This window comes from Camellia sinensis, chromosome 11 (assembly GCF_055761805.1).
Source record: "Camellia sinensis isolate YWXY chromosome 11, ASM5576180v1, whole genome shotgun sequence".
NCBI classification, from domain to species: Eukaryota; Viridiplantae; Streptophyta; class Magnoliopsida; order Ericales; family Theaceae; genus Camellia; species Camellia sinensis.
Genome location: NC_138971.1, coordinates 117,286,433 through 117,358,521, shown reverse-complemented (window position 1 = coordinate 117,358,521; position 72,089 = coordinate 117,286,433). Strand labels below are relative to the sequence as shown.

The 72,089-nt window shown below is 39.7% G+C and overlaps 1 protein-coding gene across 1 annotated transcript; it reads right to left on the bottom strand.

Annotated features, from left to right (window-relative positions):
• Positions 1-43,679: 43,679 nt before the first annotated feature.
• On the bottom strand, positions 43,680-45,416 carry LOC145802574 (uncharacterized). The gene is made up of 4 exons (XM_082895309.1): positions 45,364-45,416; positions 45,051-45,165; positions 44,334-44,870; positions 43,680-44,054 (listed from the first exon to the last, which is right to left on the bottom strand). The coding sequence occupies exons 1-4, from the start codon at positions 45,414-45,416 to the stop codon at positions 43,680-43,682; spliced, it is 1,080 nt and encodes a 359-aa protein (XP_082751435.1).
• Between the last annotated feature and the right edge of the window lie 26,673 nt (positions 45,417-72,089).

Below are 72,089 nucleotides of genomic sequence, written 5' to 3'. Positions count from 1 at the left end.
TAACCCGATCTCAAGTCTATCTTAGAGAAACAACGGGAACCCTTCAACTGGTCAAACAGATCATCTATACGAGGCATAGGATACTTATTCTTAACCGTAGCCCGATTCAATTTCCGATAATCTATACAAAGTCTCAAAGCACCATCTTTCTTTTTAACAAAGAGGGCCGGTGCTCCCCACGGCGAAACACTAGGGCGTATAAAACCCTTGTCTAGTAACTCCTGGAGTTGGATCTTCAACTCAACTAACTCGGCTGGGGCAAAACGATAAGGTGCCATAGAAATCGGCGCCGTGCCGGGCACCAGGTCAATAGAGAACTCAGTCTCTCGATGCGGTGGCAAACCAACAAGATCCTCGGGAAAAACGTCCGAGTACTCACAAACCACCCTTGGCAACTCAATCTGAGTCTCAACATCCTCATTAATCGAAAGGTTAGCAAGTAGACCACTAAGCTCACTCCGTCCTCGCGGAACATACCCCGGTGGCAGCACATCACCAACCCGGTCCCCCAGAAAATGAAAATACTCTCCGCTCACAGTACAACAAGTGACCCTCTGGCGGTAGCAATCAATAACTGCCCGGTATGACGATAACCAGTCCATACCCAAAATAACATCGAAACCCCTCATAGGCATAACTACAAAGGAAAATGGGATTCTATGATAATCAACCTCTATATCACAACCCCTAACGCCTTGTTTCAAAATCAATTCACCCCCAAGAGGTGATACTACACATATAGGAGATGCTAACTGTGCTAACTCCAACTCCAAAACAGATGCAAATGCAGCAGACACAAAGGAATGAGATGCACCCGTATCAATCAAAACATTAGCAACCGAGTTGCAAAACAAGAAGGTACCTCTCACAACTGATGGAGTCGGTACAAGATCCTGCGCGGTAACAGCGTACACGCGCCCAGACGACCTCTGATCAACCTGCTCAACCCTAGGAGCATAAGATTGCTGCACCGACTGAGACGATGAAGCCCCCTGATTGGCCTTTGAGGCCGGACCCGACTGAGCTGGCTGCTGACCCTGAATCGGCCTCAAACCAGATGCACCAGGTGTGCCACCCAACTGTGGACAATACCTCTTCATGTGCCCTGGCTGACCACACTGATAACACGAGAGTGGCTGACCTCTACCCTGACTCTGGCTCTGAGATCGAGCCGAGGAAGATGCTGCTCTCTCAACTCCTCCCCTTTGAGGACAAACTGGAGACTTGTGGCCCTGCTGGCCACACTTGAAACAGGTAATGTCTCCCTGACTGCCTTTCCCCGAACTAACACTCGGTATAGGAAAAGTCGATCTCGAAAAGCTACCCTGAGACTGCTGGGGATTAAAACCCTTCTGTCTCCTACCATCACTCTGACTATCCTGACTCCTCTTGGAGCCCTTCTGCCCTTCCTCCTCCTCCTGCATCATGATCTCCATATGGGCTGCAGCATCAACCATACGCCCATAATCCCGAATCATAGTTCCCCCAACTCTCAACTTGAGGCCACGCCTCAACTTCTTCTCAAACTCAATACAACGGCGTTCCTCAGACGCCACCAACTCAGGTGCAAACCTGGACAAACTAGTAAATGCAGCCTCAAATTCGGCCACTGAAGAACTCGCCTGCTTAAGCTGACAAAACTGGTCTCGCAGCTTCTCCCTGACTGCTGGAGATAAAAACTTCTCCTGGAATGCATTCACAAAAGCCTCCCACGTACCTCCTATACGCCCCTTAGTAAACTTCCACCACTGACCCGCATCCCCCTTCAACTGGAAAGATGCCAAGGTCACTTTCAACCCCTCGTCTTCGATGCCAAGCATCTCAAACGTCTTCGTTGTCTGTTCGAGCCATTCATCTGCCTTAAGTGGCTCTTTAGGATCACCCACAAATTCATCCGGATTGGACCGGAAGAACTCCCTCTTCAGAAAGGAAGGTCCTGCATCCGCAATACCAGCCTGAGCTTGATTCTCAGCTCTAAGAATGCCTACTGACTCCCTGAATGCCCCTGCTATCTCTCGGGCTAGAGCGCCCATAGCCTGCTGGCCTACTGGCTCGGCCACATTGGCCTGGCCAACTCCCTCTTGAACTGCCGGAATCTCCTCTGGCACAGGCACCTCCTGCCTACACGGCCTACCACGCCTACCGCGTCCTCGTCCTCGTCCTGACATCCTAACAAAGGAAACAAAGACATTAGCACATTAATAAATGTGCCGAAGCTAAACACTCGCGTCCTAATTCAATGGACAACAATAATTCATTCCACGTAAGCACATAATCACATAAGCAGCTACGAATTTCATTCCCGGATAATGATAGTCCCAATGCGTTACTATAGTTCCGGTTGGAAGCAGCAGTGATCAAGTGCCTTTCCAACAAGACTACAAGAAACTCAAGGGTCCAATCAACATCCTAGAAACTACATTCCATACCCACATAATCACATAAACATGTTATCACATAAGCATATAACATTACACTAAGTCTCTATCAAACGAGACGAACCCAATGTGATACTAATCACTTCCCACGTACCCAAAGTATTCAAACCCGGTACGCTCTGATACCAAATTGTAACGCCCTCAAAATTAACCCATTATATATATCATTGACATTCATTATTTAAAGAAGACAATCTATTAATTCATTCATCAGAGTATTACAAAATAAAGCATTACATGTATCATCGAATAAAATGCCCTACAGGCTTACATCTTTCCAAGCCAACACTTGGATACAAAAATATGAGTTCTAACTCAGTACAAGAAAATCCCTAGGCTTGAATGTTTACATGTACTAATAATTTAAGACAGTTAACTAAAAGTAGTCTTCTTCAATCCAGAAGCCAAACCCTCCCAAGCTAATTCCTTGGAGGTAGTTTATCACCTGAACCTGAAAATGATGTTCCCATAAAGGGTGAGCCACAGCCCAGTAGAAATATACTAAACCAGATATAAGCAATGAATAAAGCAATAGCATTCAACAGATGGTTAACCAAGATAATCAATTACTTTATTTTACAGTCTCATGACACTATTGTCTAAGATACGTTTTACTTTCCAATTTTATCAACATGGCTCAGAACCTGGCCAAACTTACAACAGTGAATCACATATATCATATTCACATCCTTCCAATATCAACAAACAAATGAGACTCAAGCTCAAATCAAACACTTCATACTTCCAGATTGATACACATTTTAGTGCTGTATCAATAAAACACTTCTATATAAATAAGCACACATAAAAGTGATGCTAATGGAGTCCATCCCCTATCTCCTCCCAAACAAAATCCGGTTTAGAGGTCCATCCCCTATCTTCCCCTAAACCGTGGAGTACATCCCCTATCTCCTCCCACACACAAACAATGTATGCAAATGCAATGCTCAATCAATACATGTATTTTCTGTATCAATGCCACAGTCAAAATTAATGACTTAACCAATGTGATTAGTTCCAGTTATTCCTAATCCACATGCAATGTCTACAACAATCATGACTATCCTCCACCGATAGCCCAAAACAGTTATTTCTAAACTGAAAATAACTATGTCCACAATTCAATAGACAAATGATTCAAATTATCCAATTATGCCATTTAATCAATGAATTCCCCAATTCCATGAATTTAACCATCTTTTCCCAATTCCATGAATTACTTATACAAATCAATTCAATAATTCAACTAGGGTTTTTCCCAAAATTTACCAAAGTATTCCCAACATATTAAAATACTAAAACTTAGAACATAACCTATAAAATGGAGTAGGAAATCCCTACCTCAAAGAAAACAACCCAAAAGGTGAAGAAAGAGATGAGTGCCCAAATACCAAAGTGCTCCAAATCGCCAAATGCTCAGATTAAATGGTAGCCCTTGCCTCACTCTATCTTTTTAATGAAGAATCTAGGGTAAAAACACACCCTAAGTGGATCAAATCTAAGAAAGAAGGTGAGTAGGGAGAGAGAGAAGTCGGACCTAGGGTTTGGAATCAAAAGAAAATGAAAAAGACTGATCAAATCCCACTGCTGTGTATATAAACTGGACAGGCTCGCTCGAGCGAAGACTTGGTCGCTCGAGCGACCAGACATAGAGAAACTACGCTCGAGCCAAGGAAGCCTTGCTCGAGCCAACAACTCAAATGCTCGGTCGAGCGAAAGAAAGCTCGGTCGAGCGAAGAACTCAAACCCTCAGGTCTGAACCCAGACACACGCTCGAGCGAAGGAACTATAGCTCGAGCGAAGGATGAACTAACTCGCTCGAGCGAAGAAAAGCTCGCTCGAGCCAAGAATGCACAGCTACAGGTCCAAATCAAACACTACCTCTCGCTCGAGCGAACAACTCCTCGCTCGAGCAAAGAACCAAAAACCTGGACAGTAACTCTTGGTTTCTAAACCCAACCAACCTGAAACAAACCTGCCCAACACATCCTATAATTCCAAATGAGAAAATAAGGAATAACAACAACAACCATTATACAACGACAGAATCTACAGAACAGTCCGGATACAATAATTAAATGGGAAAAGACCGGGGTCGCTATAGATGGAGTAGGATATCCCTACCACGAAGTTAGAGCTCAAACGGAGAAGAAGAAGAAATTCAAAGTGCTCCAAAATCCAAACTTTTCGGATCAAAATATAGCCCTCGACGATCAACACACCTTTTGCAAAGACAACAAGGTAGTGGGACACTCTAGCTAGATCAAACCCTAGACAAAAGGGAGATTCTAGAGAGAGGAGCTCTCAAAATCAATTTTGGGTAAGTAAGAGAGAGAGAAGAAGTGTAAAAAATGATTCAAAAATGCCCAGCTGCCCTCTGTTATACGCATGACCCGCTCGAGCGGAGAATAGAACGCTCGAGCGTCAAGCGCAAAAATCTGGACATGCTCGAGCACAAGAAGGCCCGCTCGAGCGCTAACATACAAGAATAAAATACATCCTCTCGAGCGCGAAAACCAGTCCGCTCGAGCATGGATTTCCCCCTCCTCGAACTTTCACAGACAAAGCACTACCCGCTCAAGCGCCAAGATACCCGCTCGAGCGCGACCCGCTTGAGCGTGAAAAACACACCTGCAGAAGTTTTGCAGGGACACGAAATACTGGGAGTGTGTAAACCCCGCTCGAGCGCAAGAAGGCCCGCTCGAGCGGACAACCAAAAACCAAAACTCTGCTCGAGCGCAGAATGACCCGCTCGAGCGTAACACCAAAAACCTGGGCAGCTACATTTGAGATCAAAACTCAACCTACCTGTTCAAAACACGCCCACCACATCCCAAAACTCAAACATACGGAATTGAAGGATGACAACAAGGTACACAACCAGTAACTCCACGGAACCAAAGTCCGGAATACAACAAATACAGAAAGGAAAAACTGGAATCGCTATACAAACAGTCCCATAGTCAAATTAGACGAGTACAAGCCGCATCATTAAAAGTGACTAAGTAAACAGGTCACTTTTTATACTTATGAGCCAAAATCATATTTGTTCATAATTGGAATCAAATTGATCATAAATTTAGTTATGAGCTACCATCACATATTTTATAACCACATCTCATAACCAACACCTTTTGGCTCGTAACCACACCACTTTGATCATAACCAATATCACATATCTCATAACCACTATCCACATAGCTCGTAATCACATCTCATAACCAACACTCATAGCCAACCTCACATATCTCATAACCAATACCTTGTTACTCATAACCACACCACTTTGATCATAATCAATATCACATATCTCATAACCAAGTACCTTTTGACTCATAATCACACCACTTTGCTCATAAACAAAATCACATATTTTATAATCACTAATTATCATATATCTCATAACTCATAACTAACACCATTTGGCTCATAACAATATCACATATATCATATCCACTAATCACATATTTCACAACCAACACCTTTTGGCTTATAACTACACCATTTTGATTATAACCAATATCACATATCTCATAACTAAACACCCTTTGACTCATAACTACATTATTTTGCTCATCACTAAAATCACATGTCTCATGATCACTAATAATATATCTCATAACCATTACCTACATATCTCATAGCCAACACGCTTTAGCTCATAACCAATATCACATATATTATAATCATTAATCACATATCTCATAAACAACACATTTTGGCTCATCACCACACTACTTTAATCATAACTAACATCACATATCTCATAACCACTACTCATATCTCTCATAATCACATCTCATAACTTACACTCTTTGACTCATAACCACATCACTTTGCTCATAACAACTAATCACATATCTCTCAACCATATCTCATAACCAATACGCTTTGACTCATAATCATACCACTTTGATCATAACCAACATCACATATCTCATAACCACATCTCATAACAAATATCATTCATAACCACTAACCATATATCTCATAACCAACCCCATTTTGGTTCATAACCACCTAACTTTGATCATAACCAACTTAGAACCACTAACCACATATCTCATAACCAATTTCGATCACATATCTCTATTTTATATTTATTTTAGTCATAATGTTTCTACAGAATATAATAGAAAGGGTAATATACCAACAATATACATTTTAAAACATCTATATACACACATAGACATATATATAAATAATTTGACTAAATTTTAATAAAAAAATACGTTGAAAGACATGATTTTTTTTTTAGTAAATCACTGTCCTCTTAAATTTTTTGCCCAACTTTTCCTCTTTTATTTTCTTGTTCTATTTTCTTTCCCTCAATATGTCCTACTTATGTCTCAAATCTCTTTATTTCTCACTCAGACTCCTCTATTTCGCTCAAATTATCAAATGGTCAACATTGATAGTTCTTCCTTGTTGGATTTTTATTCTTTCAACCTCGATCGTCTCTCTACTCCTGTATCTTTGTACCAGATCCTTGAGTTCGTCGCTACTCTCTCTGTCTGCTTCAATCATATTGATGGTGATTTTTCTCCATCTACCAAATACATCTATCTCAAAACTCTTGTTCCTTCACATTAATATGTCATACATACACAAACATTTGCCTCTAGTTTTGATTCAAAATATTTTGTTTTTTCAATTTGTACACACATGTGTTCTAGAAAGGTTGGAAAATGATTTTGGATATATATAACTAGTGGTGTGTGGCTGCTCGATGGGTATGCAATTAAATTACAAATTTTGGTTTGAATATAATTTTAATTACTTACAGGACTCATGTTTGTTACAAATGACAATTATGCGAGAGTATTTTGGGTAAATAAGAAAAATGTGACATCACACTAGGGGTGGGCTGAAATTTTGCCTGAGTAAGGATTAGGATAAAGAGTTATAGTCAAGTTGGTCCATTTATAAAACAATAATTATAATTTTATAACATTTTAATTATAAAATAAAGTAAAAAAAATATAAGACAAAAAAAAAAAACATATATATATACCTCTTTGTAGGAGATAAATTAAAACATTTGTTAAAAATTATTTTCATTTTATTATCTAATTTTATTAACGTTCTAAATTCAATGATATATAAAAAGATTTAAATAAATTAATATACATTCAAGAAAATAAAAAATTTAATAGTGTATATTTATTGGATTAAGTGGTTGGGTTTGGAATTTGAATTTTTTAGAGTCGGATTTATGATGGTTAGATTAGTCACGATGTCGGGCCGAATTTGGGATGACACATATCCCAACTATTTCTCTTTTTCTTTTCTTATTATATTTTCTTTCTCTCAGTTTGTCTTTGTCACGCCCCATCTTTTATTACTCGGAGTCATTACCAAATTCTTTAACTTAATTCAATTTCAGAGATAACATGCGGAAATAAACTCATACATTCAATCCGTAGAAGTGATTAACAATACTCTCATTCGTATGCAAAGTAAATATTACATGAACTAACTTAATAAATTGCCCTTGGGCTTACATCATTAAAAGTACAAGAAGAAGGGTGTAACCCTTTACAACAATGGCATTCCGCCAACATAACTGAGGCCCCGTGGCCAACAAATAAGAAGATCCAAATCTTGTAGCACACCCTGCTAAACACCTGAAAAAGATTCAACAACGTGGGATGAACATATAGTCCAGTAGGGAACTCAACATGCTCCTTAACAATAACAACATTACAGATAGCTATGATCATGAACACCCATTCTCATACTAGAATAATAATGTGACAGTTTATACAAAATATATATATGAATATATATATGAACTTTTCCTGAAAACAATCATTTAATTCACCGCTATAAGCGATTTATCCTTCCTTTTTCCTTTCATTAACCCCCGTTCCCAATCTTTTATAACATTAACAACTACTTAGAAAAAATAGATTCACTAAGCCCATTACTCTTCCATTTGCCACACATACAACAGATGTGCCTTTCCAAAACATATTTGGCATTTCAATGCAATTCCAATTATATCATAATTATCCATGCACACCTCTATAGAAAAGATAACAACTCAACTACATACATAAAATCAATCAATGAGTCAACTCGCTCCTCCAACACTGTAACAAATACAATCCACAATGTTTCCAGATACACTGAAACAATAACAAAACAACACTGCACTACTCACCACAATAACAAAGATACACTTCTCACCATAATCTACCAGTTTACCAGGCGCTAGCTGGAAGGGTATGGTACCTTAGATTATCAGCGCGTCAGTTCTCCAGGCGCTAGCTGGAAGGGTATGATACCTCTGATTATAAGCGCTGAACACATAAGTGTGTGGAGTCCATCCCCTATCTTCTCACACACACTGGAGTACAACCCCTCTCTTCTCCCCAACCGGTATACAAATATAATGTAATTCAGCATTTCATTACATATGATGTTCAATCAACAATGGTGTAATACATACACAACAATTCAACACAACCTTATCATCCTCCACCGATGACCAAAATCTCCAGATGCATGCATATTATACATCTATTAACAGACCCAACTAACATGAGATTACAAAACTCAGCAACAACATGAACATGGTAGTTAAAGCTATATCCCACACAAGTGTGTTCAATACTCAAGATACAACATTCCAATTTTATTATACTTGTTTCAAAATACCTTTCCCATTTCACAAAATGAATTCCACTTCCTTTGTTTTCACAAAAATCATTCCCATGGACAAAAGCCATACTTCATTTAAATTGGCTACATTCTTTTCAAAGCCATTTCAAACTAATTATGCACATTAAGTCATAAACAATAAATTAGGGTCTTTCCTTCCTCTTTCTCAATATTGACCAAAAAGGCCTAATTAACATCAACAAACAACAATAACCACAATTAAGACTCATAATACCTAAGTATTTGCCCAAAGATCAAAACCCCTCAATTAATTTATTAAATCAAATAAGAAAATTTAGGGTTTCCTCTCCTTTCAACAACCACATGCTAATTAACACCTCAATTAGCCCAAATCATAACTAATGATAATAAACCCAAATTCAATAACCAACCCAAGGTTCAGTCCCATGATTTTCACAAATCCAACATGATACAATTTTTATGCAATACAAAAACTACCACATGTCTATCTATAGACGAAGTATTGAAAAGAAACAAGGAGAATCCCTACCTCGAACGAAGAACAAAAATAGAGAAGATGACCCAAAATCCAAGTGCTCCAAATCCACTATTTTTCAGATTAGAATGAAGCCCAAGCCGCCCTCTATCTTTCTTACAAAGAACTTAAGATGGATTCACACTAGAAGTAGATGAAAACCTAGAAAGAAGATGAGTTTAGAGAGAGAGAAGTCGGACCTAGGGTTTGGAAACTAGAAGAGGATGAAAAACTGATCAAAATCCCGTTGCTGCCTAATTAATCTGGACAGGCTCGCTCGAGCGAAGACTTGGTCGCTCGAGCGACCAGACACAGGAAAGCCTCGCTCGATCGAAGAACATCTCGCTCGAGCGAAGAAACACTGCTCTCAGGTCTAAACGAAACGCAAACGCTCGCTCGAGCGAAGGAACCCTGGCTCGAGCCACCAGACACAAAACTCAACCCTCGCTCGAGCGACCAAACTCTCGCTCGAGCGACCAATCCAAATTCTGGACAGTAACCCCTGGTTTCAAAACCTAACCAAAACAAAACAAACCTGCCCAACACATCCGATAACTCAAAAGAGAAAATAAAGGATGACAACCACAATTATACATCGAGAGAACCCAAGGAACCTAAGCCCGGATACAACAACCAAAAGGAAAAAGACCGGGGTCGCTATAACCTCCCCCCCTTAAAGAATTTCGTCCCCGAAATTAAGGTACGCCAAAACACAAAGCCGACTGATCTCACAACCCCAACACCCGAATCCCAAAGGAAGAAATTAATCTCACAACACACCTTTAATCCACTCTTACCAGAGAAAAGACTAACCAAGGGAAACATTCCAAATGACAACACTTAGGTACAAAAACCTCAACAACTGAAACCTTTCCCGAAACAATGACCAACAACTGACTAGCACAACAAGCTAAGTCACTATTCAACAACATAATTCTCAACCATACGACCAAAGCAAATCTTTTGAGCAAATTATAGGAAAACACTTTCTTGTTCAAGAGACATTTCTCAATGTAGACATTTTCAATGTAGACATTCCAAAATAAATCTTTCATTTTCCATGCGAAACTCAATAGTTTTGTAAATATATATATATATATATATATATTTTCACAACCACGGTGTTATCCAAAACACATAATCATCCACAGTTTGTTTGCCAAAAGATTCATTTGGAATTCCTCAAAACCCTTGAATTAAATCAATTTCTCAACAACGCCCTTAGATGGCCCAAACACTAAAAAACAATTTTGTTTTCCAATTCTTTCCAAAATAACACTATCAACAACCATCACGCACACAGTGATGCCACAACCAACACAGAACATAACATTTCTATAATAATAGTTAATAGAAATAACAACAATACTATCAACACATAAGGCATAAGAAATTCATGGTTTTGCAATTCTATTCCGCCTCTTTTTACTTACCCAATTAAATAACATACACCCAGCTCAGAACTTGGCCAACAATTAAATGAAATAGTAACTCATTTAAAACATTTTTCACTTCACAATAGATAAGCATATGAGCTATATCAATCTTTCAATAGATACACATTTTGGTGTTGTATCATCGGAGTCCATCCCCTATCTCCTCCCAAACAATATACATACATATAATGTATATATAAAAAAAAAAATCCAATCATTCACAATGATAATTCAATACACATAATTGCTGTATTATAATAACCGTCATATTCAATGACTCAACCGGATGATTAATTTCAGTTTTCCCCTAATCAACACACAAAGTCTACAACAAACGAGGCTAATCTCATGGTGACCAATGTCAACCCAAAACCCGATACCAACGAGCTGACTAATCAACTCAATAAACTCCACACTCAGTAATCCACACAATGATGTGCCACTCAAACCATACCCAATAATTGATAACCAATCACAATACAAACACTACCCCTACACAACCGATGGGGTCACCACGGACTCACTGAATAGCAAGGCCCAAAACACGAACCAACATACAAGTACCATTTCTTCTAACCTGAGACACAAATCCCACATAACCTTGTCAATACCACGCAATTCTCTAAACCATCTCATCAATCACATCCACTCACAGATTCCCATTCTCAACCAATAAACTCCAAAAGTGAACAAGGCCCACAGGCCGTCACAAGGCTAACTCAATATACAGTACCAAGCAAGCAACAATACTAGGATCACTGATCCCATCAACAACTTCTCAATATAAATACTAGAGGGTTCAAAATTCTATACATACTCCCCAATACACGAGGATTAAACAAACAATACTATGCATACAACTGCGATACATAATCATGATGCCTAAGCATCCAACAGTACACTGGTTCACAACAAAATCAATAACCAAGATACATCACCGGCCAACATACAAAAAGTCCCTCTCCAGGGTAACACTGTAGGGCTAACTAATAAGTCGCCCCTCGTGAGGCTCCCGAAGCCTGGCCTGCCCGTTTCTGGTACCGAAACCGCCCCCGACTAGACGGGTATGACTGAGTCTGACTAGATTTTGAAACACTTGCAGAGTTCACACGCAAAGGGCAAAAATGTCTACCATGGCCCTGCTGGCCACAAACGAAACAACCACCAGACCCCCTACTCAGAGACTGGTATGAAACTTGCACCTCCCCGGAAACCCCAACAGAAGGATCCAAAACCCCCGGCGAAGAAAAGGAACCAGCTCCCGACTGAGCATGTTTCCGCCTCCACCCCTTACTGAGCCTAGAGCGCTTAGGAACCACATGACTGACCGAGATGGTCTCCTCCTTAACCCCATCATCACTAGCAATCAAGGCCTCCACATGGGCCGCTGCCTCAACTAAAGTATAGTAATCCTTCCACAAGGATCCAGCTACCTTTTCCCGAATATCGAAACACAACTGCCGTTCAAACTCAAAACAACGACGCTCCTCTGTTGCCACCAACTCTGGAGCAAACCTCGACAGGCTAGCAAACCGCATCTCAAACTACGCCACAGGAGTATCATCCTGACGCAACTCCAAAAACTGATCCCTCAACCTTTCCCGAGCAGAAGGAGGGAAATACTTGGCCCAAAAGGCCTCGGTAAAAGCAACCCACGTGCTACCCACAATATTCCTTGCATACTTCCACCAATAACTCGCATCGCCCTTCAATTGAAAAGTTGCCAAAGAAACCCTTAACTCCTCATCTTCGACTCTGAGCATATCAAGAGTCTTGGTAATCTGTTCTAACCAACTCTCTGCCTCCAATGGTTTAGCCTCCCCCACAAACTCTGGTGGGCTGGAATGGAAAAACTCCTTAGTAAGTTTGAGAGCATGCCCGTTGCCGCCCTCAGTATGAGCTAGGGCGTCTTGCACTGCTCTTGCAATCTCACATGCGACATCCTCACCGACAGCCGATGCTGCAACGGCAGGTACTAAAGGAACTGCTGTGACCCTACCGACACTCCTACTATTCAACCGTCCTCTACTCCCTCGTGTAGACATCCTATAAAGCACAAAGTAAATTACACTTAGCGCAAAACACTATAGCCTTCTCCGAGGCACACTCCACTACTGTTAAGTCACAAGACACACTTAGTCTTAAAATTTACATCTCTACTGCATATTATCAGCTAAACATGTAAACACATAATCGAATCAAGTCCACAAAGATAGCCACTCATCCCGAAACTCTCAAGGAATTCCTATCAGAAACCACGTTGATCAGGCGTGTTTCCAAAAGGACCTCAAAGCAAGTTCACCGGCTATGAATACTATCCAGGAGACTGAATCCCATGCTCACATAAATGCAACACATAAGTCCTAACTTTCATGATATCTATATGCAACGTCCTCACAATACGTAGTAAACCCACTGTGGTAAAAACCATTTCCCACGAGCCCAAGTATTCAAACCCGGCTCGCTCTGATACCAAGTTGTCACGCCACATCTTTTATTACTCGGAGTCATTACCAAATTCTTTAACTTAATTCAATTTCAGAGATAACATGCGGAAATAAACTCATACATTCAATCCGTAGAAGTGATTAACAATACTCTCATTCGTATGCAAAGTAAATATTACATGAACTAACTTAATAAATTGCCCTTGGGCTTACATCATTAAAAGTACAAGACGAAGGGTGTAACCCTTTACAACAATGGCATTCCGCCAACATAACTGAGGCCCCGTGGCCAACAAATAAGAAGATCCAAATCTTGTAGCACACCCTGCTAAACACCTGAAAAAGATTCAACAACGTGGGATGAACATATAGTCCAGTAGGGAACTCAACATGCTCCTTAACAATAACAACATTACAGATAGTTATGATCATGAACACCCATTCTCATACTAGAATAATAATGTGACAGTTTATACAAAATATATATATGAATATATATATGAACTTTTCCTGAAAACAATCATTTAATTCACCGCTATAAGCGATTTATCCTTCCTTTTTCCTTTCATTAACCCCCGTTCCCAATCTTTTATAACATTAACAACTACTTAGAAAAAATAGATTCACTAAGCCCATTACTCTTCCATTTGCCACACATACAACAGATGTGCCTTTCCAAAACATATTTGGCATTTCAATGCAATTCCAATTATATCATAATTATCCATGCACACCTCTATAGAAAAGATAACAACTCAACTACATACATAAAATCAATCAATGAGTCAACTCGCTCCTCCAACACTGTAACAAATACAATCCACAATGTTTCCAGATACACTGAAACAATAACAAAACAACACTGCACTACTCACCACAATAACAAAGATACACTTCTCACCATAATCTACCAGTTTACCAGGCGCTAGCTGGAAGGGTATGGTACCTTAGATTATCAGCGCGTCAGTTCTCCAGGCGCTAGCTGGAAGGGTATGATACCTCTGATTATAAGCGCTGAACACATAAGTGTGTGGAGTCCATCCCCTATCTTCTCACACACACTGGAGTACAACCCCTCTCTTCTCCCCAACCGGTATACAAATATAATGTAATTCAGCATTTCATTACATATGATGTTCAATCAACAATGGTGTAATACATACACAACAATTCAACACAACCTTATCATCCTCCACCGATGACCAAAATCTCCAGATGCATGCATATTATACATCTATTAACAGACCCAACTAACATGAGATTACAAAACTCAGCAACAACATGAACATGGTAGTTAAAGCTATATCCCACACAAGTGTGTTCAATACTCAAGATACAACATTCCAATTTTATTATACTTGTTTCAAAATACCTTTCCCATTTCACAAAATGAATTCCACTTCCTTTGTTTTCATAAAAATCATTCCCATGGACAAAAGCCATACTTCATTTAAATTGGCTACATTCTTTTCAAAGCCATTTCAAACTAATTATGCACATTAAGTCATAAACAATAAATTAGGGTCTTTCCTTCCTCTTTCTCAATATTGACCAAAAAGGCCTAATTAACATCAACAAACAACAATAACCACAATTAAGACTCATAATACCTAAGTATTTGCCCAAAGATCAAAACCCCTCAATTAATTTATTAAATCAAATAAGAAAATTTAGGGTTTCCTCTCCTTTCAACAACCACATGCTAATTAACACCTCAATTAGCCCAAATCATAACTAATGATAATAAACCCAAATTCAATAACCAACCCAAGGTTCAGTCCCATGATTTTCACAAATCCAACATGATACAATTTTTATGCAATACAAAAACTACCACATGTCTATCTATAGACGAAGTATTGAAAAGAAACAAGGAGAATCCCTACCTCGAACGAAGAACAAAAATAGAGAAGATGACCCAAAATCCAAGTGCTCCAAATCCACTATTTTTCAGATTAGAATGAAGCCCAAGCCGCCCTCTATCTTTCTTACAAAGAACTTAAGATGGATTCACACTAGAAGTAGATGAAAACCTAGAAAGAAGATGAGTTTAGAGAGAGAGAAGTCGGACCTAGGGTTTGGAAACTAGAAGAGGATGAAAAACTGATCAAAATCCCGTTGCTGCCTAATTAAACTAGACAGGCTCGCTCGAGCGAAGACTTGGTCGCTCGAGCGACCAGACACAGGAAAGCCTCGCTCGATCGAAGAACATCTCGCTCGAGCGAAGAAACACTGCTCTCAGGTCTAAACGAAACGCAAACGCTCGCTCGAGCGAAGGAACCCTGGCTCGAGCCACCAGACACAAAACTCAACCCTCGCTCGAGCGACCAAACTCTCGCTCGAGCGACCAATCCAAATTCTGGACAGTAACCCCTGGTTTCAAAACCCAACCAAAACAAAACAAACCTGCCCAACACATCCGATAACTCAAAAGAGAAAATAAAGGATGACAACCACAATTATACATCGAGAGAACCCAAGGAACCTAAGCCCGGATACAACAACCAAAAGGAAAAAGACCGGGGTCGCTATAGTCTTAGTCGTGCCTCAACTATCTTTATTTCTCACTTAGATTCCTTTATTCGTTCAAATTATCAAACGATCAACGCTAATAATTCTTTCTCGTTGAATTTTTACTCTCTCAACCTCGGTCGCCTCTCTCTACTCCTGTGTCTCTACACCAGATCCTTGAGTTTGTCACTGCTCTCTTTGTCTATTTTAACCCTATTGTGGTTGATGTTATGAAACTTTGTGACTTAATTACAACATTTGTGGTTTCTAATAATTTTGAACAATTTTGTTATGCCAATTAGTGATGTGGTTACATATTTTATGTTTTACGTCATGAAATTTTATAACTTGATTACGATATTTGCAATTTCTACAAAGTTTAGATATTTTTGTTACACCAATTAGTGGTGTGGTTGTACATTTTGTGATTGATGACTACAATACTCAAAAATAGACGAATAATTTATATTAAAAGCAAATAAAAAATTTATGGTTTAAGATTTATTTATAAATCCCTTTTAGAGGTGTTTTATTCCAATAAGTCCACAAACTATTCTTGTAGCCTAATTAGTCCCATGTATTTGTAGTTTTATTCCATGAGGTCCTTTTTTCCTGATTTAGAATTTTTGTTAGACTATTATACTCTTGTTTTACTTTATTCATATGTATTACACACAAAATAAGATATACATGTTTTTCAGATTTTGCTCTTTTTGATATATACGTTTCCATTTTTTGCTCTTTTTGTTTTAACAATTTTGCATTATCACCGTGTGTTGGGGATTCAGTGGGATATGATTATGAGATCGTATTCATCTCTTCATTAAATGTCGAATCAAATTTGATCCAGTCGAAATCGATGGTGGCGCGATAGTTGCAATCGGCGGAGGAAGAGACGGTGATGAATGGGATACGATTATGAGATCATATTCATCTTTTCATCGAATGTCGAATGAAGTTTGATCCAGTCGAAATCAGCGGTGGCGCGACAGTCACAGTCGGTGATAAGCTTTAGCGATGTTGTTTTGTTTCCGTTTCTATTTCTATTTATATTTCTAGTTTTACTCTGTCTGGACTTCTTTGAAAGTTTGAGAGATGGATGTTGGAATTATGAGAAGTAAGGTCTCTGGCATAGTAATGGGGCTTTCTTTGTAGAGAGAGAAGGTGGGTTTGGTTTGATTTGGATTGGTAGAATTCTAGGAATTGTTGAAGATGAAGATAAAGATGAAGATGGTGAAGAAGAAGATGTGGGTGATGATTTTTTATTTTTTAAGATGTTGAGATTTTTTGAATTTTTGATTTTGTTGCTGCTATGGATTTTGATTTTTTACTGTTGGATTTCAATTTAGTAATAATTTTTTGAGATTGGTAATGTGTCTCATATACAAATGATGGAATGTTCATATTATTAATCAGCATTAATATTCACATTAGAAAATTGTCATTGTGTTGTTGATTAGTGTTCATATTTACACTATAATCTTGAATAGTGAATATGTTTTCATTGTGTTCATTACCACTGTGACAAGGTAATGTTAAGGTTCACATCAGCATTGGCGCGACAGTCACAGTCAATGACGAGCTTTAGCGGTGTTGTTTTGTTTCCATTTTTATTTCTATTTATGTTTCTAGTTTTACTCTGTCTGGACTTCTTTGAAAGTTTGAGAGATGGGTGTTGGAATTATCAAGAGTAAGATCTCTGGTATAGCAAAGTATAGTAATGGGGCTTTCTTTGTAAAGAGGGGAGGTGGGTTTGGTTTGATTTGAATTGGTAGAATTCTAGGAATTGTTGAAGATGAAGATAAAGATGAAGATGATGAAGAAGAAGATGTGGGTGATGATTTTTTATTTTTTGATATGTTGAGATTTTTTGGATTTTTGATTTTGTTGCTGCTATTGATTTTGATTTTTTAATGTTGGATTTCAATTTAGTAATAATTTTTTGAGATTGGTAATGTGTCTCATATACAAATGATGTGAATGTTCATATCATTAATCAGTGTTAATATTCACATTAGAAAATTGTCATTGTGTTTTCGACCGGTGTTCATATTTACACTACAATCTTAAATGGTGAATATGTTTTCACTGTATTCATTACCACTGTGACAAAGTAATGTTAAGGTTCACATCAGCATTGGCGCGACAGTCACAGTCAGTGACGAGCTTTAGCGGTGTTGTTTTGTTTCCATTTCTATTTCTATTTATGTTTCTAGTTTTACTCTGGGTGGACTTCTTTGAAAATTTGAGAGATGGGTATTGGAATTATGAGGAGTACGGTCTCTGGTATAGTAATGGGGCTTTCTTTGTAGGGAGGACAGGTGGGTTTGGTTTGATTTGAATTGGTAGAATTCTAGGAATTGTTGAAGATGAAGATAAAGAAGAAGATGATGAAGAAGAAGATGTGGGTGATGATTTTTTATTTTTTGATATGTTGAGATTTTTTGGATTTCTAATTTTGTTGCGGCTATTGGCTTTGATTTTTTATTGTTGGATTTCAATTTAGTAATAATTTTTTGAGATTGGTAATGTTTCTCATATACAAATGATGTGAATGTTCATATCATTAATTAGTGTTAATATTCACATTAATTTGAAATAGAAAATTGTCATTGTGTTTTCGAACAGTGTTCATATTTACACACCTATATAATCTTGAATGGTGAATATGTTTTCACTGTCTTCATTATCACTGTGACAAGGTGATGTTAAGGTTCACATCAGTATTGGCGCGACAATCACAGTCGATGACGAGCTTTAGCGATGTTGTTTTGTTTCCATTTCTATTTCTATTTATGTTTTTAGTTTTACTCTGTGTGGACTTCTTTGAACGTTTGAGAGATGGGTGTTGGAATTATCAAGAGTAAGATCTCTGGTATAGCAAAGTATAGTAATGGGGCTTTCTTTGTAAAGAGGGGAGGTGGGTTTGGTTTGATTTGAATTGGTAGAATTCTAGGAATTGTTGAAGATGAAGATAAAGATGAAGATGATGAAGGAGAAGATGTGGGTGATGATTTTTTATTTTTTGATATGTCGAGATTTTTTGGATTTTTGATTTTCTTGCTGCTATTGATTTTGATTTTTTAATGTTGGATTTCAATTTAGTAATAATTTTTTGAGATTCGTAATGTGTCTCATATACAAATGATGTGAATGTTGATATCATTAATCAGTGTTAATATTCACATTAGAAAATTGTCATTGTGTTTTCGACCTGTGTTCATATTTACACTACAATCTTAAATGGTGAATATGTTTTCACTGTATTCATTACCACTGTGACAAAGTAATGTTAAGGTTCACATCAGCATTGGCGCGACAGTCACAGTCAGTGACGAGCTTTAGCGGTGTTGTTTTGTTTCCATTTCTATTTCAATTTATGTTTCTAGTTTTACTCTGGGTGGAATTCTTTGAAAATTTGAGAGATGGGTGTTGGAATTATGAGGAGTACGGTCTCTGGTATAGTAATGGGGCTTTCTTTGTAGGGAGGACAGGTGGGTTTGGTTTGATTTGAATTGGTAGAATTCTAGGAATTGTTGAAGATGAAGATAAAGAAGAAGATGATGAAGAAGAAGATGTGGGTGATGATTTTTTTATTTTTTGATATGTTGAGATTTTTTGGATTTCTGATTTTGTTGCTGCTATTGGTTTTGATTTTTTATTGTTGGATTTCAATTTAGTAATAATTTTTTGAGATTGGTAATGTTTCTCATATACAAATGATGTGAATGTTCATATCATTAATTAATGTTAATATTCACATTAATTTGAAATAGAAAATTGTCATTGTGTTTTCGAACAGTGTTCATATTTACACACCTATATAATCTTGAATGGTGAATATGTTTTCACTGTGTTCATTATCACTGTGACAAGGTGATGTTAAGGTTCACATCAGTATTGGCGCGACAATCACAGTCGATGACGTGCTTTAGCGATGTTGTTTTGTTTCCATTTCTATTTCTATTTATGTTTTTAGTTTTACTCTGTGTGAACTTCTTTGAATGTTTGAGAGATGGGTGTTGTAATTATCAAGAGTAAGATCTCTGGTATAGCAAAGTATAGTAATGGGGCTTTCTTTGTAAAGAGGGGAGGTGGGTTTGGTTTGATTTGAATTGGTAGAATTCTAGGAATTGTTGAAGATGAAGATAAAGATGAAGATGATGAAGGAGAAGATGTGGGCTATGATTTTTTATTTTTTGATATGTCGAGATTTTTTGGATTTTTGATTTTGTTGCTGCTATTGATTTTGATTTTTTAATGTTGGATTTCAATTTAGTAATAATTTTTTGAGATTGGTAATGTGTCTCATATACAAATGATGTGAATGTTCATATCATTAATCAGTGTTAATATTCACATTAGAAAATTGTCATTGTGTTTTCGACCGGTGTTCATATTTACACTACAATCTTAAATGGTGAATATGTTTTCACTGTATTCATTACCACTGTGACAAAGTAATGTTAAGGTTCACATCAGAATTGGCGCAACAGTCACAGTCAGTGACGAGCTTTAGCGGTGTTGTTTTGTTTCCATTTCTATTTCGATTTATGTTTCTAGTTTTACTCTGGGTGGACTTCTTTGAAAATTTGAGAGATGGGTGTTGGAATTATGAGGGGTACGGTCTCTGGTCTAGTAATGGGGCTTTCTTTGTAGGGAGGACAGGTGGGTTTGGTTTGATTTGAATTGGTAGAATTCTAGGAATTGTTGAAGATGAAGATAAAGATGAAGATGATGAAGAAGAAGATGTGGGTGATGATTTTTTATTTTTTGATATGTTGAGATTTTTTGGATTTCTGATTTTGTTGCTTCTATTGGTTTTGATTTTTTATTGTTGGATTTCAATTTAGTAATAATTTTTTGAGATTGGTAATGTTTCTCATATACAAATGATGTGAATGTTCATATCATTAATTAGTGTTAATGTTCACATTAATTTGAAATAGAAAATTGTCATTGTGTTTTCGAACAGTGTTCATATATACACACTTATATAATCTTGAATGGTGAATATGTTTTCACTGTGTTCATTATCACAGTGACAAGGTGATGTTAAGGTTCACATCAGTATTGGCGCAACAATCATAGTCGATGACGAGCTTTAGCGATGTTGTTTTGTTTCCATTTCTATTTCTATTTACGTTTTTAGTTTTACTCTGTGTGGACTTTTTGAAAGTTTGAGAGATGAGTTTTGGTATTATGAGGAGTAAGGTCTCTGATATAGTAATGGGATTTTCTTTGTAGAGAGGGGAGGTGGGTTTGGCTTGATTTTGATTGGTAGAATTCTAGGAATTGTTGAAGATGAAGATAAAGATGAAGATAATGAAGAAGAAGATGTGGGTGATGATTTTTTTATTTTTTGAGGTATTGAGATTTTTTAGATTTCTGATTTTGTTGCTGCTATTGATTTTGATTTTTTATTGTTGGATTTCAATTTAGTAATAATTTTTTGAGATTGGTAATGTGTCTCATATACAAATGATGTGAATGTTCATATTATTAATCAGTGTTAATATTCACATTAATTTGAAATAGAAAATTGTCATTGTGTTGTCGATCGTGTTCATATTTACACACCTACATAGTCTTGAATGGTGAATATGTTTTCACTGTGTTCATTACCATTGTGGCAAGGTGATGTTATGGATCACATCAATATTGCATTAAATCACACAACCACAAGTCTCAATTTTTATTTTGGATACAAACATAATGTAAATGTTTACACTGGAACATACAAATTTGAAGGTTCGCATGAATTTCGAAATATAGATAAAACCATTGTTTCAAAGTGTTAATTACCATCATGGAATGGTGATATTAAAAATCACATCAAAATTGCATTGCCCAAAAATCACATTAAGCCAATGATTATGTCTACACAATTGTAAACCAGCTGAAGTAATGTGAATGTTCACATTGATTTTATAATCTCCAAAAATATGACAATATCAACATTGCAATAACCACAAACCATCATTTCTATGTATACACAAACATGAAGTATATCTTTATGCGCAATCAAATTATTAATGTGAGTGTTAACATCACGAATAAAATATCAAATAAATTAGTTTAGTCACATGAAACTAATAGTTATGTGTACATAAATTATAAAGCAACAGAAACCAATGTGAATATTAGCATTGACATTGTAATTGCAAATATTATGATAACATACCAGTGTACCTTATTAGGCACAACCAAAATAACTAATTCTGGTTCTTTTGTTTAATCAATATATATTCCAATATTTTTTAAAGATTGCAAAGGATGTGAAGTTCACATCCATTGGTAGTGGATACATTGGTTTTGTATGTAAATCATGGATTTTGTATCGGAGAAAACTATAATATTCACATCAATAATAGTTTTTGGCATGCTTGTATGCTTTCAACGTGCATACGATGACATCATCAAACTTTATGCATTTGGCGTGGTTGATCCTAGCGTTCATCAATAGATCAAATAATATTCAAAATGGAGTTTGCCTCAAGCAGTTCAACTGAGCGTTTGAGAACTTGGTGCTCGTCATCAATTTAATTAAGCCTATAATATTTGATCGGTGGTAGTTAACACAACGCATGTCAATGTGGGTGCTCGTCTCTGTCGGCCCGTTATCGTCTTTGACATGGTAATCCTCTCTATTCCTCTATGTGTGGAATTTAAGACAATATCTGCTACATAGATATGCACATTAGTGAGTGTCTATATGAACATTCAAATTGTTAACATCACAAAACAATTAAACTTAAACCAGTAATTAAGGTTCACATCAAAATTGAACTACAATTAGAAGACACTTTATTAGTTGAAGGTTAGCTTGATGTGAATGTTCACAATATATCATACAAATGGGTAGATCCACAACAATCATGTAACAAATTTATTCACAGCATGGGCCACTAAGACATCACCAACATATCATTGATTTCAAAGTACATCATATTGATAAGAACATAATTTCTCAACATAAAGGAAACATTTACATACTATCTCAACGGTAACATTCACATAACCATATTGAACAAACCCATGTAAGAATTATTTTAGCAATAATAATAATGTGAATGTTCACACTGACATTCACATGAGCCATATTGTGAATAATGTTAAACTTTAGAAAAATCTAATTAAACCATAATTATAGCAACACAAAACCATTATGTTTAAAATAAAAATGGCTTGTATAGTGTCAACATGCACAGAAATACATTGAACAATATGAATATTCACACAAATTACTAAGAGTATAAAAATGAGAATAAACGTCATAATCAAATACCATATGTGATATGATTGTTCACATCCATTAACAAGGGGGTGGTCAATTTAAACCGATTGTGAATGTTTACATCAGAATAACATACAACAACAATAATAACAACAACAACAACTAAAACAAGTGAGTTGGTCCACAATAGTGTTTTCCATGTGAATGTTTACTACCATTAATAACAACAACAACTGTTACTATAATTTTTTTCATAAAAAAAATCATATAATTGGGGGTGAGGGGTTCACATTCAATCATGAATAGTGTTAATAACAATAATCGCAAGATTACGAGAATAACAACAATAATATGAGCTTCCACACATTATATGAATAGAATCAAGGGATATGTGTAAAAATCCACATTGGTGCAAATTCAAGAAGAGTTTTAGGGTTTGTATAGAAAATAGGTGATGAATACTTACGTTTGGTGACCATTTCGATGGTTTGGTTGCCACAGATGGTCGGCAATGGTGATTCCGGCGAAGATGGAGACGACAATGGCGATTTCGGCGAAGAACGGCGCAAGGACAATGAACATCACGATGAGACAATAAGAGGGAAAATAGGGGATTAATGACTAGGGTTTAGGGTTTTGAAAGGTTGAGAGATCTTCTCCACGATTTTCTGGAAGAGAGAGAGAGAGAGAGAGAGAGAGAGAGAGAGAGAGAGAGAGAGATTGTTATTTGGTTCAAAGATGATGAACGTGGGTTTTGGTTTGAGGGATTTTTGGTCTTTATATAATGAGTAGGACCTAATGGAATAATCTAAAACATTTTGGGTTGTATAGAATAGAACTCTTAGAAATGGGATTTACTAAAAAAGCTCCCTTTAAATTGATAACATAAAAAATTAATAATTTATTTTATTGTAATACTCAAATCATGGTTTTTTTTTTTAATTATTACTAAAAAAAATTACTATCAATTTTATCATAATTTTCCCCCCAAATAATTGTCAAAAATTTGGAACAAACACCCGAAATTTTGTCCAAATCAAAATTCCCTCCTATTTTTTTTTTTTGGACAAATCCCTAGACCATTTCTTGGGCCCTAAACATATTGAGAAATTACGCTCTCTCTCTCTCCGGTCTTTGCCGTTGACCATCACCACTCCAAGTAAGTCCCACACCTTTCTCTGTTTTATTTCGGAGCCCTGATTTTAACCCTGTAGGTGTCACTCTCTCTGAAGGGATCCTACACTTCCTGCCATCGACTCAACCGCCTTCGTTTCCACCGTCATCTCCAACTTAAACAACCTATTTGATAACGCCCAACCCCCTTTTGCGATGACGAAACCCTAGATGTATTTGAGCTGGATTACAAACTGGTATGTATGTAGTTCATAATCGCCCAAAGCCCGTACTTTTACTGTTATTATCTGCGATTTGTCTGTGGTGAGCGGAAATTTCAAATTTAGGGTTTTTAAGCAGAGGACATGTATTTTTTTTGTATGATTAAGTAAAAAAATCGAAAACCCATCTTTATGCAGTCTCATTTCCTTTGAAGGAAGACTTGATTTTTTGTTTAGGTGTAATTTATGAGATTATGTGATTTTGAAGACCATTTAAGCCTTGATTGTTTGTGTTATTTAATGTTTTGTGGTTGAATCTATGTTGCTCTAGTTGCTCCTTGTGGTTTCTTGAGCTATGTTTAATTGTGACATGGGTGAGCCCATAAAGGATATGGCCCACCACTTAAGGCCCAATCCATGACTCATAACACTAAAGCTCAACATTCTAGGAACCCAACATTACACTAAGCACCAATGAAATCTAAACACTTGGCAAGTGAAGAACCAGCCGTGTCAGCAGACAAAGATCCTGCAAAGTTATTGCACCACACATCAGCCATTAATGAGTTCCCTGCAGCATTTATTGCGATAACCCTTCACGTCAGAACAGAGCAGCCTCACCATGAACAAGGCAAGCTAGAACACAGACTTTCGGCCAACATGACGGCTCGGAGTGGACAAGGAAATGATGGACAAAGGATATAAGCAGACTTCTAAGACAAAGGAAAGGTTAAGTTCTCTATCTCCATCCTCTCTGGACTCCCTCATCACTAACTTGATCGTCGGAGGGTTCGCTGGGGGACTCCCCATTCCCCGTTGAACTCTTGCGCAGGTCTCTCTGCGGGCTCGACAGTCGGACAACGGTTTGAGAAGCGTGGATTAATCCGACCCATTCCATCTGGAGCATACAGTATCATCAGTTGGTGCCGTCTGTGGGAAACCTTTTGCGTTGTGCGGCAACTGTGCTCATTGTCGCCGGAGACCCATTCCCGATATTCCCTACCGGCCACCCACCAAGGTGGATGGTCACAACTAGATCCATGGCTTCTCAACACAACGTTGCCGACCTCTAAGCCGATCCTCCTAACCCAAACAACCCACGACAGTATTTCACAGAACTCACCAACAGCATCAACCACTTAGCCGAGCAAAACCAAGCCCTGATCAATGCTTTGCTTCAAAGAGACCTTCCCATACCTCCTCCACCACCTTAAGATATCCCACCCAACCGAGAATGAGCCCCGAGCCACCCCATCCAACAATCCCACCCATCCAACTTGGAGGGCTTGCGACCCCCTCCTCCAGATATGAACCCGCCACCTTGGGCCCCACACCCATCGTTCCAAGTTCCCGCCCCCGAGGGAGAGGCCAGTAGTGTCCAGCCTCCATTACATTCCGGTGGTGACAACGTTCCCCTTTGGGATGCCGAACTTCGAGCCATGAAACTCCAGCTTCAAGGAGTCATGCAGAACATACAGAATAAACCCTCCACCACAGCCAACTCACCATTTGTTACCTCCATTAGGGACAAACCCCTACCTCCTAAGTTCAAAATGCCCTCGATCGACTTTTTCGACAATACAATAGACCCAGTCGACCACTTGGAGACTTACAGGACCCTCATGATCCTCCATGCATTCCCTGATGAGATCGTGTGTCGGGCTTTCCTCGTAACACTTATGGGGTCGGCCCGACTCTGGTTCAGTCAGCTGCCGATAGACTCTGTCTCTACTTTCCAGCACCTAAGTGACTCCTTTCTCAGCCACTTCATTGGTGCCCAATGCCAGCGGCGTCCGGCAACCCAACTCCTCAACATCTGTTAGACAGAGGGGGAGTCGTCGCACAACTTCGTCACCCGCTTCAACACCGAAGCCTTGCAGGTGGCGAAAAACGATGACAAGGTCATTCTCACGGCATTCATGGTACGACCGTCCGATTTCCTTTTCACCCTCTCCAAAAACCCTCTAACCTCCATGGCAACCCTCCTCTCCAAAGCCCAAAAATACATGAACGCTGAAGATTCCTTAGACACCCGACAAGATTCCACAACTAAAAACCCGACCCCCAGTGAGAAGAGAAAGGACTCTGAAACCAGAAGCACCTAGTACACACAGCAAACACCTCAATATACTGACCGACCTGCACGAGCTGACCGGTCGGCACCTACCCAACCGCCCGACCGATTCGAACGGTACACGTCCCTCAATTCCCCCATGGAACAAGTCTTGAACCAGATCCAACGAGATTATCCCTTAAAATGGCCCCAACCGTCGCGGTCTCCTTCTAACCGGTGAGACCAGTCCAAATACTGCCGTTTCCATCAGGATCACGACCATAATACCGAGGAATGTGTTAACCTCAAAGACCAGGTTGAGGGCTTGATATGCCAAGAGCGTCTCAGTCGGTTCACGGCAGCTCGCCCTCAGCAACGGCCAAGGATCGAACCTACCAGAAACAACCATCGACGCACCCCTCCTCGACGACCCGCACAGCCTAACCAAGGCCATGATCGGCCCCTACAACAACCCCGGGCACAAGGCAACCCTACCCTCTCGGTTGGAGAAATCAAAGTTATTGCCGGCGGGCTTACGTGTGGAGGACCATCCCGTTCGGTCCATCGGGCAAAACTCAGAAAAATCCGGGAGGGCGCCGATAAGGAGGTCGCGACAATGAATCGCCCTTTCAAACACCCCAAGCAGTGGATGGAGGCCATCACCTTTACGGATGCCGATTGCATAGGCATCCGTTACCCCCATGATGACCCCCTCGTCATCTCTGCTCTGCTGTCCAATTACAAAGTTAGACGGGTACTTGTCGACAATGGTAGCTCTTTAAACATAATCTTCCTAAACACCTATTGCCAGCTCATGGTCGGGGAAGAAAGTCTGTCCCCTCTCCAAACCCCACTGGTCGGCTTCACTAGAGATCGGGTGACCTTCATAGGCTCCATTGATCTTCCCATCACCATTGGAGAATACCCCCGGCAGACCACTAAGTTGCTCACCTTCCTTGTCGTCGACTGCCTCTCTGCTTACAACATCATCCTTGGCCGCACCGCCCTTAACGCTTTTCAAGCTATTACATCCACGTACCATCTGGCCATGAAGTTTCCTACCGACCTTGGAGTCGGCACCGTGAGAGGAGAGCAGACTATGGCCAGAGAATGCTATGTCATTTCACTCAAAGAGGTCAAGCTGAAAAAGACTATGATCATCGAAGGACTCGACATTAGAGAGGAAGACGAGTTAGTCAGAGGGGAACCAGTAAAAGAACTTGTTGAAGTCCCCATCAACCCCACCAACCCAACAAAAACAGCCAAGATCGGCAGCCAACTATCCCCCCAGGCCAAGTCCGACCTTACAGCCCTCTTGACCGAGCACAATGATGTGTTTGCCTGGACCCATTCCAACATGCCAGGTATTGATCCCTCCTTCATCACTCATCGTCTTAGCATCGAGCCCCATTTTTGACCCTTTCGCCAGAAACAGCGCATCTTTCACCCAGAACGCAACGCCCTTATGGCTTATGCGGTAGATAAGCTATTGGAGGCACAATTTGTCAAGAACGTGGACTACCCCAGATGGCTGTCAAATGTGGTCCTGGTCCTAAAAACAACGGTAAATGGAGACTCTGTGTCGACAACTCCGACCTCAACTGAGCTTGCCCCAAAGATAGTTATCCCCTTCCTCACATAGATTTGCTTGTCGACGCCACGGCCAGACATCAAATGCTCAGTTTCATGGACGCCTTCTCTGGGTACAATCAAATTCTAATGCACCCGTCTGACCAGGAACACACCTCCTTCATCACTGACCGGGGAACCTACCACTATCATGTCATGCCATTTAGGTTGAAAAATGCCGGAGCAACTTACCAACGGTTAGTCAATGCCGTTTTTCATCACCAGATAGGTCGGAACATGGAAGTGTACGTCTATGACATGCTTGTCAAAAGCAAACTCTCCTTTGATCATCTGGCAGACTTGCGGGAGACCTTCGACACCCTGCGTAAGTATAAAAAATGAAGCTGAATCCGGAGAAATGTGTCTACGATGTTGGATCTGAGAAATTCTTGGGTTTCATGGTCAGTCAACGGGGTATCGAGGCCAACCCCGAAAAGATCAAGGCCCTAAAAGAAATGCGGTCATCCAGAACGGTTAAAAAAGTCCAAAGGCTTATTGGTAGAGTCGCTGCCCTTAACCGTTTCATTTCCCGCGCCACAGACAAGTGCCTTCCCTTTTTTAAAGTCCTTCGGCAGGCCTTTGAGTGGACGATCGAATCCAAAGAGGCCTTTCAACAATTGAAGTAGTGCATGGCCAACCCCCCTACTCTCTCAGGCGCTCACGGGTGAGCCCCTTTTTCTCTACCTAACCGTATCGACCACCGCAGTCAGTGCGACCCTCATCAAGGAGGACAGCTCAATCCAGCGTCCAGTCTATTACATTAGCCGGGCTCTCAGGGGAGCACAACAGAATTATCCGTTGCTTGAAAAAATGGCCCTGGCCTTGGTCATAGTCTCAAGACGACTCCGACTTTACTTCCAAGCCCACCTCATAGTGGTCCTCACTGACCAACCTTTGAAGAAAATAATTCAATAACCAGAGTTATCCAGCAGACTTATGCAATGGTCTGTCGAGCTCAGCCAATTTGAAATCTCCTACCGACCTCGAATAGCGATCAAAGGACAGGCTGTCGCCGATTTTATCTTGGAATTTACCAATCCCAGCCCAACCACGGCTCCCTGCCTAGGCCATCCAATACCGTGGCAGAAGATCCCCATTGTTGGACCCTCAATGTTGATGAGTCATCCCGCAAGGAAGGTTGTGGGGCTGGTCTCATCCTCACCGCCCCCGAGGGTGGTTATTTCAAATGTGCTCTCCGTTTCTTGTTCGACGCAAGCAATAACGAGGCCGAATATGAGGCCTGGATAGCAGGTCTTCGCCTCCTTAGGGACATTGGTGTAAGCCATATCTAGGTGTTCAGTGACTCTCAACTGATTGTTAGACAAATCACAGGGGAATTTGACACAAAGGAAGACACAATACGAGCTTACAAGGATATTGCACTCACCCTTGTTCGCCTTTTCAACACTTTCCACATCGAACACATACCTCGGTTAGAAAACTCCAAGGCAGATGAAATGGCTCAATTAGTTTCAGCCGACCAGTCAGACCTTAGCCGTGGGGTCCGCCTTTAATACTTGGCCCACTAAACCAGTAGGAGGTCTACTTCCTACAAAATGAGCCTATTCCATAGGCGACGGACATCCTTCTATTTTTGACAAACGGGGAGTTGCTAGACGATAAACAGCAGGCCGCCAAAGTCAGGGCCCGGTTGTCCAACTACATCCTCATTGGTGGCCTCCTGTACAAATGGAGATTTTCACGACCATACCTCAGATGCCTCAATCCTGCCCAAGCGACCTATGTGATGAGGGAAGTCCACGAGGGTGTATGTGGTAATCATTCGGGTGCTCGGTCACTAGCCCATAAAATACTTCCCACCGGTTACTTCTGGCCCACAAAACTAAGTTGGAAGCCGCTAAGGGACTTTGGGTTGAGGAATTACCAAATGTACTCTGGGCCTACAGCACTACTGCCCGAACCCGCACTGGGGAGACCCCCTTTCGCTTAACATACGGTGCTGAGGTGGTCATTCCAGTGGAAATTGGCCTGCCAACCCTGAGGGTTTTGCACCCGAATCCTGAACTCACCGAAGAATTATGTTGGGTTGACTTAGACCTGATTGAAGAGCTCCGAGAGACCACTGCTGTTAGACGGTTCTCGTATCAACAGAAAATGAGAGCACACTACAACCGCAAAGTCTGACCGAGGGAGTTCGCTGTTGGGGACCTAGTTTTTTGCGAAGCAACTCTTGCCACTAAAAATCCTACTGAGGGCAAGCTGGCAGCCAAGTGGGAAAGACCTTACGTTGTTCAGGCCAGACCTCGCCCGGGCACTTACCGACTCTAGGGCATGGAAGGCCGAGATCTCCCCCACCCGTGGAACGCCGAATACTTGAAGCGTTACTTCCAGTAAAGTATTATGTCCTATTTTTGTATTGATCAATTGCTGTATGACACTCTGCACACTTGGTTATTTTTGTCTTTTTCATACATGGTGTAAATTTCTAATCAATAGGCTACGCCTTAAATGACAATGACTTTGTATCTCCGTTATCTGCGTTGTGTTTCAATAACGACTTGTTAAACCAAGTTAATTAAGCGTCAGCCAGACTGAGCACGAAGAGCTCAGCCAGCTTGAGTTAATTAAGCCTTTGCCAGACTGAGCACGAAGAGCTCAGCCAGACTGAGTTAATCAAGCCTCGGCCAGACGGAGCACGAAGAACTCTGCCAGACTGAGTTAATTAAGCCTCAGCCAGACTGAGTTAATTACGCCTCTGCTAGACTGAGCACGAAGAGCTCGGCCAAACTGAGTCAATTAAAGTTTCAACATGGTAGAGCCTTTCAAGTCTTAGTCAAAACTCGAATGAAGAATTCAACCGGTCCATTTTCGTAATTTGATGTTACAGTGTGGTCTCCATACTTAGTTAAAATCCTGGTCCATACTACAACATTTTTTAACAATTTTTACATCCCTAATTTTACATTTTTAATTTAGTCAGAATCCAGGTCCATAGTCGTCCACGCCAATCTTTAATTTTTAACATTTTTCACATTTTCGTGCATGCCTATTCTTAACATTTTTTGCATCATGGTTTTGTCACAAGTTAGGCTGGTTGCCCATTTCTAAACTCTTTACATCACAATCTACTAGCAAGTTTCACAATTCATGCACAAGTCCTACTTTTACAACCATTCTTCATTAAATCTTGCTCTGCCATTTTGATTATTTTCAAATTTACAACTCGGAAGAAATAACAACAATGATACATAGGAAAGCTCGTTATTTTATTTACAAACTAACGATTACATACAATTTGCTGCAAAAATTACATAAAAAAAAATAAAAAATAAACAAAACGCACAAACACAAAAGTTTTACAAAGATCACTCTTCCTCAGTAGAGGCCAGATCTTCCTCCTCAACCCCCTTGTCCAGGGGGGTCTGGGCAACGCCATCTTCACCTATCTCCACGCGGCTGAAGTCTATGTCTGGGACCAACTCTTCCTCTTTATGTTTGAAGGTCTTCCAGCCACTGTCCCAGAACTCAGCCATTTCATGCTTATAAAAATTCGACCGCTGGAAGCTCTGGATCACTTCCTTTTCACTCCTACTTCCAGCGGCCGCTCCCGACGGCCTAGCCCCCCATTACCCTCTCTCGCCAAGCTGCTGGCGACTGCGGCATCGATGGCTATCTGGAATTCGGCGGACTCCTTGAATTACTCCACCGTCGCCTTGCACAGGTCTGGATACGCCGCTCTCTCAAATGCCAATTGGGCCCTTTCCTCCACTAGGGCCCTCTCAAACTCAGCGATCCGCTGATCTGCTTCTTCCTTGTCCTTGTTCGCCTGGTCCCGCAGATCTTCGTTGCTGGTCATGGCCTCCTCCCACCTTTCGTTGGCGGTGGTGTAGGCTTTCTGGACTTCCTCTAGTTTCTTCTGCTCGTTCGCCAACTGGAACTCAAGCGATATCACCTTGTGGTGCTCCGCTTCAAGCTTAGACTTGGTTGCGACGAGCTTGGCACTAGCTCGCCCCGTCAAATTGCTCTGCACCACAGCCAACACCTCCATGACCTTCACCCTCTGCGCATACTCCAAGCCCTTGGCGCACGCACTCCTGGCGGCCTTCCTCCACCCCGCTGTCTCCGCCATTAGACTTTGGAGCTCTGATTTGTACCCTTCCAATTGGGCCCTTAGTGGCTCTACTTCCACCCTAGTACGTGCCGCCTTATTCATCAAGGCGATCGCCAGTGTCGCTACCTCCACCTGGGCTGAGTAAAACCCTCTCAGTAGATTGACCTCTGATAAACGTGCCATTGAACGCACCGCCGCATCTTCCACTACTCCAACAAAGCGGTCGGTTGCGACCCTGGCTTCCTCTCTTTCTGTCGAGCGACCTACCAATGCGCATGCGTGGTACAAGGCGGTCGCTAGCGTGACACTCGTCGCTGGCTTACTGATCCCCGCCTTCCCCTCGCTAGGGCTTGAGGTTACTGCTGGTGCAACTGCCACCATCGGCACCATAGGGGCACTTAGGCCCAGGTCTTCCTTAGCCACTCGGGCGGTCTCTTTTTCTGCGCCCTCCTTCATCTTCCCCTCCTTCAACTTCTCCTTTTCTAGAGCCTCCTCCACCCTCCTCTCCTTCAACTTCTTCCCAACAGGGGCATCCTTACTCCCCTCAACGGCCACTCTTTTTCTCTATGTTTTCTTTAGTACTGCCTTTATCTCTTGTTTGCCCCTCTCCTTCAGTGGGTCCACAGGTGGTGGCAACGGGGCAAAGTCAGTCAGGTTTTTATCCCCCAATGGCTTGGGGCGCGGTCAGACCCGCTCCCTCACCACTAGTTTTGGGGCAGGCCCCAACTTTACCTCTTTATATTTGTCCGCCTTGGCGAACACTCTCCTTTCTTTCGCCACCTCTGCCTTCCTCCACGCTTCCAGCTCTTCCCTTGCTGGATCCACCTCCGTCGGCTGTGGTCCCAATCTCAAGAGAATTAGGGTCGAAAGAAGGATTAGCTCATTCCACTTCACCCCCTTCTCTTCCCTCCACTCCTTCACCTTCTTCACCCTGTCTTAGACCTCCCCGTAGTGCTTCCTCATATAAGGTGAACTCTCCCGCCCGTACATCCGACCCCCTCTCCTTCGATGTGGGCAGCCTCAACTCTATTTCCTCCGGAATCTGGTACTTCCTCTGTACTTCCTCCAACTCCCTCGCTGTAAATGTAGATCTATCTACCTTCATGTACTAGTGAGCCTAGACACCCCAGTTTTGACCGCCCTTAAGACTTGGGTGCTACTGATTGTTTACTTGGTGGTGAAAGTTGTGCAGTGCAAGGGTTCAATTTCTTCAGTAAGGAGAGAGTCAAATCCCAACCCTACACCCCCTTTTTGGACCAAAAATATCTTGATCAAAAGATTTTGAGACCTTTAAACCCTCTCTTTCAAAATGATTTTGAAATTGATTCCTGCGATGTTCCAATGCTCGCATTTTGTTAAATGTTGCACTTTTCGATAAACCAAGCAAGGACAAACTAGAAATGAATGAAAGAGAGATGAACTCTTTGAAAAATATTTCAAAACACCTTGTTTAGGGGTTTGGATTTGAAGAAAAGAGGAGAGGAGAGAAGAAACCAAGTTGGAGAAGAAGATGGGCATGAATCGTTAAGAGAGAGTCGAGCAGCCCTCGCTAAATCGGGCCTATCCTTTTGTACATTTGGATTTCAGCTATGAGGCCACCACCGTTGAAAAGAAGATTTCCAGGGCTTCATTTTGCAATCAAGAATCTCCTAAAGTTGAGTCCGGACGGGGGAGATATGGTTGGTTGAAGTTAGGGCATCAATCCGGTTAGATCGAAACTGAGCAGTCTTCACTAAAAGGGGGATATCTCTTAACGCGCATGGAATTTTGAGGTGAGGCTGCCACCATTGGAAAGCTTACTTCTGGGGCTTCAATTTAGACACAAGAATGACCTGCAAAGGAGTCTAGATAAAGGAGATATGTCTGTTTGAAGTCGGGCTTGGAAGCAGATTTTTGATGGCCGGCAATGGACCATTGATGGCCGACAATCCAGTGCTGGCCAGCCATGTAAAATCCAAATAATTTCCTCCAGCTGTTCCACACTGCTTCAGCTGTTCTCTCTTTGATATTTTTGACCTAATGCTCCATTTTTGCTATATAATGAAGCCGAATGTCACATATTCAAGGGTTAGAAAATTTGAGAGCTTCTCACTCTAGAATCCTCTCTCTCCAGAAGATTTGTGAGAAAAACTCTCTCCCTCCCTAGAATTCTCTCCTTCTCCTCTTGTTTTTGAGCCTTAAGCTTAGAATTCTCTACACTCTTGCAAAGAGACCCTAGACCAAGCACCTCTACCTTTGGGCTGAGATTCTTGGAGGTCTTTTTGAGCTCCAAAAGGCTAATTTTGGCTCAGATTTTGGCTGGTTTTGCTGCGGTCCTTCAAGGTGCTTCAAGGCTAAGAACTTCCTTCTTTCAAGCTTGTTTTTGCACACTTGCTTTATCCCCCTTTTCCCATTGTTTTGTTGTATTTTGGGGCTGGTTTTGAACCATAAAAAACTCTGATTTTGAGGTTCTAAAATGATGGTTTAAGCCCCTTTTGAGTTTGAGGGTGGTCCACCCTTTCTAGTCTCTTTGCTTGTGAAGCATTTGTGCCATCTTCTAAGGCCTTTCAAAAGAACTCTTCATGGCCTTTTAACCACTGAAATCCAGAGAATTTTCAATAGCAAAAACTTGGTTTTGAGGTCCCAAATGGGAGAGGGTGGTCCCCTCTCCTCTTGTCTTGCTTGCTAGTGTTGTTGGCCCACCAAATGAGCATGTGTTTTTACTTGTTTGTGGCTTTGTTAAAGAACTTTTTTGTGACTTTTTGGACATGCCATAACTCTATTTTGGGCTGGTTTAGTCACCTCTTGCATGTTTCATGTACTTGTAGTGCAATCTTGCCCATGAGCCTAGTGTACTTGGTGTTTTGGCCCTTCATGCTAGCTTGTGTTGGCTATGCTCCATACATGTTTTAGCATTATTTTGACATGCTTTAGGACTATTTTGGGTGTTCTTGGCCTTTTGGGGCTTGTTTTGTATAGCTATAGTGTAAATGGTTTCACTAGTCTTGAGTTTTGAGGCCACTACCATGCTATACTTGTGATGTTTGCATGCCTTGGCATGATTTGGCATGGTATTTCAGAGCTTATATCTTTGCCATACTCTCATGTCTATCACTCTTTAATTGTGTTCAAGAGTTGTGCCTTTATGCCTTGTTTGTGAGCTAATACATGAGCATATCTTTCTTGCCATCTATGCTGCGAGTCTAGTATGTTTTTGGTACTATTTTGACCTGTCTTAGGTCTGTTTTGAATGGTTGAGGCCATTTGAGCATTATTTAGTATGGTTGTAGTGTAATGCCCTTGAATAGCTTTGTGTTTCAAGCCTCTTGACATGCTTTCTTTGAGCTATTTGCATGATATAGCATCATTTATCATGTAATTTCAGAGCATATACATGCGTCATATTCTCACTTCTTTCACTCTTTAAGTACTTTTAAGAGTTGAGCCTTATGCCTCGTTTATGGGTCAATGCATGAGCATGCATTTTTTTACTTTTCATGCTATCGTTTCAACTCATTTTTGCCACTGTTTTGGCATGCATGAGGTCTGTTTAGGGCTGGTTTAGTCCATTCAGTAGTGTATTGCATGGTTGTAGTGTTGTGTCCTTCACTTTTTTTAATGCTCTTGGCCCCTTAACATGTCTTGCATGAATTGAGCTTACATGATAGAGTCTGGTAACATGCCAAGATTAGCATGTTGTTTGTTTAGCATGTTGTTTTGCATAGCATGTTGTTTGTATTGCATTGTGTTCAACCGGACGTTATGTTGAACACAAGGCGGATTAGTCCACTTCATACTCAAAGTGATGAAAGTGAGCCAATCCCCTTGGTCTCCATTGCCTTTGACCATCCATGATGAGGTAATGGATTTTAGAGTCTTGTTTGCATTACATTTATTGAATATGTACAAGATTGGACCTTTGGCCATCATGCATTCCAAACGCTTGATTGATGGTTTTGGATCCAGTAGTGCCTCTCCCTTGATGTTTTGGGGTGATAAGGAGTGGTACAGTATGTACATACCTTTGGGAGACCCTCCATTTTCTCTATCCTGTGCTTTGTTGCAGTTTGGTGTCACAGCACACCAGTGGCCAGTGGTGCCTTGCAGATGGCCGACACTGCTTCATCTATGGCCGGCAGTATGCATCCTTGGCCGGCAGGAGGGTCGGCAGCAACCATTCATGGCCGGTAGGCCACTGGTGCACTCCTCAGCACTGCTTTGGTGAGATCCAGCAGCAAGTTCTTGAGGACACCCTGCAAACAGAGCCTTTGAAAGAGCAAACCGGAAGGTGTTTTGAGGTGAAAAACCGAGTGCGAGCATACATCCTTTTCTTCTTCAAACAGAGTTGGAGCAGCTTAGTTTAATGCTTACTTGTTAGTTAGCATCAATTTGTAATTTAATTAGTTAATTTGTTAATTAATTAAGTGTTGTAATAATTAAGTAGCTTAGTTTAGCTATTTCTTTATTGGTTTGTAATAATTAGTCTAATTAGCTTAATTAGATTAGTTGATTAGCTTAGCTTAGATTAGCTTAGCTGGGCACAATGTTGTAATAAGTGTGCGTGTGTGTGAATGTCTTCCAACCCACGTCTTTCTCCCTTTTATTTAACTCCTTTCGATGGTTAGTTTTAGGGCATATTTCAATTAGCATACATTATGCTTGCATGCGTGCATCATTCATTTGTCTTGCATGCACCGGGCTTGGCGCATCATTCAAATTGCATCGTATTTCAATACATTTACTTGGATACGTGTTTAACAACATGTTATCAAGTGTTGCATTCATATGCCATTTTAGATAGCTGAGCTTATTTTAGTTGCATTTTGCATGTGTTGCATTAGGCATTTGAAACATAGCTAGGATCATGCATTGATTTCTAACATAGCTTCTGTTTTGGCTCGGAGTACACTGTGAGTGTTTATGCTTTAGCATCCTTGCATGTGTGTAAGTGACTGCCATGATAGCATGCTTGCCATGAGGCTAACTGCTTAAGTGTTTAACTGCATGAATGCCTATGGATGAAGGCTTCATTGCTTGAATTGGAACAATTCATCAAAATGTGCGTTTTAAGCCCACTTTGCGGAGTGGCAAAATCATGTTGTTTTTTAAGCCCACTTGAGGGTGGCAAATCCGCTTCTTAGCCTACTTACGAGTAGTACTTTCAAACCATTTTCGAAAAAAACAAACATGAGATGTTTTGTTCCAATTCTTGCGATTGAGTCTATACTTGTATGCTATGCGCATCACATAGTAAGTTAGCCAATAAACTAGAATAAGAACACATGTGTTTTCAAAAACAACATATCATGTTAGTAGAGGCCGATCTTTGATCGGGCGAGCAGGAGTGCTCATTTCAGGACCTTCCCCTCTCGTACCCAAGTTCCTGAGCCGAGAAAACTTTGGTGATGACGGACACGTGGCTTTGGCACGAGTCAGGATTTCCTAAATTTCCCAAAACAAAATATTTAGGTGGCGACTCTGAAATCTGGCAAAGCAGTCCATGTTTGGCGCTTTTTGATTCAAAATTGATTTTTCAAAACCAATTGTTGGATTTGGACTCTTTGGTGATTTATCAGTCTTACATTGCACTTTGTGAGATTAGATTCAAAACTGTGACAGGAGTCCGAACTGTAGTAGCTATGAACCCAATTCGCGCCCTCTCCGAAAGGGGGACGCGCGGAGCGAGTTCGGGCGGTCTACACAGCTCCACTTGGCTAATCGGCCTAGCGGCCGTGATCATCGTAGTCGGGCGAGCCTGCGCCCCTTGTACGGCTCCCCTCTCCTCCCTCCGCTCCGCCCAATATTGTTCCGCCAACTCTATTGCGTCGTCGTCCCCCAAAGGGTCTAGTCTCATGGTTGGCACCTCATCTCGTGCCATTCCTGCTATGTGTCTGCATATAGCTTCGGACACTGGCACAAGGAAATTCACAAAGTGTCGTAGAGGCGTGTCACACAAAACAAATGAGTTCACTTCAGGGATGTGTTGGTTTTTTGCGATGAAGTAGGTAAAACAAATAACCCCAAAGGCTCACGGCTTGCCTATATTCCAAGGGTCAAGATTCAATTCTGCCAGTTTGAAAAATTTTGAAAGACTCCCGCCCCTGCCTTTTCACTGCCCTATATCACCCTGTCCTTTCACTTCTTACTAACGTCACCTCCTCCATTAAAGGATTTTGCCACGTGTACGACCACGATCCACTACTCCGTTCCCCTTCCCTGTCTATTCCACTTCACTTCACCACGTGTCCCGTCGCTCCTCGAGCCCCGCGCACCGCCGCTTTCCCTTCTCCTTTAGTCACCTATTTTCGGTCGACCCTCTTCACGTTTGGTTCGTCCACCCGGTCACCCTTCGTGGTCGGCCCTCCTCACGATCAGCCCCTCTACTCGGTCACCCTTCGTAGTCGACCCTTCTCACGATTGGTCCCTTCACTCGGTCACCCTTCATGGTCGCCTATCCTCACGGTCGTCCCGTCGACTGGGTCACCCTTCGCAGTCGGCCCTCCTTACGGTCGATCCCTCCACTCGGTCACTTCTCATGATCGGCCCCTCCACGCAGTCACCCTTCGTGGTCGGCTCTCCTCACGGTTGACCCGTCCACTCGGTCACCCTTCGCGGTCGGCCCTCCTTACGGTCAATCCCTCCACTTGGTCACTTCTCGCGGTCAGTCCGCCCCCCCATTTGGTCTTCTTTCTGTCGACCTCTCACCACCCCTGTTTTCTTTCTTATTCCCTTCGTTGGACTGAAGCTGCACTTGGGAATGGAGGACTATTGACATGGGTGAGCCCATAAAGGATATGGCCCACCACTTAAGGCCCAATCCATGATTCATAACACTAAAGCTCAACATTCTAGGAACCCAACGTTACTCCAAGCACCAATGACATCTAAACACTTGGCAAGTGAAGAACCAGCCACGTCAGTAGACAAAGATCCTGCAAAGTTATTGCACGACACATCAGCCATTAATGAGTTCCCTACAACATTTATTGCGATAACCCTTCATGACAGAACATAACAGCCTCACCATGAACGAGGCAAGCTAGAACATAGACTTTCGGCCAACATGACAGCTCGGAGTGGACAAGGAAATGATGGGCAAAGGATATAAGCAGGCTTCTAAGACAAAGGAAAGGTTAAGTTCTCTATCTCCATCCTCTCTGAACTCCCTCATCACTCTCACCTCACTAACTTGATAGTCACAGGGCTCGCTGGGGGACTCCCCGTTCCCCGTTGAAGTCTTGTACAGGTCTCTCTACGGGCTCGACACTCGGGCAACAGTTTGGGAAGCGTGGATCAATCCGACCCGTTCCGTCTGGAGCAATCAGTATCATCAAATTGGATTGTGATCTTTGATTTAATTAAACTATTACTACTGATTAAAGTCACATTTGAACGTCTAAATAACTGTTATGTTCGAAAGTTGACGATGCTTTGGGTTATCTTTATGGAGGGTTGAATTTTTTATTTTTATTTTTAAGGTAACCTTCTCCTTAAAATTGTATGTGTCATGAAAAACACAATCTCGTATGATCACCAATTAGGCACAATTATGAAGATAGGTTATTTATTATTTAATATTGTATCTTTAGCTATTGTTGATTTGCTGAAAGATTGCTACTTTGTTTTCTTTATATAAAATTGTCTTTTTGTTTGTTTTAACTGGAAAAGTTATGGTTATAGAGAGAAAGATGAAAACTTACTTTGTTTTATTTTTACTTAATAAAATTCATAGCTATAAAAGGTAAATTCATCAGTTAATTTGGTTTTTTTTATTTAAAAGATGGTTTCAAATTAATGGTTTCTTTATGTTCATGGCTAGGATTTGAATTTTTTCAGTTAATTGACTTTGAAATTGAGGAACAATTTAAAATTCCCCTATTGTTTTCAATAAACATGGTGACTTATACGTCCAGTTTTATAATTATTTAACAGTGTTCAAGATGAGGGAATTGGGATTTGGTGAGGGGTACTATGTATTGTAATGAATATAGGTTGAAAGATTTTGTTTGAATGGAGTGACAATGCATATTGGAATGGTGCATGATAGTACGTTTATAGTGATATTGGTGAGTAATTAGATTTTGGTAGTAGAATTGAAGTTCCAGTCCACTTTAATGTTTTGCAAAATACTAAACAACCACAAAGAGACTGGAATTGCACACCTAGTTGTTTTCAAAGTTGATTTGCATACTTTGCTTTCCGGTCTATTTCTTTATATGTAACAGATTTTAGATCACTACTTTTGGTTAAGATTTAGTTGCTCCTAGTGGAAATTAATCTGTTGATCTCTCTCCGTTGTCCAACTCTTTCCTATTTTAGGTTGAAATAAAAAAGATAAACACTACACATTCGCTACCTGGGAGGCACTAAGGTAAGCATAGAATAAACTGATAGACCCTTTTAAAATATATATATATATATATATATATAATTAAAGAAATTATTAGGTTTGCCTGTCGTGGAAAGGAAAATCTCTTCCAGCACTTTCCCATGCTCTGGCACTTCATCATAACACCAAATGAGAGAAATAAAATAGTTCACCAACAATATATTCAAATGGTAGAATTATATGCTTCGATGATATCAAAATAAGGTATTCATGCATTTTTGGTGGTTCTTTTGTTTTTTTTTTATTAGCGAGATAAGTTTAGTTTGTTGTTGTTGTGAGAAGAACCATACAAAGAGAGAGAAACAATCGCAAACTAACCGTTGTTTCATAATAATTGTTTATATTTAGATATTTTGGTTTTTTATTGTTTCTTGCACATTTTTTGGAGTATATTAGTTGGTGTCCTTTGGTTTTACTGAATTTCCATGCCATTGGTATGTTGTTGGTGAGAGTTAGGAGATAAGAATTTTTTTTGGAGTGCATTAGTTGGTGCCCTTTGGTATGTTATTGGTATGTTGTTAGTGAATTACATTAATTGGTATCCTTTGCTTGATAAGATTTGTTGTTTTTGTATTTTATGAATTAGCTGGAAAACTCAGATTACTTAACTTTCTAGCTGGAAAACTCAGATTACTTAACTTTCTAGAATGATTTGTTTTAGGAATAGTATATTTGGTTTTGTATTGTGGAGGAGGGTTGTTGACTTTGGGGTTGATATTAATGTTAGGTACATTTTTTAAAAAAAGTTTGCAGACCAAGTGTCTTATTGTAAATTGTAATTTATCACTTCAAAATTGAAATGCTACTGATAATGTTAGGACTTAGAGTTATTGCTATGCCTACATGTGTCCACTCACCTTGCATTTATATTTCTTTATTTTCTATCATATTCGGATGCCATCTTCATACTAGCTTTTTTTTTCTCCGTGATAGCTGGGAGAAATGAATGAAAAATAGCATTTTAGCTACCGTTATAGCAGACATGGTTATTTTATTAATCAATCTTCATAAACATGGATATTGTATTATTGTTTTCAATTGGAAAATTTTCAGGTTTTGGAGGTTTGAAAGGGCTATGCAGGTCCATTGACGAGTCTTTTATTTTAATTTTTTGCCTTAACATCTTTAAATCTTTGTTTGGGGAGCTTGAAACTGATTTATTAAGCTAGAATCAGATTTTTTGTTGGGGTTGGAATTATTAGAAAATTTTACTGAAAATATTTACTACATTATATATGTTAAAATTTTACATAGAGGGAGTTTATACTTTTGTGGTAATCAGCTTCAGTTTTTTTTGAATTACATTTCACATTGACATATTTCTTTTGGTTGGAATATAGGTTTTTAAATGATTTTGACGAAGCCTAAAGGATTATTGAAACTGGCATGAGTGATTTGAAGTTCATATATTGCAAGACAACTATCCTTCTTAGCTTTTTCTATTTTATTTTATTTTTTTAAAACTATTATTATTATGGCTATGCTTCAGTGGAAACTTTTGGCCTTGCTGCGGGAAAGGAAAAAGTTGTAATTTTATTAATTAAATGACTCTCATTTGTTCTTTGTGGACACCCAAGCGATTTCGTAGTGGAAAATATATTTATTGGGTTTCAATGAAATATGAATATGTTAGAAATTTTAGAGATGTAAATAAGGTAGAAATTGTACTAATAAATTCCACAAATGAAAATGTATGGAATGATGGAAGTCTTCTACTGATGTAACGATTTAAAAACAACGCGTAAAAGAATTAAAAAAAATTCTTTTTATGTAGAAAAATGATTTCATTTATAAAGTACAGACAAAATCAGAATGGACACAAGAAACAACCTCAATTAGAACCTCTTCCATTCAAAGTGGCCATAGATGGGCAGTTTCATTTCCTAGCATTTTGTCATGAATACAAGCAGATTTAAAACTCCCATCCACTCTTTGATATCATATCAGCAATGATATTCCTAATAGATGAGAAATTTTCTTCATTACAACTAATTTGTATGGTTAAAATAAACTACTCTCAGCTTGTATGATTCCCAATAGATTTAGAAATTTTCTTCATTAAAACAAATTTGTTTGGTTAAAAGAAAATACCTCAACTTGTATGCTTTCCAATAGATGATAAATTTTCTTCATTAAAACAAATTTGTTTGGTTAAAAGTAAATATTCCTTAGCCTGTATGCAACAAATTCAAGCCATTGGCAAAAGACACAACTTTGTACGCCCCAACTACTTTAATGTTGTCCACAACAGATTCATTTGCAATTCTCTCACTGCTTGATGCCATTTCTCATGAAATCTCTCACAATGATACCAATACCTATCACTCCCATCTTTTAAATTTTTATATATATTCCTTTCAAATAGTTCACTAAATTCCACCACATTCACATAATAAAAATGTTAATGTGTAAAGTGACTGAAATATTGAATATAACTTAATACAAGAAAAATGAAGGGTAGTGGAAAATTAAAACTCAGCATTATTTATTACAAAGTTAAAGACGTGTAATAAATTATACATTTAGATAAAAATTTAAATTGAAAAAAAAAACTCATTTGAAATCAAGAATTCTTCAAAGCTGATAAAACATCTTTCATTGTAACTTATAGGAAAGTAGGTCGATGGTTTAGATTAAAAACAAATCAAAAAATTAGAATTTAAATTTATAAAATTAAAAATTAAGGCTTGTGTTTTGTTTACAAAATTCAAACTCTGATTTTTTATTTTTTATTTTTATTTTTGTAATTTCCCCTTAGAAAAAATTACCAATAAATACATGCTCTGCCTTACCCAAATGAAACTTTATTGAAAACTTGTAAAGAAGCCTTGATGAATGACCTTCAAGACATATACATTTGATTCAATAAATAAATGCATACAACTAGTTTTTCATGGGAGAGAAAAATTACTATATACTATCTCTCAAGTCATTAATTTGCTAGCCTAGAAGTAGAAAGGGAAGACAATAGAAAGAGGCTTCCCTTCCTCTCTCAATAGCTTCTTTCACCACATTTCTCATCGATGCCATTGTCTTTCCTCATCCAAACACCATTCTGATCACACGAGAACGAATTGAGGCCGGGGCATTCTACTTTCTCCAAGTAAATCAAATTGGGAAATAACATCATAATGTCTTTCCAAGGCATCTCTAAGTTACTCAAGTACTTCAATTGTAACATTTCAACTGTGGTAGCTCTTATTTTGTCCAGATTACACAATAGTCCTCCTCTAATGTAAAGTTTCTTCAAATTCTTTAAATTGCCAGACCACAACCAACCAGGTGTATCTATCTCAGGAAAACCCTCAAGCTCTAGTTTTTGCAACGATGAAGGAAGTTTCAATAGGAGAGGAAGTTTTGGATCACACTGCTCAATGAATGATCTTGTCAGCGTTGTTTGCTTGGAAAATAGTTATGCTTGCTTAGGTGAATCATCAGTTTTACCTCGTAAAATGCATCCTGACCAAGATATTTTCAACTTCTGTAGCAATTTTAATCATTGTAAATGATGAAGCTGCAGATCTGTTGGAAATTCTTTCGTACTTATGGATATGCTCAATTTTCGTAGCTTTGACAATTTTGTCAAATTATTGACAGTACATGACTTTTTGTCCTTAAAATCTCAAATAATAAATCCCTTAAGGACTTGGAGATTAGATAATGCACCAAGCCCTTTGGGCATGTGATCTAAAAGGTAACACTCAGATATATCCAAGTGTGTCAAATTTTCAAGCAAGCTAATCCAATCTGGAACCACCTCAAGGTTGTGACACGCTTTGAGATCTAGAATTTTACGATCAGTCAGTTGTGAAATGTACTGAGGAAGCTCTATAATCAAAGAAATTCCTTGAAGGCTAAGAAACCTCAATTGTTTCATATTCTTGAGAAAATTGAGAATTTTGATGTCTGAGACTTCAATGTGATGCGTGACCGAATTCTGCCACCTTCCCAAGTAAACAATTTTCAAATTGGTGTCCCTTTTGAAAATAATTTCATGTCTTCCATCAATAATAGCCACATCAACGTTGACAACGTTGCTATTCCGAAAGGTGAGGCCTCGATACGGAAAATCACCAAACTGATCCAATTTTGGTTCAGTGGTTAAAACACAACGAATGGCAGGGGGCATCCTGTAGCTATCCACAATGAATCCGCAATTTTTGTAGATAGGCTCGATGAAGCCCTTTGCAGTGAGCTCATCCAAGATAGAGTTGGCAAGAAGCTATGCTAGTTCTGCTTGTACTGGGTATAGTCCAATCCACCAGTAAATCACAAAACTTTTCTTCATGGTAGCCATTTCTGGGAAAATCAGGAAAAAATCCAAAAAATATTTTAGTTCCGGAGGGAGGCTATGGAAAGATACCTGGATATCTGCAAGTGCAGGGGTGTGATCAAACTTTGGCTGATTGTACAAACTGTGCAAATTGCCGGCCTCGTTTACATCGACTTGGTTGTTGCCGCTGCTACTATTAATGGATCTGTCAAACCATGGTTTCCGATGTGGTTTTGAATCATCATTATAATGGATTTTAAGCTTGGAGGGAATCTAGGATTTCAACTTCTTCATAGACATTTTCAGTTGGTCAAGTTCGTTAGTATCGCTCCCTCCTCTTATTTTGAGCTCCTTAAATTTCTCACAAGCCTAGTTGATTTACACATTCATATGAGCTACATACTTTTGAATCTCTGTCATGGTCTCTTTCATGAAATTAAGATCTCGACCAATCATGTTAGTGAGCGCAACTTGGTAGTCGTCATTGTTGTTGTTTGTGGTGGTGGCAGCGGCGGTGGTGGTTGTTAAGTGGATTTGGTTGGGAGATACTACTGTCCATGGCTTTGAAAGGAACTACTACCAAAACAGGGTCGTGTTGGAGTCTTGGCTAGAGAGAGAGAGAGGACAGGTTCTTTCTTTGATGGTCTGGTCTGGGTTTCAAAGAGAAAAATGGATCATGAGAGAGTGTGAACACGTTTTTTCTTTGATGGTCTGGTCTGGGTTTCAAAGAGAGAGATGGATCATGAGAGAGAAGAAATATGGCCCACTGGTCGGGACCAGCATTATCGAACCACGTTGTCCTGAGAAGAGATAGCCAACTACAGATGTACCGAGGCAATAATTGATGAGACGCGGGAAAGAAATATGGCCCACTGGCCGGGACTAGGGTTGTTGAACCGCGTTGTCTTGAGAGAACTTGAGGGTGAATTTTATTACGGTTCCGTTTTGGTTTATGGAGTTTATTATGAATTTTATTTTAATTATTTAAATTATTATTTTATAAAAAAAAATTGTATATATTATTTATAAAAAAATAAATTGATTCAATAATTATAATATTTTCATTTTATCTTTTTTTTTTAAAAAAAAAAAGTCTATTTTAATAAACATCACTACACAAATCCATCTTTAGCAATTTAGAGATTATTCGGAATCATTATCTTGTGATTCAGATTTATTTTATACGTGAACATCACTACACAAATTCAATCACAACAACACAATCTCATTCGAAATAAATTCACAAAAATTAAAGATGAATATCTAAAATTATTTATAAAATAAATAAAGGACACGTATCATAAGAAAAAATGAACAAAGATTTGAACACCAAATCTAACTTTCGGCATGAAAATCATAGTAAGTATTGTTGTGTCCTTCAAACCTACCTCAAATGTGCAAAAGAAGTTTTTAATTAAGGAGATAAAAAAAATATATAAGACCAAACTTAATAATTTTCCATGGAGGGAAGAAAGCCATCCCAAAAAGAAAAAAGCCCTGCAAAATATAGGGTATCCTATGGGGCAAGGATCCTCTCCTTGGATCCTTTCCTTGCCTTCTTACATGGTGAGTCATTGGGCTCACTTTTGGGCCCAATTTTGATGATCTGAATCGTTCCCATTTTAGGATTTGTTGAGTATATCGTACTTGTAAAAAATCAAGTTGATCGGATATCGGAAACCACGCATTTGGAACATCAAACTAAAATCGTTTATTAAAAAAAATTTAATAACCAGTTATCCGAACATGTGGTTTTCGATATCCAATCGATTTTTTTTTACAGGTATGATATACTCGACAAATTTGAAAATGTGAACGGTTCGAATTATTGAAATTGGGATCCTATGTGGATCTCCTTTGTCTAGTTATTTTAAATCATCTCTTTATTATATAATCAGATTACAAAAACTTATCATTTTGCGGTGTATTATGTCCCTTTGTATTAAAAGTTACTAACAATAAATTTATGATGTATTTATCTAAAGTGAAAGTTATAAATTATATTGTGATTATCTATTACTAATTTAAAAATCTAAACAACATACATGTTATTTATTTTGTTAGTATTTTAAAAATACCTTCTCAAGTTTATTAAATATCACATCACAACGTACATTTACCGAATAACCAATGACCTTCCGGAATTCAAACACCTTCAAGCATTATAATATATATATATATATATATATTTTAATAATTCCATTACTGTGGCTTGTTTAATATTTGTCTCCTCCCCTACATTTTCGTAAACGGTTAGTGAGACATTTTGTGAGATTCAAATCAAGAAAAATCATGAAAATATATAAAGAAAATAAATATTTTTTTTATCTTCATTTAATTTTCAGCTAAAACAACCTTTTATGATGATTTATAATTTTAATATTGCCAGTCATATTAATACTGGTTGAGATTTTTTTGGTTATATATAACTATATATATATTTATCAATCGAAGATGCCTGCTATTGACATTGAGTGACTTAATTGATTCTACTCTAAAATACACTCTTAATGTTTCTTTTTTCTTCACAATGGTTTGCCTCCAAGGGATGCATCACTCCTTGAAGGGCAACACAACATTTTTTCTGCCTTTTTTTTCTTCTTCTTTTTATTAGCAAAAAAAAAAAAGAACTGTTAGTGATGCATCATTGTAGACACCTCATTTTGACCGGTCTTAAGAATTGGGCGCTTACCTTCCGTTATGCTTTAAACCAGCATTTATTGCCTAATGTCATAGCATATAGTCTATTCTTATTCGTGCTTACTGCAAGGTTGTAAGAAAACCAAACAGAAATATGCATATATATAGATAAAAAAAAATACAGAGTACTGAGTACAAACAAACACACACTCAAAGGGTTAATGATTTTTGGAGATGGAGATGAAATCATGGACTTCTTTTTTCTTTCTCTTTTTTTTTCTTTTTGTATATATTGTGACGGTCGGTTCCTTTCTCTCCTTTTCTTTTCTTTCCTCGATTCACTTTCTTTTATCCTCGTTGGATTTGAAATGTCCGGGAATGATTTTTTTTCTAGTTCGTATATTAGTCGTTGTTGAATTTCGGTTGTTCCGAGGGCGCGCGGGTGAGTCCGGGGTACCCGGGAGCGAAGTTGAAATTTTGAGCAGCTAGGCTAGGACCGCACGTGCGGGGCCCTAGGCCGCATGTTCAGAGGAGGGCCGCTCGAGCGGTGGGAGGGGCTGCTCGAGCGGTGTGGCTTGACACCCAGAATTTTTGCTACTGTCTGCAGCGCTCAAGCGGAGAAAGTGGGCCGTACGAGCGGTCAAGGTGGGCCGCTCGAGCGGTGGAGTTGGCCGCACGAGCAGCCAACTGGGTAGTCCGAAACTCTATTTTTTATAACATTTTGGTCTGATTCTTTTACACATTTTGCTCATTTCTCTCTCCCTCTAAACCCTATTTTCCTCTCCCTTCTCTCTAGAAATCTCTCTCAAGCCTCAAAACACTTTGATTTTGCTAATGTTTGGGTCAAGATCTTCACTCTCTTCCTCTAGATCTTGAAGATCTAAAGTTAGGGCATCACTTGGGTAGAGGAAATCAAGACTCTCTCTCTTTTGAAGCCAAGGTTTCATCTTTTCTTCATCAATCATTGAGGTAGGGGTTTCTTTGATGCTTTTCAATACCTCTACTATGGATAGACATGTGGTAAGTTTGTATTGCATTAAACCATGTTGATATGGATCTTTTTTCAAAAATCATGGTAGAGGGTATATGATATGGGTGTAGAGATTGAAATATTATGTATTGGGTTGATGTTGGGTTAATTTGCGATGTGATTTCTTTATATTCTTGATTAGAGAGCTAAAACCCTAATTTTGTTGAAATGCCTAATGGATAAAAAAAGATTAAAATTGTTAAATAATTGTGTGAGAAATTTAAGAAATTTGATGAGTGATTTGATAAATTGATTTATGACTAAGATGGGTTTCATAATTTGAGCTTTTATTTGTGTTAGATTGGCTATGTTTAAAACACAACGAGTTGATGAATTTACCATGTTACGAACCAAGAGATTTAATTATTGATGTGGTTATGTTCGGGAATTTAAAATGGGTTTTCATGAAGTAGTGTATTTGACTTGTGTTAAGTTGATTTTAGTTAAGTCCAACAATTGATAATTCGTTGATTGATAAAAAGAGATTTAATCATGAGATTAGAATTCATGGAGTTAATCCTTCATTAAGTAGAAATGGAGTAAATTGTGATTGTGTAATCTATGTGGGAGTTCCTTGTCTAAATGGTGAAAGTTGAGTTATGGATGGTGTACTTTGTGTATTGTAAATTGGGAATTTTTTTAAATATCAAAGGAAGATGAAACGATAATGTCCTCTTAATTGAGAAAGGAACATCAAGTGATAGATGAAACCTTGGAGTCGTGTTGATTGTTGGTCTAAAACCTTGTGAGAATTGGTCAACGGTAATATGTGTTTAACATATATCTTGTTTAGAGGTTTTGTCCTTGGTCATCGGTGGAGGATGACATTGTGATTGTTGTTATGATTATGTATGTGTAGTGCACTTGTGTTATCTGTGAATGTGGTTTGGAATGATGATCGAAAGGGGTGTGATGCACTGAGAATCAAAGGTACCATTACCTTCCAGCTAGCGCCTGGAGAATTGGCTGCGCCGAGAATCTGAGGTACCATACCCTTCCAGCTTGCGCATGGTAAACTGGAGTAGAGGTACCATTCCCTTCCAACTGGTGTCTGGTAAATTAGCATGTTGTTGTGAGAGGTGTATCATTGGCTTACCGTGCTGCGGGCATGTAGAGTATGTGTTATTATTTGTTATTGTTCAGTTTGATTGTGTGTATCATGTGTTTTGAAAATTGTGATTTCGTAAGGTGAATTGTCTCATATGTCGAGTAAAGGTGTTATGTAAACTTGGATGTGTTAGAGAACAGTTGAGGGAGTTTCCATCTTAAGCGATTTTATTAAAGGTATACCTTGAATCTTGAGTCAAATCATGTTTATATTTGGGTTATGAATAACTTGAGGAAGACAGATTTAGTTAACGTGTTTTCAAAAATACAGGGGATGTTACTTGGTCTTTTGTTACAAATAGAAAAGGTGGTTATCGGGTAATAATTGTCTTGAAATGGGAATTGGGTAAGGAAAGCGAAAACTTGGTTTTGTTGTACAAACTAAATGTTTTTGAGAAAAGTATTATGTAAGTATACTTTGGTTATAAAAGGTCACATTATTTATATGATATAAGATTAGCATTCATGATCATAGCTATCTGTAAGTTGTTATTGTTGAGGATCATGTTGAGATCCCTACTAGACTATATGTTCATCCCATGTTGTTGAATGTTTTTTAGGTGATAATCAGGATGTGCTACAAGATTTTGGATCGTCTTTATTTGTTGGCCACGGGGCCTCTTTATGTGTAGGCGGAATGCCATATATGTAAAAGGGTTACACCCTTCTTCTTGATTGTTAAATGATGTAAGCCTATGGGCAACTTCTTTAATTGTATTTCATGTTGCATTCTTTTATCCGATTAAGAGAATCCCCTTGATTTATTCCTTGAGAATATTATGAGCTTTTTTATGCTAACTCTGAAATTGGATGTATAATAATGGCTTGGTAATGGTAGTTCGAGTAATAAAAAGTGGGGCGTGACAACTTGGTATCGGAGCGAGCCGAGTTTGAATACTTTGGGCTCGTGGGAAGTGGTTTTTACCACAAGGGGTTTGTTATGCTCGGTGAGGACGTTGCATATAGTTAGGATGGATGTTAGGATTTATATGTTGCATTTATGTGAGCATGGGATTAAGTTTCTTGGATGATACTTGTGGCCGGTGAACTTACTTTGAGGTCCTGCTAGAAAACACGCCTGATCAACGTGGTTTCTAATAGGAATTCTTTGAGAGTTTCGGAACAAGTGGCTATCCTTGTGGACTTGATTCGATTATGTGTTTAGATGTTTAAATTGTTTATATGTCTTGTGAATTGTAAGTTTTAGGAGTTAAGTGTGTATTGTAGCATTAGCGGTGGTGAGTGTGTGCCTCTGGAAGGCCGTTGCGATGTGCACTAAGTTGAATTGTTTTGAAATCTTATAGGATGACCACACGAGGAAATAGGGGATGGATGAGTAGTAGGAGTATTGGGAGGGACACGACGGTTCCCTTACCACCTGCCGTTGTAGCATCGGTTGTCAGCGAGGAAGTTGCACGCGAGATTGTGAGGGCGGTGCAAGATGCTCTAGCTTGCAATAAGGGGACAATGGGCATACCCTCAAGCTTATTAAGGAATTTCTTCGCTCCAATCCACCGGAGTTTTTGGGGGAGGCAAAGCCGCTGGAGGCGGAGAATTGGCTGGAACAAATTACCAAGACTCTCGATATGCGCAAAGTCGAGGACGAGGGGTTGAGGGTTTCTTTGGTGACATTCCAATTGAAAGGAGACGCAATTTATTGGTGGAAGTATGTGAAGGGTACCATAGGTGCCACGTGGGTTGCGTTTACTGAGGCCTTCCTGGCCAAGTATTTCCCTCCTTCTGCATAGGAAAGGTTGAGGGAACAGTTTGCTGAGTTGCGTCAGAATGTTACTCCTTTAGCTCAGTTTGAGATGAGGTTCACTAGTTTGTCGAGGTTTGCTCCAGAGTTAGCGGCAACAGAGGAGCGTCGTTGTTATGAGTTTGAAGGGCGGTTGCGTAATGATATCCGAGAGAAGGTGGCTGGATCTATATGGAAGAATTATTTTGCTTTAGTTGAGGCAGCAGCCCATGTGGAGGCCATGGTTAGCAGTGTTGGTCGAGTTAGATGGGAGACCACTTCGGTAACTCCTACGGTTCATAAGCACTCTAGGCTCAGAAAGAGGTGGAGGCGAGCGCAAGCTCACTCTCAGACTCAGTCCTTGTCTTCGTCGGGGGTTTCGGACTCGGCCGTTGGGGGACCCAATGAGGTTCGGACCCCAAGTCAAGTTCAGAATTGGGAGAATTGTAACGCCCTCAAAAAAATAACATAAAACCCATCAATATAGACATGCATTAATTTACAAAGTTCCACGTTCTTCCATTCATCAGAGTTTCATTACAAAAAGTATTACATGTTAACGACAAAAGCAAATGCCCTAAAGGCTTACAGCTTTCCAAGTTAACACTTGGTTACAACAAAAGAGTGCTAATTCATTTACAAATTAAGCCCTTGGCTTGAATTTACATGTAATACATCAAAAAAATAAGACAACAAAAGTGTGTCCGCCTCTAGCCTCCCAAGCGACGTCCTTGGAGGTGGCATGCTACCTGTACCTGAAAATGATATTCCCATATAGGGTGAGCCACAGCCCAGTAGAAATATACTAAACCAAATATGAACAATGACTAAAAGATTAGCAGTTGATAGATGGCCAACACAGATACTTTCCCTTACCACACTTTACGGTTTCATAACATACAAGTCCATATTACAGTCCATTTTCCAATTCCTTTCAATTCTCAATTTACACTCATGGCTCAGAACCTGGCCAAACAACTCATATGAGACAGTAACTCATATCAAACACTTCCCATTTCATAATAGATAAGCATACTAGCTATATCACACAACAACATACAAGCATACAAGCTATATCATTACTTCCACAGATATGCATATGAGCACTATCACACTTCCAATGACAAGCATATGAGCTCTGTCAACACATCACTAGATAAGCATATGAGCTCTATCTATGGAGTCCATCCCCTATCTCCTCCCAACAACATCCGGTTTAGAGGTCCATCCCCTATCTTCCCCTAAACCGCGGAGTACATCCCCTATCTCCTCCAACACAACACAATGCATATAAACAACAATTATACACATCATCACATAATACATAAATTTAATGTATTCTTTCAATCGTCAATCTCGATGACACATTCCAGTGATTAGTTTTAGTTTGCCTAATCATCATGCATTGTCTACAACAATCAAGACTATCCCCCACCGATAGCCCAAAGCAGTTATTTCTATACAGAAAATAAATGCAACAATGGATATATAATCAACATTCCGACTAGGTGAGTGATAAATAATCCAACCACACCCCTTTTTCCCATGACTTCCCAAATCAATTCCTCATTTCTCATAATTAATTATGCAAATTAATTAACCAATGTAATTAGGGCATTTTCCATAATTTACGTCACGACCTTTAGGTTCCATTTTCATTAATGTTTCAACATTAATTCCACATTTTTCCATGCCAAACATGCATCTAGGTTTTATATAGATAAAAACCCCAACTTTTGTAAAATTACACAAAAACTCCCAAACTTTCACAAAATTACCAAATCAACCCCAACATCTCAAAATACTAAAATTTAAAGACAAAACTCATAAAGAGGAGTAGGATATCCCTACCTCGAAGTTAGAGCTCGGATGGAGAAGAGACCCAAAACCAACGTGCTCCAAAGACCGAGATTTTCAGATCAAAACGACACCCTCGACGATCAACACAACTATTACAAAGGCCGAAGAGAAGGAGGGCACTCTAACTAGATCAAACCCTAGAGAGAAGGGAGTATCTAGAGAGAGAGGCTCTCAAAAATGGTTTTTAGAAAAAGTAGGAGAGAGAAAGAAAAGCAAAAAGTGATTTGAAATCACCCAGCGGATAACTCATATACGTATGACCCGCTCGAGCGGAGAACACGATGCTCGAGCGCCAAGAACAAAAATCTGGACATGCTCGAGCGCAATAAGGCCCGCTCGAGCGCCAAGACTCCAGAATAAAGCACTTCCGCTCGAGCGCGAAAACCAGTCCGCTCGAGCGTGGATTTCCCCCTCCCAGAACTTATACTCTGGAAGTACTACCCACTCGAGCGCCAACCGACCCGCTCGAGCGTAAAAATCACATCTGCAGAAGTTTTGCAGAGACACGAAATACTGGGAGTGTGCAATCTCCGCTCGAGCGCCAGAACACCCGCTCGAGCGCTAGACTAGAAACCAAACTCCGCTCGAGCGCAGAACGACCCGCTTGAGTGTGACACCAAAAACCTGGGCAACAAGGATATAGACCAAGGCTTAACCCACCAGTTCAACACAAGCCCATAAACATCCTAAAACTCAATCATGTGGAATTAAAGGACACAAGAAGATAGATACCACTACCAACTTCACGGAACCAAGTCCGGAATACAACAGAACAGTAATGGGATAACCGGGATCGCTATAACCTCCCCCCCTTAAAGAATTTCGTCCCTGAAATTATACACAAGTTTTTAAAAAAAATAGGTTTTCTCCATTCTTATTAATATTACAACATAATATTAAACAACCCGACCCATTACCTGTCAATTCCATCTCTTTTGAAGAGGTATTTCACAACATATATTACACGTTCATTATTAACATGCAAATTTTCTTCCATTCCCAACCACTTCCAACATACATGGTTCACAGTTCATATCATAATCAATATACATGATACAACTCCAGTTCTACAATATAGCCAACATATGCAATATCATAATCAACTCCCATATCGAGGTAAGTTCTACAACAATCATTCATTTAAACCAAAACATTACCAATGTTTTACAACTTAAGACATATATAAAGCTCTTAAGTTCAACAACATTACATAATCTAAATATTAGATTACTCATCAATAAACAAGTTCGGATATTTCTCGCGGACTTCCAACTCACGTTCCCAAGTGGCTTCCTCCACTCCGTGATGTTTCCACAAAACCTTTACCAAAGGAATGGTCTTGCCACGCAGGACTTGATCCCGCCTATCCAAGACCCGAACTGGTCTCTCCTCATACGAGGCATTCTCATCTACCTCCAAGTCGGTCCAATCTAACACGTGAGACGGATCCGGCTCATACTTCCGAAGCATACTCACATGAAACACGTCATGCACTCCGGACAACTACGGCGGCAAAGCCAAACGATAAGCCACTTCCCCAATCCTTTCGAGGATCTCAAAGGGACCAATAAACCGAGGGGATAACTTCCCACTCTTCCCAAACCTCATCAAACCTCGCTTAGGTGATATTTTCAAAAAGACATGATCACCTATCTCAAACGCCAAAGGCCTCCTCCTACGGTCAGCATAAGATTTCTGACGACTCTGGGCTGTAACAAGCCTCCTACGGATAAGTTCAACTTTCTCCGTCGTCTCTCTAACCAACTTCGGACCCAACAAAGGTGCATCACCCACCTCGGCCCAACACACTGGAGACCTACACGGTCGGCCATACAAGGCCTCAAACGGTGCCATACCGATACTAGACTGAAAGCTGTTGTTGTAGGCAAACTCTACCAATGGCAAGTGCCTCTCCCACGTCCCACTAAAGTGAAGGACACAACCCCGAAGCATATTCTCAAGGATCTGAATAGTACGCTCGGACTGCCCGTCGGTCTGCAGATGATAAGCCGTACTAAAGGTCAACTTAGTGCCCAAGGCACCCTGCAAACTCTGCCACAACCTGGCGGTAAAACGAGGATCTCTATCTGAGACAATCGTCACTGGGACCCCGTGCAATCTCACTATGTCCCGAATATACAAGTCGGCGAGATGATCAACTGAATCTCTCACGCGCATAGGAATAAAGTGCGCCGACTTAGTCAACCGGTCTACAATCACCCAAATAGCATCACTACCTCGCTGAGTCCTCGGAAGACCTACAATGAAGTCCATAGTGACATGCTCCCACTTCCACTCGGCAATAGGCAAGGGTTGCAACAAACCCGCTGGCCTCTGATGCTCGGCCTTCACTTGCTGGCAAGTAAGGCACTTCGATACGAAAACAACCACATCTCTCTTCATACCCCGCCACCAAAACTGGCGAGCCAAATCCCGATACATCTTAGTACCTCCGGGATGAACCGCAAGACGTGAATGATGAAACTTTCAGAGTACTTCCTCTCAGCAAGACTCCGGCACAAACAAACGGTCTCGGTATCTCACACTTAGGTCGGGATACACAGTCAAACCCTTCTCAACTTTCCCACTGGAGATCTTCTCTCTGAGGGACTCTACCTCAAGGTCACTTCTCTGTGCCTCTAACACTCTAGTCACAAGTGTGGGCTGTGCAACAACAGAAAACAAGGCCGCAGCCTCAACAGACTAGCCCAGATACAAATCAAACTTGCCAAGTACACCCAACATCTCCCATTCCCGGATGGCTATACAAGCCACAACACTATTGGATTTCCTACTAAGGGCATCGACCACAACATTGGCCTTTCCCGGGTGATAATGCAACTCAAAATCATAGTCCTCAATGAACTCCATCCATCTCCTCTGCCTCAAATTCAAGTCTCTCTGTGTAAACAGATACTTCAAACTCTTGTGGTCCGAGAACACCTCGAACCTCTCACCATAAAGGTAGTGCCTCCAGATTTTCAAGGCAAAGATCACTGTTGCTAACTTTAGGTCGTGCGTAGGGTAATTCTTCTCGTGAATTTTCAACTGACATGAGCCATAAGCTACCACGCTCCCCTCTTGCATCAACACACAACCCAAACCCTCTCGTGAGGCATCACAATAAACCGCATAACCCAACCCTCTCTCCGGAATAATCAAAACCGGAGCGGTGGTCAATCTAACCTTCAACTCTTGGAACGACTTTTCACAAGTCTCTCTCCATACAAACTTGACCCCTTTCCGCGTCAATCTAGTCAACGGCGAAGATAGCCTGGAAAAATCCTTCACAAATCGACGGTAATACCCAGCTAATCCCAGAAAACTGCGGATCTCAAACACACTCTTAGGCTGTGCCCAATCCTGCACTGCCTCAACCTTGGATGTATCAACAGACACCCCTTCCCCGGATACCACGTGGCCTAAGAATTTGACTTCCTTCAGCCAGAACTCACACTTCCCAAACTTGGCATACAGCCTATGGGCTCTAAGTAACTCAAGCACTGCTCTCAAGTGTGCCTCGTGCTCCTCCTCTGAAGGTGAATAGATAAGAACGTCGTCCACGAAAACGACTACAAATCGATCCAAGAATTCCTGGAAGATCCGGTTCATCAAGTCCATAAAGACTGCCGGTGCATTGGTAAGCCCGAATGGCATCACCAGAAACTCATAATGGCCATACCGCGTACGGAATGCCGTCTTAGGAATATCCTCCTCCCTGACCCTCAACTGGTGGTAACCCGATCTCAAGTCTATCTTAGAGAAACAACGGGAACCCTTCAATTGGTCAAACAGATCATCTATACGGGGCATAGGGTACTTATTCTTGACCGTAGCCTGATACAACTTTTGGTAGTCTATACACAATCTGAAGGCGCCATCTTTCTTTTTAGCAAAGAGGGCCGGTGCTCCCCACGATGAAACACTAGGGCGAACGAAACCCTTATCTAGTAATTCCAGGAGCTGAATCTTCAACTCACTCAACTCGGCTGGGACAAAACGATAAGGTGCCATAGAAATCGGCGCTGTGCCGGGCACTAAATCAATAGAGAACTCTGTCTCACGATGAGGTGGAAAACTAACAAGGTCCTCGGGAAAGACATCCGAATACTCACAAACCACCCTCGGCAACACAAGCTGGGTCTCACCACACTCACTACTCTCGAAGCTAGTAAGTAGACCACTAAGCTCACTCCGCCCTCGCGAATCATACCCCGGTGGAAAAACACTACCAACCTGGTCTCCCAAGAAATGGAACCACTCCCCGCTCAAGGTACATAACGTGACCCTCTGACGGTAGCAATCGATAACAGCCCGGTATGACGATAGCCAGTCCATACCCAAAATAACATCAAAACCCTTCATGGGCATGACCACAAATGGAAAAGGAAGCCTATGGTCGGCGACCTCTATATCACAATCTCTAACACCTTGTTTCAAGATCAGTTCACCCCCAAGAGGTGACACTACACAAATAGGAGATGCTAACTGTGCTAACTCCAACTCCAAAACAGATGCAAATGCAGCAGATACAAAAGAATGAGATGCACCCGTGTCAATCAACACACTAGCAACAGAGTTGCAAAACAAAAAAGTACCTCTCACTACTGATGGAGCCGGTACTAAATCCTGCGTGGTAACAGCATACACGCGCCCTGTAGGCCCCTGATCCACCTGCTCACCTCTAGGAGCAAAAGACTGCTGCATAGAATGGGATGACGAAGCTCCCGGATTGGCCCTCGAGGCCTGCACAGACTGAGCTTGTTGAAATCCCTGCGTCTGCCTAGAACCAGACGCTCCCAAAGTAGCACTCAACTGCGGGCAATACCTCTTCAGGTGCCCAGGCTGACCACACTGATAACAAGACAAAGGTTGGCCCCTGCCCTGACTCTGGCCCTGAGATCTAGCTGAAGAAGAAGCAGCTCGCTGACCCCCTCCCTTCTGCGGGAAAACTGAAAACTTGTGACCCAGCTGGCCACACGCAAAACAAGTCAGGCCTCCCTGACTACCTCTCCCCGAGCCTGCACTCGGCACCGGAAAGGTCGATCTAGCAACTCCTCCCTGAGACTGCTGAGGGTTAGAACCCCTCTGTCTCCTGCCATCACCCTGACCATCTTGGCTCCTCTTGGAGCCTCTCTGCCCCTCATCCTCCTCCTGCATCATGAGCTCCATATGAGCTGCAGCATCCACTAAGTGTCTATACTCTCGGATGAAAGACCCACCAACTCTCAGCTTGCGGGCCCGCCTCAACTTCCGCTCAAACTCATAGCAACGGCGTTCTTCGGACGCCACCAACTCTGGTGCAAACCTTGACAAACTAGTGAAAGTGGCCTCAAACTCTGCCACGGACATGCCCTGCTGATTAAGCCGACTAAACTGATCCCTCAGCTTCTCTCTAGCCACTGCAGATAAAAACCTCTCCTGGAAAGCATTCACAAACACCTCCCATGTACCACCAACACGAGCCTTCTCGTACTTCCACCATTGACCCGCATCTCCCTTCAGCTGGAAGGATGCCAAGGTCACTTTCAGTGCCCCGTCCTCGATGCCAAGCATCTCGAACGTCTTACTCATTTGTTCCAACCACTTGTCAGCCTTCAGTGGCTCCTTTGGATCCCCAACAAACTCGTCCGGGTTAGACCGGAAGAACTCCCTCTTCAAGAAGGAAGACCCTGCCTCAGCTGCCTGATTCCCAGCCTGGAGAATACCCAAAGCCCCTGCTATCTCTCGTGCCAAGGCACTCATAGCCTGCTGACCTGCTGGCTCGGCCACGTTGGCCTGACCAACACCCTCCTGCACTGTCGGAATATCATCCGGCAAAGGTACTTCCCGCCTCGCAGGCCTACCACGCCTAGCACCTCTTCCTCGTCCAGACATCCTAATAAAGGTAGTACAGAACGTTAGCACATTCACAAATGTGCCGAAACTAAACACTCATGTCCTAATGCATGGACAACTGTAATTCACTCCACGTAAGCACATAAACACATAAGCACTTACGAATTTCATCTCCGGATAATGATGGTCCCGAGGCGTTACTGGAGTTCCGGTTAGAAACAGCATTGATCAAGTGCCTTTCCAACAAGACTCACAGAAACCCAAGGATCCAATCAACATCCTAGAAACTACATTCCATACCCACATAGTCACATAAGCATGTTATCAATTTAGCACATAGCATATGACATTACACCTAAGTCTCTATCAAGCGAGACAAACCCATTGTGATCCTAATCACTTCCCACGTACCCAAAGTATTCGAACCCGGTACGCTCTGATACCAAGTTGTAACGCCCTCAAAAAAATAACATAAAACCCATCAATATAGACATGCATTAATTTACAAAGCTCCACGTTCTTCCATTCATCAGAGTTTCATTACAAAAAGTATTACATGTTAACGACAAAAGTAAATGCCTTAAAGGCTTACAGCTTTCCAAGTTAACACTTGGTTACAACAAAAGAGTGCTAACTCATTTACACATTAAGCCCTTGGCTTGAATTTACATGTAATACATCAAAAAAATAAGACAACAAAAGTGTGTCCGCCTCTAGCCTTCCAAGCTACGTCCTTGGAGGTGGCATGCTACCTATACCTGAAAATGATATTCCCATATAGGGTGAGCCACAGCCCAGTAGAAATATACTAAACCAAATATGAACAATGACTAAAAGATTAGCAGTTGATAGATGGCCAACACAGATACTTTCCCTTACCACACTTTACGGTTTCATAACATACAAGTCCATATTACAGTCCATTTTCCAATTCCTTTCAATTCTCAATTTACACTCATGGCTCAGAACCTGGCCAAACAACTCATATGAGACAGTAACTCATATCAAACACTTCCCATTTCATAATAGATAAGCATACTAGCTATATCACACAACAACATACAAGCATACAAGCTATATCATTACTTCCACAGATATGCATATGAGCACTATCACACTTCCAATGACAAGCATATAAGCTCTGTCAACACATCACTAGATAAGCATATGAGCTCTATCTACGGAGTCCATCCCCTATCTCCTCCCAACAACATCCGGTTTAGAGGTCCATCCCCTATCTTCCCCTAAACCGCGGAGTACATCCCCTATCTCCTCCAACACAACACAATGCATATAAACAACAATTATACACATCATCACACAATACATAAATTTAATGTATTCTTTCAATCGTCAATCTCAATGACACATTCCAGTGATTAGTTTCAGTTTGCCTAATCATCATGCATTGTCTACAACAATCAAGACTATCCCCCATCGATAGCCCAAAGTAGTTATTTCTATACAGAAAATAAATGCAACAATGGATATATAATCAACATTCCGACTAGGTGAGTGATAAATAATCCAACTACACCCCTTTTTCCCATGACTTCCCAAATCAATTCCTCATTTCTCATAATTAATTATGCAAATTAATTAACCAATGTAATTAGGGCATTTTCCATAATTTACATCACAACCCTTAGGTTTCATTTTCATTAATGTTTCAACATTAATTCCACATTTTTCCATGCCAAACATGCATCTAGGTTTTATATAGATAAAAACCCCAACTTTTGTAAAATTACACAAAAACCCCCAAACTTTCACAAAATTACCAAATCAACCCCAACATCTCAAAATACTAAAATTTAAAGACAAAGCTCATAAACAGGAGTAGGATATCCCTACCTCGAAGTTAGAGCTCGGATGGAGAAGAGACCCAAAACCAACGTGCTCCAAAGACCGAGATTTTCGGATCAAAACGACGCCCTCGACGATCAACACAACTATTACAAAGGCCGAAGAGAAGGAGGACACTCTAACTAGATCAAACCCTAGAGAGAAGGGAGTATCTAGAGAGAGGCTCTCAAAAATGATTTTTAGAAAAAGTAGGAGAGAGAAAGAAAAGCAAAAAGTGATTTGAAATCACCCAGCGGATAACTCATATACGTATGACCCGCTCGAGCGGAGAACACGACGCTCGAGCGCCAAGAACAAAAATCTGGACATGCTCGAGCGCAATAAGGCCCGCCCGAGCACCAAGACTCAAGAATAAAGCACTTCCGCTTGAGCGCGAAAACCAGTCCGCTCGAGCGTGGATTTCCCGCTAGAGGCGGAGAATGGCTGGAACAAATTACCAAGACTCTCGATATGCTCATAGTCGAGGACGCGGGGTTGAGGGTTTCTTTGGTGACATTCCAATTGAAAGGAGACACAATTTATTGGTGGAAGTATGTGAAGGGTACCATAGGTGCCACGTGGGTTGCGTTTACTGAGGCCTTCCTGGCCAAGTATTTCCCTCCTTCTGCACGGGAAAGGTTGAGGGAACAGTTTGTTGAGTTGCGTAAGAATGCTACTCCTTTAGCTCAGTTTGAGATGAGGTTCACTAGTTTGTCGAGGTTTGCTCCAGAGTTAGTGGCAACAGAGGAGCGTCGTTGTTATGAGTTTGAAGGGCGGTTGCGTGATGATATCCGAGAGAAGGTGGTTGGATCTATATGGAAGAATTATTTTGCTTTAGTTGAGGCAGCAGGCCATGTGGAGGCCATGGTTAGCAGTGTTGGTCGAGTTAGAGGGGAGACCACTTTGGTAACTCCTACGGTTCATAAGCACTCTAGGCTCAGAAAGAGGTGGAGGCGAGCGCATGCTCACTCTCAGACTCAGTCCTTGTCTTCGTCGGGCGTTTCGGACTCGGCCGTTGGGGGACCCAATGAGGTTCGGACGCCAAGTCAAGTTCAGAATTGGGAGAATGCTGTTTGTTTTGGTTGTGGTCAGTAGGGCCATGTTAGATGTTTTTGCCCTTTGCGTGTGAGTTCTCCGGGTGTTTCAGAACCTTGTCAGACCTTGTCCCATCCGCCCGGTCAGGAATGTTATCGGTATCAGACCTGAAGAAGCCAAGCTTCAAGAGCTTCGCGAGGGTCGACTTTTCCGTCAGCACAGTAGTATCACCCTTGAGAGGGACTTTTGTTTTAGAAGATCTATGTTGTTAACTGTGAAGCTTTTGTTTTTGGTTGGTGTGTTGTAGGATGCTAAGGCACCATGATTATGTATTACATATGTATTTGTATTGTTGTCTGTTACCCTCATGTGTTGGGGGCTTGTAATGGGACTTGAACTCTCTGCTATGTATATGTAATGAAAGGTTGTTAATGAGATGGACGATCCTAGTGTTGTGGTGTAACGAATGTAAAATTCTGTGTGGGTCATGTGATGTCCTTGATTCATAATTAGTTTGGAACTTGTTGTAGAGAATGAGGAATCTTTGGGAACTCTTGTGACTAGTGTAGTGTTGGGATGAGGATCAAACTTTAAAGCTTTTATTGTGTTAAGTTTGAGGAAATGTGAGATCTTAGAGTCTAGTGAAGATTGGTGAAAATGATGTGGGAATGTCTAGGGGGTAGGAGATTCATATCTCGGAGTAGTGAGGGTGATGCTTGTGTGTTTTGCTTAGTTTCCTTAGTTTTGATTGTGTGTTTGTTGGGGTCCTATCGACCGTGAATGAGGGGTAGCATTGTGCCTTGGTCAGTTATGAGTTTGTGGTGTTACTAGTGGGATGAATGGTTTGTTTTCTTAGGTGACGAGTACATCATTGGTGAGAATTGTTGTGGGTGACCCGAGTCGTGTGATCGCCTTTGACCTTTTTGGTCTTTTGTTGAATATAAGGGTGAGTTTGCCATCTTGGCGTGTGGGTAGAATTCTTGTGGGAATGCTATGTAGATGTTTGAGTGCCGAGAGCAGAAGATTCTTGGGTGATTAGTTAAGTTGATTGGCATCAAGGTGAGTGACAAATGGTCACTTTAGAATGGTTCAAATGCGGGTTACAAAGCGGAGTCTTTGGAAATTTAGCACCATATTAACTAGAAGGCGGTGTGGTACCGTGGGTTGTGTTTGGGGTGTTGAGCCTTGTATATGGGTGTAGTTATCGACGTGCGTTTCTCGGTGCAAGTTCTTGAAACCCGTAAATCGGATCAAGGTGATAGTGGTTTGGTGAGTGCTTGTGATAGTAATCGAAGTTTCAAAAGTTATGTGTGTGTGCGTGTTTTCTTTTAGCACCGTGGTTATTTCTAATTTTTGTTATGGAAATGTAATTGTCGTATTGTGGAAACACTGTAAGTGTGAAGGACGTGATTTGGTGATGGTTGGGATTCACCGGATGTTTGTTGAGAAAGTTAAATTGATAAGTGGTTGTTAGTTTTCGAAAACTTTCATGGCATTTCTATTTCAACTAAAACCCTTGGGGGGAGATTTTAAAGTGTGTTTCGGGAAGACGTTTACAAATAAAACGATTTTGTTCAAAGTTTATAACATGATACTTTTGTTGGAAAACGATATAAAATTTAAGTAAATTTTGAGAAAGTGTATAATCAAAGGAAAGAATTTTCATTTGAGTCGGTGTAAAGCAATTTTCGTTGAAACTGGTTTATGTGATCTTTTGTTATCTTGTGTGGATGATGAGTAGCATAGTAAATGCAGTGATAGTAACCAAATGGAATGGTATGATTGTGGTACTCTATGTTTATGGCACGATTGTTATTCCAGTTAATTAACATTGTGGAAATGTTATGTTGTGTTGGTTGTGACATCACCGTGTGGGTGATGGGTGTTTTGGGTGATGGTAAAGTTCATCGGTTGTTGTGTGGGAACGGAATTTGAAAACAAAAGAGATTTGGGCCTGGCTCGAAAGGCAGAAAATGTGTTTTGGCTTGTGATCAGTGTGAGTTTTGAACACCTTTGAGAAAATGTTTTACATGTAAAAGAAATGATTTTTACCAAGAATTGAGAAAATGATGAATTTTTGTTTTATGAGTTGGGTTGTTAGTTATTGCACTCTCATAGTTGTGATGGTGTAACCACCTTAATTGTATTGCTAAATTTTAAATTTCATATGTCCGATCTTGTGGATCGATTGGAGTTATAAGGACTTGTTAGGCCGGGGTCTTGTGTTGGGCTGGATTTTGTCGTGTTTCCTTCCTTTTGAGATCTTGTGGCGAGAGTTTTATTCTTTTCCTTGTTGGAGTGTTAAGCACTCGAGAGCGTTGGGCTTGTGATGGTGGATGATTCGGGTTGGCGTGTGGTTGATATGGTTGTTGCTATTAGTATCTCATAGGCCCAGCGAGTGGTATAATTGAGGGGAAGCCTGTGGCCCTTTCTTTGTGTCCTTGATTGATTCGGGTGTCCATAGAATCCTTAGAGATGGGAAAGTATTTCTAGTTGGTTGTGGCTGGGTATTGATGTTGTATTCCATTGGTTCGTGGGGAGGTCTCCTTAGGTACCTTGCTTTCCTTTTGACCTGTTAGCCTTTGTTCTGGCGTTGCTAAATTTCGGGGATGAAATTTCCTATGGTGGGATGATTGTGACAATCGGTTCCTTTCTCTCCCTTTCTTTTCTTTCCTCGATTCACTTTCTTTTATCCTCGTTGGATTTGAAATGTCCGAGAATGATTTTTTTTCTAGTTCGTATCTCAGTCGTTGTTGAATTTCGGTTGTTCCGGGGGCGCGCGAGTGAGTTCGGGGTACCCGGGAGCAAAGTTGAAATTTTGAGCAGCTAGGCTAGGGCTGCACGTGCGGAGGAGGGCCGCTCGAGCGGTGGGAGGGGCCGCTCGAGCGGTGCGGCTTGACACCCAGAATTTTTGCTACTGTCTAGAGCGCACGAGCATAGAAAGTGGGCTGCACGTGGGGTCAAGGTGGGCCGATCGAGCGGTGGAGTTGGCCGCATGAGCGACCAACTGGGCAGTCAAAACTCTATTTTTTATAACATTTTGGTCCGATTCTTTTACACATTTTGCTCATTTCTCTCTCCCTCTAAACATTATTTTCCTCTCCCTTCTCTCTAGAAATCTCCCTCAAGCCTCAAAACACTTTGATTTTGCTAATGTTTAGGTCAAGATCTTCACTCTCTTCCTCCAGATCTTGAAGATCTAAAGCTAGGGCATCACTTGGGTAGAGGAAATCAAGACTCTCGCTCTCTTGAAGCTAGGGTTTCATCTTTTCTTCATCAATCATTGAGGTAGGGGTTTCTTTGATGCTTTTCAATACCTCTACTATGGATAGACATGTGGTAAGTTTGTATTGCATTAAACCATGTTGATATGGATCTTTTTTCGAAAATCATGGTAGAGGGTATATGATATGGGTGTAGAGATTGAAATATTATGTATTGGGTTGATGTTGGGTTAATTTGGGATGTGATTTCTTTATATTCTTGATTAGAGAGCTAAAACCCTAATTTTGTTGAAATGCCTAATGGATAAAAGAGGTTAAAATTGTTAAATAATTGCGTGATGAATTTAAGAAATTTGATGAGTGATTTGATAAATTGATTTATGACTAAGATGGGTTTCATAATTTGAGCTTTTATTTGTGTTAGATTGGCTATGTTTAAAACACAACGAGTTGATGAATTTACCATGTTACGAACCAAGAGATTTAATTATTGATGTGGTTATGTAAAGGAATTTAAAATGGGTTTTCATGAAGTAGTGTATTTGACTTGTGTTAAGTTGATTTTAGTTAAGTCCAACAATTGATAATTCGTTGATTGATAAAAAGAGATTTAATCATGAGATTAGAATTCATGGAGTTAATCCTTCGTTAAGTAGAAATGGAGTAAATTGTGATTGTGTAATCAATGTGGGAGTTCCTTGTCTATATGGTGAAAGTTGAGTTATGGATGGGGTACTTTGTGTATTGTAAATTGGGAATTTTTTTAAATATCAAAGGAAGATGAAACGATAATTTCCTCTTAATTGAGAAAGGAATATCAAGCGATAGATGAAACGTTGGAGTCGTGTTGATTGTTGGTCTAAAACCTTGTGAGAATTGGTCAGCAGTAATATGTGTTTAACATATATCTTGTTTAGAGGTTTTGTCCTTGGTCATCGGTGGAGGATGACATTGTGATTGTTGTTATGATTATGTATGTGTAGTGCACTTGTGTTATCTGTGACTGTGGTTTGGAATGGTGATCGAAAGGGGTGTGATGCGCTGAGAATTAGAGGTACCATTACCTTCCAGCTAGCGCCTGGAGAATTGGCTGCGTTGAGAATCTGAGGTACCATACCCTTCCAGCTAGCGCCTGGTTAACTGAAGCAGAGGTACCATTCCCTTCCTGCTAGTGTCTGGTAAATTAGCATGTTGTTGTGAGAGGTGTATCATTGGCTTACCGTGCTACGGGCAGGTAGAGTAGGAGTTATTATTCGTTGTTGTTCAGTTTGATTGTGTGTATCATGTGTTTTGAAAATTGTGATTTTGTAAGGTGAATTGTCTCATATGTTGAGTAAAGGTGTTAATTAAACTTGGATGTGCTAGAGAACGGTTGAGGGAGTTTCCATCATAAGCAATTTTATTAAAGGTATTCCTTGAATCTTGAGTCAAATCATGTTTATATTTGGGTTATGAATAACATGTTTTCAAAAATACAGGGGATGTTACTTGGTCTTTTGTTAGAAATAGAAAAGGTGGTTATCGGGTAATAATTGTCTTGAAATGGGAATTGGGTAAGGAATGCGAAAACTTGGTTTTGTTGTACAAACAGAATGTTTTTGAGAAAAGTATTATGTAAGTATACTTTGGTTATAAAAGGTCACATTATTTATATGATATAAGATTAGCATTCATGATCATAGCTATTTGTTAGTTGTTATTGTTGAGGATCATGTTGAGATCCCTACTGGAGTATATGTTCATCCCACGTTGTTGAATCTTTTTTAGGTGATAATCAGGATGTGCTACAAGATTTCGGATCGTCTTTATTTGTTGGCACGGGGCCTCTTTATGTGTACGCGAAATGCCATTGATGTAAAAGGGTTACGCCCTTCTTGTTGATTGATAAATGATGTAAGCCTATGGGCAACTTCTTTAATTATATTTCATGTGCATTCTTTTATCCGATTGAGAGAATCCCATTGATTTATTCCTTGAGAATATTATGAGCTTCTGTATGTTAACTCTGAAATTGGATGTATAATAAAGGCTTGGTAATGGTAGTCCGAGTAATAAAAAGTGGGGCGTGACATATACAGAGGCAGCCACCCTTAGAAACTTTCCATCTCTTTGTGAAGAAGCCTCATTTTCAGTATCTGGGTTTCAATCTCTCAAGATTTTCTTTTTCTTTTCTTCACTCTCATTTGTTTATGGGCTCTGTGTTGATGAGATACTGGGGGGGAAATCAGTATGAGGTTGTAATGACAGTTTAGGTGGGTGTATAATATTTTGGATGAGAGATAGTTTTGATATTATATGCGGATCCTTCAAATTTTTATCAATGTTTAAATTTTATAAGCAGGGATTCAAAGAAATAGAGGGTCCTTAGAAAAAAAGTGAAGACTATTAGCGCCACCCATTTTCATCACTAAGGTCTATATTGAAAAAAAAAATTAGGGGTAATTCTATTTGCACACCACCACAATCTCTTTCAATATACACCATCACTATAGTTTTTATTACATTTGTGTCACTTAATCAAATTACCATTTTAGACAATCTTTTAAACCCTAATCTCTCAATACACTCTCCCTGTACCCCACCATCACCATCGGCGACCGCCTCTCTCTTCTGTTGTCTAATTCCTACCTCCGATCGTCGTCTCCAGCCACTACCACTACTGCCTTTCCCAATCACCATCGCGAGCCACCTCCCTATTTTCTTCATTGCAATGCAGTCTCGTACTTTTCTCTACGGTACAGAGAAAAAAAGAAAACTCAAAGGTTTTCAGATCTTGATGATGAAAAAGAATAAGAAAAATGAGGGGTAGGGGTTAGAGAGATGGGAGAGTGGTGGTAGAGGGACAACACGGCAGGGTAAGTGCTGGTTGCGGCAAGAGAAGAGGGAGGTTGTGATAGGAGGAAATAGATGTTGTGGAGCAGGCATTGATCGGAAGGGAGAGAGTAGCAACTAACGACCGACAGTGAATTAGCTAGAGTTAGGGTTTGCTAGAGAAGGGGATAATTTGGTATTATTTGAAAAATAATGATGTATATAGAGACAAAATTAAAACATGGGTGAATTATACTAACAGATCTTATAGTTTGTGGCTCATGTCACTTTGATCCCTGACTTTTCAATTGTGACACATTTGACCTTGAATTTTGAATCTTGTTCCAAATAAAGACAATTGAAGATACCATGGGACTTTTCAAGCGCAAAATTGTTAATTTGATAAAATATAAACTAATTTGACAAAAATAAATGTCAAAAAAATATTTTAAAATTTTTCAAAATTATTTCTAGCCACCAAAGATAAAATTATGTAAAATTAATAAATCTTTTAGACATTTATTTGTTTATTTTACCAAATTAATTTTTATTATATGTTTGGATGATGATCATGTAATGGGTGATTGTTAAGTTTTTAATGTGTAATCATTATATTTAATATATGAAATATTGTTAGTTTTGAATTTTTTGATTTAATAGATTGGTTTAATAATGATATTAAATTTGTCGCCATATTTGACTTTTGGAAAAATTGAAACTAATTTAATGAAAACAAAAATAACCACCCATTACATGATTATCATCTAAACACAAAATAAAAATTAATTTTGTAAAAAAAATGTCTAAAAAATTTATCAATTTTACATAATTTTATCTTTAGTAGGTAGAAATAATTTTAAAAAATTCAAAAATATTTTTTTGATATTTATTTTTGTCAAATTAGTTTATATTTTATCAAATTGACGATTTTGCCTTTGAAAAATCCAATGGTATCTTCAATTGTCCTTATTTGGAACAAGATTCAAAATTCAGGATCAAATATGTCACAATTGAAAAGTCAGAGACCAAAATGACAAAAGGCCCAAACTATATGGTCTGTTAGTGTAATTCACACTTAAAACTTTTAATTTAAGTGTGGCGTGAACTAAGTAAATAGTGAAGAGATGGTATGTATTGAGACAATTAATAGTGTGCAAATAGAATTTTGTCAAGAATGAATAGATGAGAGGAATAAGTATTACAATTTTCAATTCAAGGGAGTAAAGTGATGTTAGATAATAGTTTATGGAATATAAAATGTAATTTGCCCAGCTTTATTTTCTGACCATACTACTATTAAAGCTTCTTTTTATGTCAATGTATATTTAGAGCATTGTGAATCTGTTTAACAATTCTTGCAGGTCGAATAAATTAGGGAAGGGAAGAGGCCCAAAAAGGGAGGGAATCGATACTGGAAGAACGTTGGATTGGGGTTCAAGACTCCTAGAGATGCCATTGAAGGTATATGGTATATAATGGCATTTTTTTTTTCTTTTCAATTTTATTTAACTGTGTACTTGAATTATGGTTTTTTAGCAGTTATTTTTTTTAGTGAGTTTGTATGCTTTTAAGGTGCGTTTTGTTGTTGGATTGTGTATGAGAAATGACAAGTGGGAAATAAGTTGTTCCGGGCTTTACTTGAAATGCTTTATTTTGAATGTTGGATTGGACTTGTTTTGGTGGAGTAAAATTTGAAGAAAACCATGTGAGCAATTCTTACAGCCAATAGTGAGTAGAATTTCTTACTACAATTTCTCTATCTTTTATGTTCCATTCATACCAAAACAGACTAGAACAGAGCATATCAACCAACTACATTAACTAACAAAGGCCTGATTGGCATGGACTAAAAAATCTAGTGGCTTGGCAACCACCTAAATAAGTTGTTTATTGACTTATTTGTTACAAGTTGTCACATCACCTCTCTACTTTTTTATACGTATTTTTGTAAAAGTTAAAAAATCACTAAATAAGTCATACCCAAACCACCCAAAGCAAAAGCATGTTTGTCTTGAGCTAAAAAAATAATTATAATAAAATAAAATTTCTCAAGAAATTATAATAGATGAATAATCAGTCGATAAAAAATTATTTATTTGAATATCCTATTTCCTATCAAAATAAGCATATAAATCGAATCACTATGATTATTAACAAAGAAGTGTGAGTACTAATAATAGAAAATCAACTTTCTCAACGCATTGTTTTGGATTCTAAAAAAGTAATTGCCAAACTCCACCTAACTGCCTTTTGTCCAGTCCAGCGTTTGCCAATTGTCCATTTATTGGTTACCTGTGTCCACGTCAGCCTTTATTATATTTCAAGTGCCTTAAGTTTGTAACAATCAGAGTAAGAAAATTGGCATTTTCGCCTATACATTATTGTTGAGAAGACCTTCTAAAAAAAAAACCCCATAAATTGAAGATACTAGTTTTTTTATTGTTTGGGTGAAATCTTGACCCAGGTCTGAGGCGACCAATTAGATTTTGTTGTGTTTTTGTATCTTAGCTAACCAAATCTACTTCAAATTAGTAATTTTTAAATTCATTATTAGGGAAATTTTGAAGAATCTATCTGGAATTATCCAGTCATCCGTTGTTTGGTAATTTAACTGCAAGGCTATGCTCCATGTAAATTTTTAACTATTTTGACATTTGACTTTTTTGTTAGTTTTTATAATTGGCAATCCCGTTTCATAAAACTCTTTTCAGTTATAATTTTATTCGCTCTTTTGTTTTAGTAAGGATGTGAGTGTTTAGATGCGAATCTAATCCAAATTGTGTCTCTGTAGAGGAATTTGTGATCTTGATCATTTCATGTTTGCCATTTTGCTAGTTATGTTTGAGGATCGAGCTGCCCGGTCAGCTCGCTGGGTCTAAGGGGTAGTGCCCCATCACAGGTCCGGGGCAATACCCAAGCGGGGTTGAGAGGCAATGCCCCTAAAGCAAAAAACAAAACAAAAACGATATCTCAACATTGTGGATTTAACGTTGGGCAAGACAATTCTGAGGTGAAGATAGTGGTGGAAGATGCACATTGGGGTCGGCTCAATTCAGGCTTGAATTCGCTAGATAATGAGGATACACATGTGTAATTCAATTTTGTCTTCTTAGTGGACTGTTTTGTGGCTTTGGCCTGTGATTTTTTTTTATCATAATTGGAAGCGCTCCAATTGTAGTTTTTTCACATTTAATCGTTATGTCAATTTGTCTTTAACTGTTTGATTGGGATTGTTATTCATTCACTACGTCAAAGTTGGTCTTTAACAGCGGTTTCAAAAATGGTGGTAAAAGATAGCCATTAAAGATCTTTATCATTGACGGTAAATAAACAGCTGTTAAAAAGTTATTACTAACGAGGCTTATAAAAAACGACCAATAAAGGGTGTGTAATGAGGACCAAAAAAAGCATATTATGGACAATGAAGCTGAAGGGTCATTCTTTTAAGGCAGTTGTTTGAAGACTGCCATAAAAAACTTTCGTGTTTTTCTAACATTATGTTTGGATTGAGTGATTTGGAGAGAAAATAAAAGAAATGGAAAGGTGGTATTTCTCTTACTTGTTTGGATAATTTAAGTGGAGAGAAATAGGAAGAAATAGAGAGAAACAGAGATAAACTTATTTCTTTTATAACCCTCATTTTCAATCTTCCCAAAAGTGGAGAGATTGAGAGAGAAAAGAAACCAGCAGATTCTTATATTTTCATAATATCAATTTTTCCTTGTAAAAATAAAAGAAATAAAATGATTGACACCCATGTCCTCAATGGCTTTTCGTATAAAAATGTTATTTTGGTAATATAACATAAAACAGTTTCTTTTTTTTCTTTTCTCTTATGAATTAATCAAACAAGAAGGACAAAAATCACAATCATTTCGTTTCTTTTATTTCTTACTTATCCGAAAAAATTAAGAGAAATCACAATAATTTATTTTCTTTTATTTTCTCTTATAACTTAAATAATCAATTTTTTTTTCTTTTTCTTCCAAAGTTCCCATAGT

Bases quoted from the DNA above. Each gene is read 5' to 3' on its own strand.
- LOC145802574 (XM_082895309.1), bottom strand. From the start codon at position 45,416: ATGATTGGTCGAGATCTTAATTTCATGAAAGAGACCATGACAGAGATT. The intron at 45,166-45,363 runs GTATGTAGCTCA...ATGGTTTGACAG, and splicing joins ACCATGACAGAGATTCAAAA to ATCCATTAATAGTAGCAGCG. The intron at 44,055-44,333 runs GTCCTTAAGGGA...TTCATTGAGCAG, and splicing joins GTGCATTATCTAATCTCCAA to TGTGATCCAAAACTTCCTCT.